At 42.7% G+C, this 72,089-nt stretch overlaps 1 protein-coding gene across 1 annotated transcript; it reads right to left on the bottom strand.

Moving 5' to 3' along the window:
* Positions 1–49,228: 49,228 nt before the first annotated feature.
* Positions 49,229–66,558, bottom strand: PTGS2 (prostaglandin-endoperoxide synthase 2). Its single transcript, XM_033961359.1, has 10 exons — positions 66,415–66,558; positions 63,523–63,639; positions 63,267–63,410; positions 62,219–62,362; positions 60,944–61,125; positions 56,904–56,987; positions 56,208–56,454; positions 54,559–54,845; positions 52,107–52,254; positions 49,229–51,198 (listed from the first exon to the last, which is right to left on the bottom strand). Exons 1-10 carry the CDS (start codon positions 66,470–66,472, stop codon positions 50,789–50,791), a joined length of 1,821 nt encoding a protein of 606 aa, XP_033817250.1. The 5' UTR covers positions 66,473–66,558; the 3' UTR covers positions 49,229–50,788.
* Between the last annotated feature and the right edge of the window lie 5,531 nt (positions 66,559–72,089).

Below are 72,089 nucleotides of genomic sequence, written 5' to 3'. Positions count from 1 at the left end.
ACATTCCATGCTACCGATCCAGGGCAAGCAGTGGCTTCCCCCATGTCTTTCTCAATAACAGACTATGGACTTTTCCTCCAGGAACTTGTCCAAAACTTTCTTAAAAACAGCTACACAAATACTTTTTTTTTAAAGTGACACTGGTACTATAAGGGGATGATGAAAGGTTTTCAGCCCAACCTACCAACTTCCTAAATTCTGAGCGTTATTTTGCCACTGTAGCTGAAAAGAGGGTTATCTTATTTCATTAAGTGCCAGTTTGCAGAAACAAAATTCTATGTTTTTTTTTTACATTCACTGAACCATATCCATCTCATTCTCTTCTTGGGTGGGCTGAGAGCTTTTCAGCAGCCCCTTGTACAGTCAGACTGCATTTGTAATATTGTGTCCAACACTGGTCTCCATACCTCAAGAGGGATATAACTCTGTTGGAGAAAGTGCAGAGGTGAGCCACGAAACTTGTCAAAGGAATGGAGCATTTGAGCTACAAAGAACGACTCAGGAAGCTGGGACTGTTTACCCTCGAGAAGAGAAGACTGAGAGGGGATTTGATAGAGACTTTTAAAATATTAAAAGGATTTGATAAAATAGACCAGGAAGCAGCATTGCTAACATATTCAGAGGTGACACGGACAAGAGGTCATAGCCTGAAACTGTGTGGCAGCAGGTTCAGGACAAATGTCAGGAAGTTCTGCTTCACACAGCGAGTGGTGGGCGCTTGGAACGCACTCCCGGAGGAGGTGGTGGCAGAGAATACTGTTCTGGGTTTCAAACGCAAGTTGGATGCACACCTTCTTGCAGATCACATCCGGGGATACGGGAAATCCGGGTCTCCAATAAGGAGCACCTAACTGGGCCTCCGCGTGTGCAGATCGCCGGACTAGATGATCAGACTAGGTCTGATCCGGCGAAGGCGTTTCTTATGTTCTTATGTACAGTATTACGGTAGGTTAAGGCATGCCGGTTTCATCTTTCTCACCACGCACCTCCGCTTTCACCATCACAAACATGTTTCCATTCATCTGAACACAACATCTTATGGAAATTAGGACAAACTCTCAACCCAGTCTGGGTGTTTTGAATTCGTTCTTCTTTTGCCACTTTACGCTGCGCACGTTATGGAACATTTCAGGATGAGAAGTTTTAGAATGATAAGGCATTGAAAAATAACCCCAAACCCAAACAAAAGTGACAATAGAGCAACTTTAGCTGGAAAGTATGGAGGTGAGGATGTTTTTACACATTCAGTTTTTCTGGGAGAGAGATTACAGTTAATGAATCACTTGTTTTAGTCAGCGTGTACACAGAGTTCCTCTTTGTACTGAAAACCTCCGCAGCTGCTCAAAGACAGAGCGAGATAACGGCCAATGCAGATAGCAAAACCCATTTGCTTTGTCCAGTATCTTTGCAGTTCTTTCTAACTAAAGATCCTTTGTGCTTGCTCCACTCTTTCCTGAATTGTGTTTCTGATGCAAATACTGTACCCTCTAAGCTGAGTGGAAGTCCTCCATCTACAGTCCTGCCAGTAGGGGGTGCTGTTTCACTATCGCATTTTCAATAGCAAGGGTCAGGCAAGCTCTGCGGGATTCCAGAGAACTTGCCTGTCCTTAAAGATTGAAAACATAACCCCCCCCCCCACCCCTCTTTGATGAAGCTGCGTTAGCGTTTTTTTATCGCCGGCCGCAGCGGTAAAAGTTCTGACACTCATAGAAATTCTAATCTAATCTAGTCTTCAATTTATATACTGAATCATTTCCCAAAGGAACTTGATTCAGATCGAATGGAAAGAGTTCTATTAGTTAAGATTGGATAGATATTTAAATAGTTGGAGGAACTGGTCTGAATGGTGTCAGGTCAAAAGCGCGCCGGGACAAAGGCGTGCCCAGACAATTGAGCGCAGCGCGCGCCGCCGCGCCGCTCTAAATTACTGTTTTTAGCACTCCGACGGGGGGGCGTGGGGGGAAACCCCCCACTTTACTTAATAGACATCGCGCCGCGTTGTGAGGGGTTGTAACCCCCCACATTTTACTGAAAACTTCACTTTTTCCCTGTTTTTAGGGAAAAAGTTCAGTTTACAGTAAAATGTGGAGGGTTACAACCCCCCAAACCCCCCATAACACCGGCGCGATGTCTATTAAGTAAACTGGGGGGATTCCCCAACAAAACCCCCCATCCGAGCCCCTAAAAACTGTAATTTAGAGTGGCGCGGCGGCGTGCGCTGCGCTCAATTGTCGGCGCGCGCTTTTGTCTTTCGCGCCATTGTCTATGAACCGGTCTGAATAACTTTTGCGTATACAACCAAGTTTTTAGATCTTTCCGAAATTGCTGTAACTGACCTAAGAATCTTAAAGAGTCTGGCAGTTTATTCCAAATTTCCACCAATTTAAATGACAACATTTTGTTAAGTTTCCCGGCACATTTAAATCCTCAAGAACAGGGTTAGGGAACTCCGGTCCTCGAGAGCCGTATTCCAGTCAGGTTTTCAGGATTTCCCCAATGAATATGCATTGAAAACAGTGCATGCAAATAGATCTCATGCATATTCATTGGGGAAATCCTGAAAACCCAACTGGAATACGGCTCTCGAGGACCGGAGTTCCCTACCCCTGCTCTAGAAGCTGGAAATGATAATTTGTAAATTGTTGTAATCCTTGAATGACAGGATCTGATAGCATTCCGGCATAGAGGGATTGAAGGATCAAATATTCCATAAAGGAATTTAAAAACGACACATATACACTTAAAACTGTAAACTATAACAAACTGGGAGCCAATGACGCTTTCTCAACAACGGGGACACATGATCGTACTTTTTCTTCCCAAAGATAGGTTTGGCCGCTGTATTCTGTATTAGCTGCAGTCGATCTAGGCTGCCCTGTTTAATACCCAAATATACAGAATTACAGTAATCTAGCTGAGCAAGCACAGTGGACTGTACCAATAATGTTTAGTGTTCCTGATAGAATAATGACGTAACTTTCCTCAACATACGTAAACTGAAAAAACATTCCTTTGCCAAGAAATTTATCTGATCGTTAAAAGTAAGGGAGGAGTCCAATATAATGCCCAAAACTCTTGAGGAGAAATCTAGTTGTAGTGAGATACCTGACTTCAGTAGAACCTAGGCCCAATCCAAAGTAATTTGGTTTTTGAAGCATTTAATTTCATTTGGATGGAATTAGCCCACCTCTGAAGCTTGGAGATGCAACTATCTATGCCTGTAGCCAGGTCACAAAGATTATGGTTAACTTCCAATAGGATGAAGATATCAACCGCATAAGTATATATAGTCTCTACAGATGAGAGACAAAAGATTTTTAAAGAGGTCATATAAACGTTAAACAAAATGGATGAAAGAGGGGAACCTTGTGGTACCCCCACATTTGGGTATCCAAGAAGATGAAACCTCACCCTTTAAACATATCTCATAAGAACGTTGCGAGAGAAATTTGTTAAACCAATCCAAAACCACATGATTCAGACTTATGTTGGCCAGCATACGAATCAAAATATCATGATAGACCACATCGAATGCTGCTGACAGGTCAAACTGTAACAGTACTGCATATTTATTCTGCAATTCTATCAGCGTTGGAGCTTTTAACACCAACGCCAGTGATAAAAACCTCTAATGTGGCTTCGTAAAAGGGGTGGTGGGGAGGGGAGATAATATTGAGGCACCTCCCCCTACTGGTAGAAATGCAGTTGGAGGACAATCGCATAGCTTAGAGCAGGGGTGTCCAATGTCGGTCCTCGAGGGCCGCAGTCCAGTCGGGTTTTCAGGATTTCCCCAATGAATATGCATTGAAAGCAGTGCATGCAAATAGATCTCATGCATATTCATTGAGGAAATCCTGAAAACCCGACTGGACTGCGGCCCTCGAGGACCGACATTGGACACCCCTGGCTTAGAGGGAACAATGGATGCAAAGATTAATTTTGTAACAGGTTAAAACAGATTTCCTAACTGTACTTGGAATGCATAGAAGTTATATCAATTCTAAAAGGAAAAGTATGTGCATACTTCCTCTATTATCTAAGGGAAGTACATGCACAGATGCATGCTCAAATTTCCAGTCTAATTTTATGGTTTTTGTATGGTATTTTATAACATACATACAAAAAGTGTAAATACCATCAAAAACTTGTCCCCAGCAATGTCTCTGGTCAGATCAAATAAACATATATGCATACAAGAGGTAGGACAATGCATGTAGGCACTTGTACCCCAACTATTTCTACAGAAGCAAGATCACTTCCTTTCTTCTACTTCACAGACCACATTTTACTTCCCTATCTATTATCACTGAGCAGCAATATTTGTTAGGCTGTTCTGCTTTCAACTCATCAGCTTCCACATACTTCTTCCCTTCACTTTTGAGTCTTACAAAACTACTTTTGCACTTCATATCTAGAAAACGTCTTGGCCCCCAATTTCTCCTCAATTTTTATCTTCACTTTCCTGGCTACTTTCCCAGCTTCTCTTTTCTTTTCCAGATATTGTTATCTATCTTCTTCTTTCTGCAATCTAGGTTATTATGATAACTAGTCTTTCCTCCTTTACCCTTTTGGCTTCTTCTTTTGACAAACAGGAACATAGTAACATAATAAATGACAACAGATAAAGGCCTGAATGATTCATCCGGTTTGCCCTATAATTATATGCATTACAATTTCATGATTAAATTACCATATATACTCGAATATAAGTCGAGACCCCCATTCCCCTCCCAAAAAAAAGGAGGAAAAATGGTTGACTCGAATATAAGTTGGGTGGCTTAATGTTCAAGTGCCCTGCCCTGTCAGGATCTGCACTCAGCCCCCTTCCCTCCATCCCCTGTCAGGCACTGCACCCAGCCCCCTTCCCTCCATTCCCTGTCAGGCATTGCACCCAGCCCCCTTTCCTCCCTCCTCTGTCAGGCTCTGCACCCAGGCCCCTCCTTGCCAGGCACTGCAACCATGCAACCCTGTTCCCCCTCCCTATCCTGTCCATCGTACCTCTGTCATTGAAATCTCTGGTGGTACAGAGGAGTAATGGACAGAAGCAAGCTATCCGCGCTTCTGCCCCGCTGCTAACCCAGTCGGTTGCTGCTGTGAGTTCCGGGCTGGCCTCAAAATTTCTACATCCCAGTGTTATATATGTACAAATTTGCTGTTTTCATATGTCGGAGCATATTATTGTTACCATTTAAACATCTAGATCAATGTTCTTCAATGAAAGGCCCAGAGACCAATGGTGGCCCCTGGAGACCTCTGAGATGCCCTCATTGTCTTTCTGGGGGGTTTTCTGCTACTCTGTCTCTCTACCTGGGTTCAGGTCAGAAAGGGGAGAATGGATGGGTGGAAGAACTACATGTTTGAAAGTCAATTCATTTCTCAGTAGACAAAAGAGAATTCATCTGGAAATGCGCACAACCTTGAGTATACAGTACCTCTTAATGAAGTTTGATGGAGGGACTGATGCCCCTGACGCACACTGGTCATGAGTATTATGGCTCCACACAGGAAGATATTTGGTGGCTCTCCTTCAGCTCATTAGACTCCAAAATGGCCTCATCTTAAAAAGCTTCAAAATAGGCACCTTCTTGGCCATCACCCATAAGTGGCCTGTTACAAAATTACTCTTTAGAGGGTTCAATTCTGTAACTGGATGCCTCCATATGGAGCCCCCAAGGCTGCACATCTGGATTCCATTCTACTGTATAATCAGTGAATACCTTCCAATACAGAATGCGATATTGATGCACCTGCATTTAGACTAGCCATATAGCTGGCATGTGAGTGCCTAAGTTTGGCAGGGATGCCCATGTCACATTCATTCATGCATTCAATTTTATATACCATTCTCCCAGGGGGAGCTCAAAATGGTTTACATTAATTTATTCAGGTGTCCCAGTGGGCTCACAATCTATCTAATCCATGCTAATCCAATGCTATCTAATCCATGTCATTTCACATAAAAGTAAGCACCGAGTTTATAAAATTGTCTTTAGGTGTGCCCGAGGGGGGGGGGGCAAGGGGGGGCATGGACAGCAAAATGATTTTCTTCTGTATCTCTTCTTTTATAGATGTGAATTGCATTTCGCTTTTCTCTAATTCTGTTTTCTAGATATATTTGTTACTTATTTAAAAATGCCTGGATGGCTTGTCTGTAGAGCGACATATCACATAAATAGGAACTTAAAACTGGAACTTTAACTTTCAATCTGTTTTGATTTCATCATACTTTATCATTATTAATATGCGTTTCCAGTTGTTTTACAGTGAGTGCAGTAGAAGTGCTACCGTGATAATACATTTTCATTAGTATTAACCATGGGGGCTGATATTCAGACTACGGGAGGCAGCCTGCTTAAGTCCCACGGTCTGCGCTGATACTGGATATCCATCGACCAATATTGAATATCCAGGGTTTTTTGGCTGGTGCTAACTTAACTGGCTAAGCCAATATGCTGCGTTGGCTGGTTAACTTAATAGCAGCCAAAGATAGACCGGTTATTTAAGCAGCCGGATTTGGCTAGTCAGCGTCATATATTATTTATTGGGATTCATTAACCACCTTTATGAAGAGATTCACCCAAGGCAGTGTACAGCACGTGCGAGGGGCCGCTGAAAAGTTCTCAGCCCAGTCAACAAAGTTGGGGCAGTTTCCATTGAGGGCTATACACTTAGTCCGGCGATTTTCCACTTTTTTCGTTCCATATTTTTCCGACACGGGTGGAAAAAAGTGGAAAATCGCCGGACTAAGTGTATAGCCTCAGTGGAGACTGCTCCAACGTCATTGCGCCAGAAGACGTATGAGGAGAGACTGGAAGCCCTGAATATGTATACCCTAGAGCACAGGTGTCGAAGTCGGTCCTCGAGGGCCGCAATCCAGTCGGGTTTTTAGAATTTCCCCAATGAATATGCATTGAAAGCAGTGCATGCACATAGATCTCATGCATATTCATTGGGGAAATCCTGAAAACCCGACTGGATTGCGGCCCTCGAGGAGGGACTTTGACACCCCTGCCCTAGAGGAAAGGAGAGACAGGGGAGATATGATTCAGACGTTCAAATACTTAAAGGGTATTAACGTAGAACAAAATCTTTTCCAGAGAAAGGAAAATGGTAAAACCAGAGGACATAATTTGAGGTTGAGGGGTGGTAGATTCAGGGGCAATGTTAGGAAATTCTACTTTACGGAGAGGGTGGTGGATGCCTGGAATGCGCTCCCGAGAGAGGTGGTGGAGAGTAAAACTGTGACTGAGTTCAAAGAAGCGTGGGATGAACACAGAAGATTTAGAATCAGAAAATAATATTAAAGATTGAACTAGGCCAGTTACTGGGCAGACTTGCACGGTCTGTGTCTGTATATGGCCGTTTGGTGGAGGATGGGCTAGGGAGGGCTTCAATGGCTGGGAGGGTGTAGATGGGCTGGAGTAAGTCTTAACAGAGATTTCGGCAGTTGGAACCCAAGCATAGTACCGGGTAAAGCTTTGGATTCTCACCCAGAAATAGCTAAGAAGAAAAAATAAAAAAAAATTTAAATTGAATCAGGTTGGGCAGACTGGATGGACCATTCGGGTCTTTATCTGCCGTCATCTACTATGTTACTATGTTACTATTGGTTGGGCTGAGAACTTTTCAGCGGCCCCTCATGAAAGCAAATTAATTTATGGGAAAATCTTGAATCCTGGAGATACCTACATTTGACCTCTTTTCAAATTAGTATTCCTTTTTGGAGTTTTTGGATGTTTGAGATTTCCCTAGATTTGCTAAGGAAAATTGGATGGATTTTTCCCAGTATACCAGAAGATATTTAGATATATAGATAGATATCTACTGTATACACAGATATAGCGATGGTGATGAGTCAAAACCGCGTGAGAAAATCACGCGCGGACAATGCCGGGCAGACAATCCACGCAGGACATCAGCGCACTGGATTAAAACAGAATTTTAAAGCGCTCCGAGAGGGTGTGTGGGTGGGGAACCCCCAACTTTATTTAGAACTGTTGGCGCTTCTGTTGGAGGTGGGGGGGGGGACCCCCCCAATAACAAAGGAAACTGTAATTTTTCCCTAAAAAATAGGAAAAAAACGCTGTATCCTCTATAACGGGGGGGTTCACCCCAACACCCCTCACATCTGGAGGGCTACAGTTCTAAGTAAAGTGCTTTAAGTTTCAAGTTTCAAGTTTAATTTTATTTGATGTATCGCTTATTACAAACTAAGCGATTAACAAAGTATAACAATCATCGTTGAATTATATATTAATGAACACTAAAGGGGTAAAATAACAGTATTATAATATTTCTTTAACTAAAAGGAATTTGACACACAAAACAATATTGACAAACTATGACACATATGGAATGAACATGAGGACTTAAAGTTACAAAAATATTTTCCCTAAAAAGGGAGAAAGAGAGGTCTGAAAGGGGAGGGAAAAAAACTGACGTCCTGCACGCGATTATCTGCCGGGCATTGTCCACGCACGATAGTCTCGCGCAGTTTAGTCTATGAAACTATAGAGATATATCTTACATTGATGGTTGGATGCTTTGTAAATTTCTTTGACAAGCTTCAAAGTGAAGTGATCCATCAATAAAATAAATACATAGCTACACAATCTCATTATTATGATTCACGACAGGCTTATCTTAATTAGCAGTTAGGTCCTATCTTCTTCAAGGTGACTATGTCATACCGAAATCCCAAGTTGTTCAATTTAAAAAAAATATCATGTTCAAGTTACGCAATCAACATACACCCACTAAGCATTTGCACAGTTTCTTTTTCTGTTTGCGGGGGTGACTTAGCACATTGTTTAAAATGGCAAGCACCTTCTCTGGGGACGTAACATTCTCAGGCTTGTATTTCTTCACCTTCAGCTTCATTGCTTCAGCAATGTTGCATAACAAGTTCATTAAGTCTTCTCTCTCCTACCTTTTCACGCACATCATGCATTCGGAAGCCAAGTGCATCTAAATATTTGCAACCAAAAGCAAAGATGGCCAGGGAGCTAACAGTGTACAGGAGTACCCTAATGGTTGCTCCTTATTTAAAACATAGAAACATAGAAGATGAGGGCAGAAAAGGGCTACAGCCCATCAAGTCTGCCCACTCTGTTTACCCACCCCCTGTCTATGCCCTAATGACCCAATTTCCTTATCTTCACCCTCGTAGGGATCCCACATGGGTATCCCATTTATTCTTAAAGTCTGGCACACTGTCTGCCTCGATCACTTGCACTGGAAGCTTGTTCCAATGATCAACCACTCTCTCTGTGAAGAAATACTTTCTGGTGTCGCCATGAAATTTTCCGCCCCTGAGTTTGAGCGGGTGCCCTCTTGTGGCCGAGGGTCCCTTGAGAAAGAAAATATCATCTTCCATTTCGACACGTCCCTTGAGGTACTTAAATGTTTCGATCATGTCTCCCCTCTCCCTACGTTCCTCGAGAGTGTAGAGCTGCAATTTGTTCAGTCTCTCTTCGTACGAGAGACCCTTGAGCCCCGAGATCATCCTGGTGGCCGTCCGCTGAACCGATTCAATTCTGCGCACATCTTTACTGTAATGTGGCCTCCAGAATTGCACACAGTACTCCAGATGAGGTCTCATCATGGCCCTGTACAACGGCATTATGACTTCAGACTTTCGGCTGATGAAATTTCTATTGATACATCCCAATATCTGCCTTGCCTTAGATGAAGCCTTCTCCACTTGATTGGCAGTTTTCATGTCTGCACTGATGATTACTCCTAAATCTCGTTCTGCTGAAGTCCTAGTTAAAGTTTCTCCGTTCAAGAAGTACGTCCTGCATGGATTTCCGCTTCCGAGGTGCATGACCTTACATTTCTTAGCATTGAAGCCTAGCTGCCAGGTTGAGGACCAACTTTCCAATGTAAGCAGGTCCTGTGCCATATAATTCTGTAAACTGCATTCACTTACTATATTACATAGTTTGGCGTCATCGGCGAATAGTGTTATTTTACCTTGAAGCCCTTGAGTCAGATCCCATATGAATATGTTGAAAAGGAGTGGACCCAGGACCGAGCCCTGCGGCACTCCACTGGTCACCTCCAATGTTTTAGAGAGGGTACCATTAACCACCACCCTCTCAAGTCTGCCACTCAGCCAATCATTGACCTATGCAGTTAGTGTCTCTCCTAACCCCATCGATTCCATCTTGCTTAGCAGCCTGCAGTGTGGGACACTGTCAAAAGCTTTACTGAAGTCCAGGTACACGACGTCCAAAGACTCTCCCAAGTCCAACTTTCTTGTTACCCAGTCAAAGAAGCTGATGAGATTGGATTGGCAGGACCTACCCTTGGTGAATCCATGCTGACTGGGATCCCGAAGATTCCCTTCATTCAAGATCATGTCCAATTTGCTTTTAATTAGTGTTTCCATGAGTTTGCACACTATTGATGTGAGACTCACCGGTCTATAATTTGCAGCCTCTGCCCTGCAACCCTTTTTATGCAGAGGAACGACATTAGCTAATTTCCAGTCCAGGGGAACTTTCCCCTTACTTAGGGAGAGATTGAATAGCTCAGCCAACGGTTTCGCCAGGACATCGCTCAATTCTCTGAGCACTCTTGGTGCAAATTGTCTGGTCCCATGGCTTTGTTCACCTTGAGTCTTGCCAGTTCACTGTAAACTTCACCTGGTGTGAACTCAAAATTCTGAAACGGGTCTTCTGTGCTTTGTGTTGCCTTCAACTGCGGACCGTGTCCCGGTGCCTCACAGGTGAAGACTGAGCTGAAGTATTCATTCAGTAGTTTGACTTTATCGGAATCTGCTTCCACGTAACTTCCGTCTGGTCTTCTAAGGCGTACTATCCCGCCTGTGTTCCTTTTTCTGTCACTAATATACCTGAAGAAGGATTTGTCCCCCTTTTTAATGTTTTTTGCCAGAATTTCTTCCACTCAAAGTTTTGCCTCCCTAACTGCCATTTTGACCGCTGTAGACCCGGTCCTATATTCTACCTTTGCCTCTCTTTTCTCCGTGCGCTTGTAGGAGAGAAATGCTTTTTTTCTTCTCCTTAATGAGGTGCGAGATCTCCGCGGTGAACCATTGGGGTTTATTGTTTCTTTGTCGTTTATTTACTGATTTTATGAAGCGGCTAGTTGCTTCATGCATGGTTGATTTCAGTGTTAACCACTTAGCTTCTACATCATCGGTCTCCGCTTGGTCCTGCAGCGTCCGATGGACGAAATCTCCCATGCGTGCAAAGTCTGTGCCCCGGAAATTGAGTACCTTTGTTTTCGTGTTTGATCTAGGGAAGCCTTTCCTAAGGTTGAACCATACTATGTTGTGGTCGCTGGAGGCTAGCGTATCTCCTATTGAGACCTCTGAGACGCTTTCCCCATTGGTGAGTACCAGGTCGAGGATCGCCTGGGCCCTAGTGGGTCCGTTACCATTTGTTTGAGACGTGCTCCCTTTATGGAGGTTAAGAGCCTCCTGCTACCACAGCGAGGGCTGTTTTGGGTCCAAAAGGGCTGAAAAGGAGCCAACAAATGTCTTCCAACTTGGGGCCCGTGATACCAATAATGCTTCACGACATTCTTTTCTACCAGAGCACCTGGCCTCAGTCACACATGTATAAACCACAGATAAACTCTATGCAAATACAGGACTACAAACTAAAAATCCTAATATATACAAATGAAACACTAAGATGCCAGACTCTGCATGCAGAGGGATATAAACAAATGCATTTCTTCCTGAACAGTGCGAAATATAGACAGCAGATGTAAATTCTCAAAACTGACCTATTTCAATCACTAATTTGAAAATAAAATTATTTTTCCTACCTTTGTTGTCTGGTGATTTTATTTTTCTATTCATCTTTTCCCAGTCTCTGGTTGCACTTCCTTCTGTCTGTGCTCTTGACTCTATTTTGACTCCTTCTCAAATCTATTTACTTTCCATGTCTTCCCTTCCCATCTATCCATGAGCACTATCTCCTCCCTCTCTCTGCCCTTCCCTTCCATCCATGTGTGCCATTTCCTCCCTCTTTCCATCTATTCATAAACAGAATTTCTTCCATCTCTCTTCCCTTCACCACCCCTCCCATCCCAGTACACCATCTCCTCACTCTCTTTCCCCTTCCCTTTCATACCTGTGTATCATCTCCTCCCCTCTTTTTCCCTCTCCCCTGGTCTGACATCTTTATTTTCCCTTTCCCCATTCTATAGTCTGGGATCTTTCTCCTCTCCTTCCTACAGTCTGCAACTCTCTCCCCTCCTTCCCTTCTCTCCTACCCCATTTGTGGTCTGGCACCTCACTGTATTTTCCTTCCCCATCCACTTACCGTAGTCTGGAATCTCTCCCTCCTTCTTCCCTTCCATTGTATGGCATCTCTCTCCTTCCCTCCCTTTGCCATCTGGTGGTCTGACATCTCTCTTCTTCCCTTCCCCCCTTTCTGTGGTCTGGTATATCTCTTCCCTCCTTCCCTTTCATCCCCTTGTCTGGCATCTTTCTCTCCTTCCTTCCCCCCCTCCCATGGTTTGGAATCTCGATTCCTCTCTTCCCTTCCCTTTCTCCCCCTGGAGGTCTGGAATCTTTATTTCTCTTTCCTACCCATCCCCACAGTTCAGCATCTATTACTCTCCCCATATTTTTCTCCCTTCCTTCCCTTGTATCCCCTTGTCTGGCACCTCTCTGTCCTTCTCTCCTCCCTTGACCTGGCATCTCTATCTTCACCTTCCTTTCTGTTTCTTGCCATGAAGAACTGGCATCTTTTCCTCCCCATCCCCACAGTCCATCATCTCTCTGTTACACTCACCATGCGATTTCCTTCCCCGCAAGATCTGGTGTTTGCTCACCATTCTCATTCCCAGCAGCACTGCTCTTACTCTTTGAGCCACCAGCAGTGTGATTAAATAAACACGCTGCCTTCGGTGGCCCAGAAAGCTTTTTCTCTGCTACTGTTTCCTGCCTAAGTGAGGACAGAAAGCAATAGCAGAAAGACAGCTGCCGGGCCGCAGAAGGCAGCGTGTTTGCTTCACTCAGGCTGCCAGTGGCCCGAAGAGTAAGAGCAGTGTTGCTGGGAATGAGAACCGGATTTCACAGGGGGGCACCGGATAGGTGCATGGGCAGCCCGGAAAGTCTCCATGAGCCACCATTGACTCATGGGCCTTGCATTGAAGACCACTGACCTAGACTTCTGAGACCTTAACCTGACCTGCTGTGTGTGATTCTCTAAGTAGTAATGAAACCAGTTTATAACAGAATTAGCAATTCACAGAGTTCAGTTACCTGAACAACACATGATTCACAGAATCAAAGGCAGATGTACTGTATCAAGAAAAATCATGACGTTCGCTATGACACGTTTTTCAAGTCTGAAATGTAGGTTGTTAACAACAATGAAAGCAACTCAACTCTCACTCACTGTCAGATACCTAGACCAATTGTATCATTCCTTCTGTCAGAAACTCCGCAACCCTGAGATGACCTGTCTGTCTGTCCAAATTAGATTGTAAGCTCTTCTGAGCAGGGTCCATCTATTGAATGTTAAATGTACAGCACTGTGTACGCCTTTCAGTGCTATAGAAATAATAAAAGGCAGTAGTAGTAGAAAGTAACACCTCATGATCTCTATGAAAACCATCAGCTAGACATTTTGTTGAGAAAGCTTCACTGGCTTCCAGTCCGCTTCAGGATTCAATTTAAATATGCATGCATGATCTTTAAGCTTCTCTATGGAATATTTGATCCTTTAGTTTCCTTATATTGGAACCCCTTCAGATCTTGCCATTTGAGGAACACACAGAGATATAAACTGTCTTTCCCTTCTTTTAAGGGTATTAAATCTATAGGAAAGCTTAGTCAATCTTTTTGCCTTCAAGCTGGTAGAGATGTGGAATGGACTTCCTGACTCCATTAGACTGATAGAAGAGCTACAACAATTTCGTAAAGCCCTGAAAATTCTGCTGTTTACACAAAACGTAAATGGCTTAACTATAGTATCAAAGAATTGACGATAATCCAGCTTTTTTTCTTTTATGCTCTCTTTCTTATGTACTCTAGTCTTAATTACATGTGAACCGAGTCGAGCTATGTTGGGAGATGAACCGGAATATAAATTGAAGACTAGACTAGATTAGGTATAAGACAATATGGTACTGTAATTAGGAAGTATCGCTCATTCCATCAGTGTGGCCAAGGGTCCGATAAAAAAGTTTGCCTGAATTCATCATCACTAAATCTGTGAAAAGCAGGATAATTTTGCGTAGCAACAGCACAATCACATTTGAAAGGTATGAGAGAATATAGGGTTACCAGAATTTCAGGAACAAAAATCCAGACCCATGGCCCCGCCCTAGACCCGCCCCGTTCAACCGGAGGCACGCCCCATTCTGACCAAACCATGCCCTGTTCTGCCCACAGCCCCGCCCCTCAACTTGGTCGCTTGTTGAGAGGGCATCTGCACAGGCGCTGGTGTGATGTGATGACATCACACGTACGCACATATACCGTCCTGACGTCGCTGCTAGCTGGACGCTTTTCAAAACCCAGTTGGGTCCTCTTCACTATTACAAGTTGTGGATGTCTTTTGTTTACTTGGATGCCAATAAAAGTCTACATCAGCAATATCGGTCTTCACAGCCTTTTAATTTGGATTCCTCGTTCTATCTGTGGATTCTACGGGTCAACATGCCAGGACTTGCACCTGCTGAAACCAAGTATAATTCCCAGCACCCAATTTGGATGGACATCCCCGGTATTCTGTAACACTGCATGCAGAATTTCAGGAATGCCCCTCACCCACCCATGCACCTCTCATGGCCATGCCCCTTTTTAGGTTGAGCACTATGGGGGTTTGGGCACCCAGTGTCATAGAATAGCACATAGCAAGATATCGAATGTGTGCCAATCAGTATCTAATTATTGGCAGTAATTGGCTTGTTAGCCAATTTAGTTGTACCCAATTTTGGCTATCATACATACGATCCAGGGGATAGCCTTAAGAAGGTTTAAAGATAGTTTTTTTTAAATCAATGGAACAACCTAGTGGCCAGCATAAGAGGTAGAGATATTAAAGAAGTAATCTGTGGCTTAGCAAGGGAGGTAAATACCCAGGGCCATGTGCTATCTCAACTCTTCCCTGCCGCTTAGATGCCCCCCCATTCTTTCCCGTCACTTGGGTGCCCCCCCCTATCCCTCGCAAGCAGCATCTTCCACCCGCTACTCCACCTGCTCACTTCTGATGTCACATCCTGGTCCCACAGCAAGGAAGTGACATCATAAGAGAGGCACAAGCAGCAAGTGGAAGATGCTTCTTGCACCAGTGAACATTTAAAGAGGTATGTGAGGGGGCAGAGAGGAGGAGAGGAGCTGGCACCCCCTGAGAAGATGGCGCCCGGAGTGGTCCGCTCCCTGCCCCTCCCCCCTTTTACTATGCCATAGAAGTAAATGACAGAAGACTCAGACGTATGGGAATTATGAATAATACCAACCAGAACTGGCATATGCTTCCTGAAAAACACTGGCATGGAAAACAAACTGCTAATTTCTTCATTGTCTACATTTATGTGAGAAAGTGTCTTCAAATTTTTTCCTCTCAGATTTAGATTTCTTATCTATTGTTCATTGCTTTGAAATCTAAATCATAGTAAACAAACTATTACTTGCCCAACATTTTACAAGAGTGATATCATCACTGTGAACTCTCTCTTCTCTCTGGACTATACTGCCACGTTGCTAAAAGCCCCTGAGAAGCTGCCACATGAAGCATTGCAAATCCTGGTCTCCTGAAAGTGGAACAGAATATGTGGTTCCTACAGATGACCATATTCAAGTGTCAGCCCTTTGATAACATATTGGCAGCACATCATTAGTAAAATTGAACTTCCTTTAACTGTTCTCTAAATTATTAAGTACAGAGAACGGAAACCACAATGCAATTTCAGGGGGCAGGATATGAAATTTCTCAAATAAAGTGACAATGTAGACTAACTAATAGTTTCACAAAGTTAAACTGCCAGACCATTTGGTAACTAGAGGCAACCATGATTGAGTTTTTTTTTTTTAACATTACTGTTACTTAGAGAAGTGACGCAACATGTCTTGAATCTGGAAACAACAGAAGGAGGAAGTCAAATTCTGGAAGAGAATTACCAGGCATAACTAGAGCTCTTGAATTCATCAATAGAATGACAAGGCTTCTTACAAGAGAGGCTTTTAAGAATTACAAGTTCTACAATGGTAAACAGTGTGGAGAGCATGTAATATATCTTAAGTAAAAGGAGAGACATTTTTGTCTCCTAATACATTTCCTGCAACTGGGGCTGCAGGAAGTAACTCACTTTGATACGTGAATAGGGATGGAGGAGTGGTAGACCCTGATCGATTTTCAGAGGGTTGTGTTCGTGAGGAGCTAGCTAAAATAAAGGTAGACAAAGCGATGGGGCTGGATGGTGTACATCCGAGGGTGCTGAAGGAACTTAGGGAAGTTCTGGTGACTCCGCTGACTGAACTTTTCAATGAGTCTCTAGAGTCAGGAGTGGTACCGGAGGACTGGAGAAGGGCCGATGTGGTCCCTCTTCACAAAAGTGGAAGTAAGGAAGAAGTAGGGAATTACAGGCTGCTAAGTCTAACTCTGTGGTAAGCAAATTAATGGAAACATTTTTAAAACAGAGAATGGTGAAGTTTCTGGAATCAACAGGACTGGAAGCAACATGGATTCGCTAGAGGTAGGTCTTGTCAGACAAATCTGATCAATTTCTTTGACTGGGTGACCAAAGAATTGGATAGAGGATATGCGCTAGATGTGGTGTATTTAGATTTTAGCAAAGCCTTTGACAGTGGTCCACAAAGACGTCTAATAAATAAACTGAGTGCCCTCGGGATGAGTCCCAAAATGACGGGCTGGGTCAATAATTGGTTGAGTGGAAGGCGATAGAGGGTAGTGATCAATGGAGATCGGAAAGGGATGTTACCAGTGCTGTGCCTCAAGGTTAGGTTCTTGGGCCTGTTCTTTTTAACATTTTTATAAGCGATATTGCTGAAGGGCTGATGGGTAAGATTTGCTTTTTTGCGGATGATACCAAAATTTGCAATAGAGTAGACATTCAGAATGGTGTGAATAACATGAAGAAAGACCTGGCAAAGCTTGAAGAATGGTTTGAAATTTGGCAGCTAAAATTTAATGCTAAGAAATGTAAGGTCATGCATTTGGGCTGCAAAAACCCGAGGGAACAGTACAGTTTAGGGTGTGAAGTACTTATGTGCATGACAGAAGAGCGAGACTTGGGTGTGATTGTCTGTGATGATCTTAAGATGGCCAAACATGTTGAAAATATGACGGCGAAAGCTTAGAGGATGCTAGGGTGCATAGGGAGAGATGTGGTCAATAGGAAAAAGGATGTATTGATGCCCTTGTATAAGACTTTGGTGAGACCTCATTTAGAATACTGTGTACAATTCTGGGTGCCACACCTTCAAAAAGATATATAAAAGATGAAGTCGGTCTAGAGGAATGCTAATAAAATGGTGCGTGATCTTTGTCATAAGGCACATGGGGATAGACCAGGGATGTCAAAGTCCCTCCTCGAGGGCCGCAATCCAGTTGAGTTTTCAGGATTTCCCCAATAAATATGCATGAGATCTATTTGCATGCACTGCTTTCATTGTATGCTAATAGAGCTCATGCATATTCATTGGGGAAATCCTGAAAACTCGACTGAATTGCGGCCCATGAGGAGGGACTTTGACACCCCTGGGATAGACTTAAAGATCTCAATCTGGAGGAAAGGCGGGAGAGGAGAGATATGATAGAGACGTTTAAATACCTACATAATGTAAATGCGCATGAGTCGAGTCTCTTTCATTTAAAAGGAAGCTCTGGAATGAGAGGGCATAGGATGAAATTAAGAGGTGATAGGCTCAGGAGTAATCTAAGGAAATACTTTTTTTTTACAGAAAAGGTGGGAGATGCGTGGAACAGTCTCCCAGAAGAGGTAGTAGAGACAGAGACTATCTGAATTTAAGAAAGCCTGGAATAGCTTGGGATCTCTTAGAGAGAGGAAGAGATAATGGTTACTGTGGATGGGCAGACTGGATGGGCCATTTGGCCTTTATTTGCCGTAACGGCAGAATAGAAATCACTAATGAAATGTAATGTAATCATGTTTCTATGTCTATGAACATTGAAGAGTATTTTACTGAAGATGTGTCTTTCAGTAATGTCCTTGATGTTTTGAGTTTTTTTTCTATTGAAAGGGTTTATTTTAAATTACTGTAATATTCTTTTATTTATTCTAGATAGAGTTAGTGCGGGGTGGGTGGGAGGATCATGGGTCTGCCATATGCATTCAAGCTGACCATGAGTTATTTTCTTAGGGGGGAGATGGGAAGGAGAGGGGTGGGTGGGGGTTTACATGGGTATGGGATGTGTGTGGACAGTATAATTTTGAATTTCGTTATAAGGAAATTGAAGGCTTATTTCTTACTATCTTTGAATAAATAATAATGGGTTCAAAGTTTTATTCATTAAACGTTAATTGTCTCAATCATCCCATAAAAAAGAAAAAGATTCTTAATTTTTTGAAAAATCAATATGCGGATATATATTTCATACAAGAGACTCACCTGTCCGTAATTGAATCCGCAATTGGCTTCATGTTGTGGGCGACGAGATGGCAGATGAAGTTTAATGTAGAGAATGCAAAGTCATACACGTAGGAAACAGAAACCCGAGGTATAGCTACACGATGGGACGGCTGTTATTGAGTGAGAGTTCCCAAGAAAGGGACTTGGGGGTAATAGTGGACATGACAATGAAGCCGTCGGCACAATGCGCAGCGGCTGCTAAGAAAGCAAATAGAATGCTAGGAATAATCAAGAAAGGTATTACAAGCAGAACGAAAGAAGTTATCCTGCTGTTGTATCGGGCGATGGTGCGCCCGCATCTGGAGTACTGTGTCCAATATTGGTCGCCGTACCTAAAGAAGGATATGGTGATACTCGAAGGGTTCAGAAGAGAGCGACACGTTTGATAAAAGGTATGGAAAACCTTTCATACGCTTAAAGATTGGAGAGACTGTGGCTTTTTTCGCTGGAGAAGCAGAGACTTAGAGGGGATATGATAGAAATTTACAAGATCATGAAGGGCATAGAGAAAGTGGAGAGGGACAGATTCTTCAAACTTTCAACAACTACAAGAATGAGAGGGCATTCGGAAAAATTGAAAGGGGACAGATTCAGAACCAATGCTAGGAAGTTTTTCTTCACCCAACGGGTGGTGGACACCTGGAATGCGCTTCCAGAGGATGTGATAGGACAGAGTATGGTATTGGGGTTCAAGAAGGGATTGGATCATTTCCTGAAGAAAAAGGGGATAGAACGGTATAGATAGAGGATTACTATACAGGTCCTGGACCTGATGGGCCGCCGTGTGAGCGGATTGCTGGGCATGATGGACCTCAGGTCTGACCCAGCAGAGGCACGGCTTATGTTCTTATGTTAATATGACTATGCAGATACGGCTCCCTACTGTCCAGACATGAGATCACCAGACTTTGACCTTTTTCCAAAGTTGAAACAATCTATGCATGGACATCGTTTCGCATCTCTGGAAGAGCTTTCTTCCGCTGGTACCCGAGCCATTCGGCAACTGAACTAAAACAGTGTCTTGGATGGAATAATGATGCTTCCTGGACATTGGGACTCGGTCATTGCAAAGCAGGGAGACTATATTGAAGGATTGTAAAGAAATACTTGAAAAAAAATAAAACATGTAATTAAAAAAAAAAACAGTGTGCATTATTTATGAAATGACCTTCGTATTTAGGACAGCTGTTTATACAGTTCTAGATGCCAAGTTTGATAGCCAGACACCACCTCTGAATATCAGCTTTTCCCATGGATCTGCCTCAATTCCATCCCTAGACTGCCCACAGTGGTCTCCCGGCATTTTCGGCTGCATTATCTAGTTATATGCCAGCCAGCCAGACTGATTTAGACAGAACTACAGGTGCAACATGTTGGATCTAGACTTAGGAGTTACCATTTAATTGCAGACGAAACTTTCAAATTTTTAGCCCAGTGTGCTAAGAAAACAAATAGAATGGTAAGGGTTATCCAAAAAGGGATGGAGAGCAAACCTGATCAAAATATGCCTGTGTATAGGTCCCTGGTGTGACCATAGGTAGACATTGAGGCCCAGTTCTATAAACAGCATCTAATCGATCTAGGAGCCTATCTTAATTATTTAAAAAAACTTGAATTGGTGCTAGTTGGCTAGTATGTCAATTAGTTAAGTTGTTTGTCCTTCTGTAATCCTAAAAATTTATTTAAATTGTATAACGCTTTGTACCATAGGATAAGCGTTTAATCAAATACTTGAATAAACTTGAAACTTGAATTGGATGGTAGGTGTCTATCACTTTCAGGTAGGCGCCTAGTCTAAGGCACCTACCAGAAAGTAGGCGTGGTTAAGGGGTGAATCATGGGTATGTTTGGCTTGGTTGGTACCTATTTTGCACTAGAAGGCGTCCTAACTTTAGGCACTTCCTATTTATGCCAGGGTTTTCTTGGCCTAAATACCAGCCCTTAAGTTAGACACCTGCCAGTGCCTAAGTCCAAAACAGACACCTACCATACCAAACACGCCCACGATCCACCCCTAACCAAGCCTAATTTCTGGTAGGCGCCTACCAACCAATTAATTTTAATTTAAGCCAATGATGAGGTGCTCATTGCTCATTATCGCACCAATTAAGTTTTTAAAATAATTAAGTTAGGCACCAAGATCAGCCAGGCTCTCCGATCTAGGCGCCTACCATTAGATATCTTTGGTAGAATCTGGGCCTGTGTGCAGTTCTCCTTTCCCCCCCCCCCCCCCCCCATCTCAAAAAGGATATAGCTGGACAAGAAAAGATTCCAAGTAGGGCAATAAAAACTATAAAGGGGATGAAATACCTCCCTTATGAAGGGAGGCTAAACAGGTTAGAGATGAAATGGATGAGACGGGATATGAGAGAAGTTTATAAAATCACGAGTAGGTAAGCCCTTTTTCTTCTCTTTCTGTCTGAGAGTTTCTCTGCCTCCTAAAATATTTCCTGCTTGTTTAATATCAATCGGTACCAGCCAAATGAATACACAGAAGAGAGAGGGCAGGTGGTAGGGTTTTCTGGCAGAACGCCGAGTATCCAGTGAGCATCTTATATAGTTGGCTCAGCCGAGGCACACGATGATATCATAAAAGAAATAAATCCAGCCATGGAAGGAGTCTGTGATCTGTTTTTACATTACAAAGAATCCCCTAACTAATCTTGCAAAGTTTAAGAATGATCGGAAGGACTGATGAGCTCTGAGAGACGGGAGGTGTAGAAATACTGTACTCACCTTTTCCAGTCCTGCCCTGTCTCAAACAGAAGTATTATTTGTAAAATAATAATTGATTCATAGGCTCACTTACTCTCATTCACTCGCTCCTATTCATATGAAAAATATCCATGTTCTAATGGAATATTATTACTATATTTTAAATCACTGTCCAGGAGCCCAGATGGATTGTCAAAACCCAGCAGTTTGTCCAGGTTTTGGAAGCCCTGAGCTTGGGGGCCTCCAAGAATGTGTGGATGTGGCACCATATCACACTCATGTGCGCATGCGTGTGACATCATCACGTCACCTTCACACAGGCTCGGAGGTCCTCCAGGCATGGTCCGGACTTGGGGAAGAAGAGATGAGGTTTGTTTGGGGGTGGGGCTGGGGGGCAGAATGGGGTGAGGATGGGAGAGGAATGGGAAGGGGCTGGGGATGGAACAAATCTGGTGAGAGTTGGGGAGGAGCCAGAGATTATGCAGGCGCCAGCAATATTCAGTTCTGGTGCCTGCATAGCTAAGAAGGGATACAGGACCACTCAAAAACCAGTGGATATTGGCCAACACCTGCCTAACTTCTGGGCGGCAGCCTGAGGATTTCTGATCCACTCTACTCTCTCTCCTACCTCCGGAATATGAGCATGCTCCTCTTCCAATCTCCCTTCCTCCCGTCCCCCAAGAACATAAACAGCTCCCCTACCAATCTCCCTCCTTCCCACAGAGCATGAACAGGCCCTCACTTCTGATCATCTTCCCTTCCTCTCACCCCCCCTGGAGCATGAACAAACCCCAGTGGTTAAAGCTACAGCCTCAGCACCCCGAGGTTATGGGTTCAAACCTACACTGCTCCTTGTGACCCTGGGCAAGTCACTTAATCCCCCCATTGTCCCAGATACATTAGATAGATTGTGAGCCTACTGGGACAGACAGGGATAATGGTATAGAGAATTGAATAAATAAAATCCTTAGGATCCCCTTCCCTCCACCCCCCTGGGATAAGAATAAATCCCTCTCCCCCTGAATTCCTTCTCTCTCCCACTCCCCAGAATATCAGCAGCAGACTACCCCCAGGCCTACCTGCCTAATCACTAGTGTTCTTGCAGAGAATGGGAGAAGCAATGCCCATTTGCTCCTGCCTGTCATGGCTGCTCCTTCATAATGACTGCAGAGACTAGCATCAGCCTTGTGCTAATATTGCCTGAATGACTACTTGAAAATGCTGTGCCTCCAGGAAAGGTCTAATAGGACAAATCGTCTTTAAATTAGAAAACCTTTTCTTTACGGATCCATTCACACACTACGCCATGGCAAATTTTGAAACTTACAAACATTTCTAAAACTTTTATCTCTGTTTGAAGGGATCTCCATAGGGTGTATTTGGAGGGATCTCCATAGCTCGACCCCCCCCCACAAATCAGCAGGTTTTAGTTTCAACCCATTTCATGTATCCTATCGGACACAATATCCATAATATTATAAGTTTCTAAAAGGGAGTTACACACAGAAAAGAGCAACAAACTTATCATTTGCGTCAGAAAAGCATAAAATATCAAACTACTTTATCTCAAAATCTGGCCCAAACCGTGGTTAAAATCTCCGAACCCCATTACTGACTATACAGTAGGAAAGTTAGACTGTTAGAATGGGAAAGTGGGTCCGATTTCGAAATGAAGACGCGGGGGTAACAGAGCTCTCACAGAACGTCTCAACGGAGCAGAGTAGCGGTAATAAAAACCGCCGGGGCCTCAATAATATATAAATACATGCGAAGACCAGGTATTCTATCTATAGTTGAGATACATGTAAATGTCAGTATTTACACCTGCAAATTGCTACTAAAAAAAACTACCCAATTGTAGATTTACAATACTTAGGGCTCCTTTCACGAAGGTGCCCTAAGCGAAAATCCACCGCCTGCTCAAAAGGAGGTGGTAGCGGCTAACGTGTGTGGCCATTTAGCGCACGCTATTCCGTGAGTTAAGGCCCTAGCGCGGATCCCTTAGTGCAAGATTTTTGGCTGACCGCGACGGGGAGTTTACTGGCTATCAATCCAAGGGCCTTTGGAATTTTTCTTCTAGTGTTTTTAGTGATCACAGCAGAGATTACCCAGAATTTATATCTACAATAAATTTGTTTCTGTGATCACGACTCCAGGGAATGCTTGAGGGATCTCACTGCATTTTTTAGACAAATATCTTTATATCCCCACCAGCTAAATTTTTACCATTCTTTCTGTGCATTCCAGCAAGGGCTCCACAAATCATAATTAATTGCTTGCAATGTCCTCCCCCCCCTCCTTATCCACTTCCAATGTCCTCCCCCCCTTTTATCCAAAATTTGACCATTACAGTGGCAGTCCCAAACTAAAAAAAACCCACAAACCACAGCTACCTCTGAAACACAACTCTAATAGGCTTTATGGCCAGTGTTGCTATAAAAATGTGGTCGCCAACAATCCTGAATTCCCAAGCCCATCCAACCCAGGGAACAGTATCTGAATCCAGGAATAAAATCTGTGCCCCCCTATAACACAGTTGGACGATCAGGCTGGCTGCATAACTACCACAGTTTGAGCCACTCCAACTCTTACAGTGAGCTCAGCTAGGCATAACAGAGGATGTTGACTGCAGTAGCATTTGCAAAGGGGTTCTCAGATCATTAGGTGACGGGAACCCTGGATGATTCTCTGGTAATGTGATACAGTGGCACAGCAAGGGAGAGAGGCATTCCAGGACAGTGGTGCCCCTCCCCTGCTCTCTTCTCCACCCCGTCCTCCATACGCTCCTTCCCCGCCCCCTTCTGCTGTGCGTGCGCCGTTTCCCTGTACCTCTGTATTTTTTTATTTATTTAGCCCATCCTCCCAAAGGAGCCTTGAATGGATTACAAGAGTACATTCACAATATAAGTAAGACAAACTTGGTGTACATAGAGGTATAAATTTAAGCTTTTGGAAATATAGACTTAGTAGACATAGGGTGTTTTAAAACTGCAGCATTTTCCGAAGAGACATAGCCTAACATAAGATAGCTTTGTACGTTTGTGGGTCATTGAAGTCTGGTGGGTTTTGGATAGGCAGCCAGTGCATGGATCTTAGTGCAAGGGTGAAGTGGTCGTGGAAGCCCAGGTTTTTCAGGAGTCGGATTGCAGCGTTTTGGAGACGGGAGACCTTTTTTGCGGGTAAGCCTACTAGTAGCATGTTGCAATAGTCTAAGTGGGATAGCACAAACGCTTATAGTAGCTTGGCAAAATTGTTCTCTGAAAAGTAAGTACGGATGCACTTTAGCTGGCGTACGTAATAGAAACATGAAGACACTAATTTTGATACATGATCTGAGAGCGACAGGTTTGAGTTGAGAATCACTCCCGGGCTGCGGACGTTGTCATTGGCTGTAAGGGTTCGTTGAGCTGTAGTTTGTTTGCAGTCATCCAGTTCTTTATTTCAGTTAGGCAGCAATGACATTTCTTTTATTTGTGCATCTCGATGTTGACCTAGGGGGATCTTGATTTGATATTTTTCTATGATGTCGAGTACTGGTTTGACGTACAGATTGAAGAGGAGTAGGGATAGCAATGCACCCTGGGGTATTCCATAGCAGAGAGGTTTTGGCTCTGATAAGGAGGGTCCTAGTAGTACTTTCTGAAATCTTTCTTTTAAGAAGGAGGAGAACCATGCCAGTGCGACATCACAGATTCCGATGGCGTGTAGTCTGGATAGGAGAAGTGAGTGATCAATAGTATCAAAGGCAGCACTCGGGTCTAATAGTACCAGCAATGCGTCTTTATCCTCATCGAGAATTTTCCAGCTGTCATCTACAATGTCTAGAAGTACTGTTTCTGTGCTGTGGTACTTCCTGAATCCTAATTGGAGAGGGTGGTGTTTGCTTCCACGAAGCGAGCAGAAACCCCCAACCTGCTGTCGTGTCAGCGTCGGCTTTTCCTCCGACGTCATTTACTAGGTGTGGGTTCAGGAAGTGCCACCAGAGGAAGAGCAGACACTGTTTGAGGGAAGCAAAAGCTGTGTCTGATATTGTGGTGTTGCCTTATAAAACAAAGTACCAGAACAATTAAGAATTTCTGCTTCTGATTTAACTAAAAGTAATAGAAAATAATTCCATGCTCAGGGTGAGAGGGCTAATTATACCTTGATAATTGCGCCAGAGTCAAGCTGTGTGAAATTGCTAGATTTTTCTTGAACTTTAGTAGTGAATAAAGCATGGTGGGCTAACAGGCGGTTTAGCCACCAATGAGAGGTTTTTTTGTTTGTATGTTTTGGAATTGCACTACAATATAAAAACCAGAAAATAAAATCATCTTAAAATTCACACTAAACACCGGTACTGGACCAATTTTATTTTGATGCAGACACCCTTCTACTCTCCATGCCTCATTCAACCGCTTGGCTGAGGCTTGGATGACTAAGGTCAGGGCTCGGGCTACTCCAGTCCAGTCCAGTCCAGGAGCAGGAGTGTCAGCTCCTTCCCTTTCCTTAACCCTTACTGTATCAGATTGCCTGACCAGAGGTTTAGCTACAGAATTAACAGAGGGTTTATAAAAGGGATTATATTGACTTGGAACAGGTATTCTGTTCTTCTCTGCCATCCCTTCTCTGCTCTGCCCTGCCTGTCTGACCCTAGCACTGGGTACAGAGTTAATGGGCAAGTGCCTTGGTTTAGGAATAGGCACATTTGTTTTAGTGGCAGAGTTTAAAGCAGGTTTTAAACCAGTGACCGGGGCTTCCCTGTCACAATATATATAATTAAGTCAACCTTTACAATAGGGATGAATGCTTGAGAACAGAACCTCAGTATGATGCATGAATAGGGTACATTCAGTAGCAAAATTAGAAAATATATATTTTTTTCTTTGCAGAAATAATAACAGATAATACAAAACAGCCTTCTAGTCAAGATGCTGAAAACCAAAATGGTAACAAAATTTAAGAACACCCGAACCATAGACCAAGGATCCATAATTGTGAAAAGTGAAGGAAATGAGAGATATCTACCAGTGTCTACAGCACTAGACCAGGAATGAAATTGGGTAGGTTATTTATCTGTCATCATATTCTACGTTTTCTATGTCTTATTATTTTCAGAGCTTCTGATTTGAGGAAAGAAAGTCTCAGTCAAAAAATTTGGCTCTTACAGTGCCCCTTGGTAAAGGAGGAGATAGCAGATGTTGTGGATGGACAGACCGGACGGGCCATTCAGCCTTTATCTGCCATCAACTTTCTATGTTTCTATAAAGGGTCATTGATTTGATATACCACCTTTCTGTGATACAGCCAAAGTGGTTTACATTTATTCTATGCAGGTTCATTCTCTCTCCCTACTGGACTCATAATCTAGGTTAGTGGTCTACTCTCCCAGTCTTCGAGGACCACCAATGGGTCAGGTTTTCAAGATACAGTATCTCTTATTAATATGCACGAAAGAGATTGGCTCTCATATAAATCTATCTCAACATAATCATTAATATTTTGAAAACCAAACCCATTGGCGCTGGAGGACTGGGAGTCCTCAACATAGTTTAATCAAGATATATTTATTGCACTGGGTAAATAGCAAGAAACAAACGTGGTACGCAGTTGAATTGTCTTTTGACATTCCTGGTTCTAAGTTTGAAATATACTTCCCTTGAACGTCAAACATATTTGAGTGTATCTCTATGAAAGTCAAGAGGAATGTAGTTACTAAGCTCATTGTGGGAGGGCTAGACTGTGGAATACATGTAATTGTTGGTAACAACTTCCATTATAAGCCAAGAATTTATGCAGTTTGAAGCCAAGTTTTACAGAGATTTCTTGATTAAGATTTTATTTGACAGTTATAAAATCCTTCATCCATGTTTTATTACCAAAAAGAACACAGTTAAAATGAATATCATAACATTCTGCCTACAGAGCCATAGTATTTCTCGAGCAATATATTTCATAATATAAACTGAATAGTAATATACATAATAATAATAGTCACACGGTAGGCATGGAACCCAATGTTGAATTGGTCATCTAGGTAGAAAAAGGGACTTCCAAGTCTGGGTTTTCACAATACGTGAGGCCTTTTGTAAAATTACTAGGAGGCAGGAAATGTATGTGTATTTGGTGGCATATACAACAGAAATACCTATTTTTATATGTAAAAAAAAAAATCAAACCAAGGGACAGGGATTTGTATACTGCCTTTTTATAGTTATACAACTGCACTCAAAGTGGTTTACATACAGGTACTTCAAACATTTCCCCTCTCTGTCTCGGTGGGCTCGTAATCTATCTAATGTACCTGGGGCAGAGGAGGATTAAGTGACTTGCCTAGGGTCACAGGGAGCAGCACAGGGTTTGAACCCATACAACTTATATCATTGCTCTTAACACACACAATTTTCACACATACACTTGCTTCTCTTCACTCTCCAGACCGCAGATCTGCTCCTTCTGCACACACATCTTCCATCCATCCATCCATCCTATTGTTTATCCTTCCTTCATTATCTCAACTTTCTTCTTTCTCTTATCGCCATCGTCTATCCTCCTTCCTTCAATTCTGTGTTCATTATTTCTGTCTTAAACTGCTTCACCATCTCCCTGCTCCATCTCTTCTTTCTTTTCTTCCTTCCCCATTCCTTTGTCCACCACATCTTCTTCCTTTATCTCTCTTTCTTTTTGCATCCTTCTCAACCTTTCTTAGCGTATCCCTTCTTCTGTAGCCCTGCTAAAGCTCCCTTAAATAACAGTAGCAGCCTAGTTTGTAGAAGTCTCTGAATAGGTACAGCAATGTCTGTCTCTGTAGCTCCTAGAATGCCTGGTCTTCTTGTTTGAAGAAAGCAAGCTACAGAGACAGACAGTGCTGTATCTGGTCAGAGATCCCAAGTCATGAACTGCTTTATGAATGCTCTATGCTAGTGGTTCCCAAGCTTTTTTGGTTCAAGGCAGTAATTTTTTTTTCATGGCATCCCTAAGTCAAAAGAAATACCTGACAGTTTCCTTCCTCTCACTTCATGATCTGGCATCTCTCTCCCCCTTCCCCCCTCCAACAATCTAGTATCTCTCACCTTCTCTTCTTTTCCCTCTCCTGTCCTCCCCCCCCTCCATTGCCTGTCATCTCTTTCCTCTTCTTTGCTTCCCTTCTGATATCTCTCTCCTCTCCTTCCTTCCCCTCTATCCCCATGGTCTGATATCTCTCTCTTCTCCTTCCCTTCTTCCCCTCTACCCCCATGGTCTGGCATCTCTCTCCTCTTCTCTGCTTCCCTTCCTTCTCTCCCTCCCTCCAACCCCAATCTGGTATCTCTCTCCTCTTCTTCCCTCCACTCCCCTGTGGTCTGCCATCTCTCTCTCCTTTCCATCTTTCCTTACCCCTGCCTCCCTTCCTCCCAATCTCACTTCACTCCCCCTCCACCCTTGGGATCCGATACCTCTCTCTCCCTTCCCCATGCTGCAACCTGTGATCTTATGGCTTCTGGCAGCTTAAAAACACTGCCTTTGGTGGCCCCCCTGCTCAGAAATGCAAGGTCAAGCATTTGGGCTGCAGAAACCTGAGGGAACAGTACAGATTAGGGGGTATAGGACCTCTGTGTATAAAAGAGGAACGGGATAGTATTTGATCATCTTAAGGAGGCCAAACAGGTTGAAAAAGTGTCAGCAAAAGCTAGGAGGATGCTAGGGTACATAGGGAGAAGAATGGCCAGTAGGAAAAAGGAGATATTGTGCCCCTGTATAAGACTCTGGTGAGATCTCATTTAGAATATTGTATATATTTCTACAGACGGGACCTTCAAAAAGAAAGCTACTAAAATGGTTGGTGGTCTACGTCATAAAGCGTACAAGGACAGACTTAAAGATCTCAATATGTATACTTTGGAGGAAAGGTGGGATAGGGGAGATATTATAGAGACGTTTCAATACCTACGTGGCATAAATATGCATGAGGCAATTCTCCTTTCGATTGAAAGGAAATTCCAGAGAGAGAGGGCACGAGATGAAGTTAAGAGGTGATAGACTCAGGAGTAACCTAAGAAAATACTTTTTTTAAAAAAAATTACAGAAATGGTGATAGATGCATGGAATAGTCTCCCAGCAGAGGTGATGGCGACAAAGACTGTGTCTGAATTCAAGAAAGCATGGGATAGGCATGAGGGATCTCTTAGCGCAAAGAGGATATAGTGGATGCTGCAGATGGGCCATTTGTCCTTTATGTGTCATGAAATTTCTATGGTTCTATGCTTCAACTTCCTGTTCCCCGCAGAGGCAGAATGCTGCAAGCAGAGGGGAAGCTTCCGGGTTGTTGAAGGCAGAATGTTTAAGCTGCCAGCGATCCAAAGATCATAAGCTGCATCATGAGAAAGGTAGAGAGGTTTCCCACTGGAGTAAAACAGGTGGGGGTGTCAGACTTGTCAGCTGGTTTGCATCTTCCTCCATGGCACCCTTGTGAGTTGGCCGTAGTGCTGTGGCCCACAGTTTGGGCTCTATGCAGTTTCTAAGAGTGCCTGCCCTTGCGAGCGGAAATTGGCTTTATCATCCTGGACTCTGCAGCATCGCAGTAATCCTGTCCCCATGACATCCCTATCTCAGCACTACACTGGGCCACAGTTTAGGTTGGGAGCCACAGGAAGCAGAAAGGAGAAAAGCTGATGCTTAGTACCAGTATGCACTCCCTGCAAGGAAGCTCTGATAGCATCAAATACGAGTTTCTATATTTTGGGTATCAAAGCAAAGTGGAGGGTGTGGAGGAAGACATACCACATTGGCCTTTTGATCCTGTCTGTTCTTATGAGATCCTGAAAGGAAGGGCGGAGATACCAAAATCAACGCTTACCCAGGGGACTTGTATGGTCAAATGACTGCCCTGGCAGAACAAATTAATTAGCACAGTCTAAAACAATTCCACCTAGATTTTTATGTGCATCTTCTCCACCTATATTTTTCTAACACAAATTGGTTTCCTCTGGCAACAAAGCAATTTAAAAGTGGATATGGAGCAAGTGTAGGCAGGTCTTACTATTTCTGAAAACTTTGGAGAGTTTTACAGTCTTTCTTTCTGAGTCTAAAAGTAATTTGACCTAGAGAAATCGACCTCCCGTTTTACTCGGCTGAATATCTAGACTTGTGTCCTTCTTTTTCTTAGGAACATCACAATTAAGGGGCACCAAAGTTAATTAACAAACGGCAAAAAATGGCACCATTGAAGCACCTACCAGTGTCGAAATAATACATGTCAGAATCATGCCTACATAGACGTTTTATTTGTTTATTTAGCCCGTCCTCCCACAGGAGCCCAGAACGGGTTACAAGAGTACATTCATGGTATGGGTAGGACGTACTTTAGTGAGAAATACAGACTTTACAGCATTTACAGTGTGGACATAACATACGGATTTTGGGCTCCTTTTACAAAGATGAGCTAGCGATTCAACGCACACTAAACCGCCAGACGCGCTAGCTGCTACCGCCTCCTCTTGAGCAGGCGGCAGTTTTTGGCCAGTGCAGGGGTTAGCGCGTGATGAAAACCCCGCTAGCGCGGCTTTAACCCTGCTGGTGCGGCTTTGTAAAAGGAGCTCTTAAAATATAGACTGAGTGGACATGGAGGTAGAGGAGCTTTTCTTAGCCGGTGGGTGCGTCTTTGATTGTTTGAGAATGTGGTACTAATTAGGGTTATATTTAAGCGAGTTGCAGTGAGATTCCGTTTGGTGTGTTTGGTGGTGTCTTTGCGGTCCAACCGTCAGGGATGTGGACGCGGGTCGTTAAGAAGCTGGGTTTGTTAAGAGGAAGGTTTTCACGGCTTTCCTGAAGTTCCAAAGACTGTCTAGAGATCTAATGGCTGGGGGGATGGTGTGCCATAATTTAGTGAAGTAATGAGAATAAGAGCGTCTTCTGGCTGCCGAATGCCACTATGGGCGTGGCTAATGCTGGAAGTGGCTTTAGGAGGCCCTAAAGCACCTATGTAGGTGCGATTCATGCCCATGGCACTAGAAATGTAGGTCCGTTAAACCCTGGCCTACATTTCTGGTGCCTATCTTTCACGGAGGCCGCCAATATCAGCACCCTATAGAGAATCTGGGCCTAAATGCCTCGTAAGACAGGGCTGCACGTTACTGTTCTGAAAACTGAATGAATCAGAAAGCTTGTCATTTCTCTCTGGTCAAAGTTGACTGCGACGTACAGCTGTTAAGTTATAGTCAACCTTCTGAAACTTTTTGTGAAGCACAAAGTTTGACATCATTTGAGTGGTTTTCTTTAATATTAATGAGCTACTTTGAATGGATTTAAATGCATGCAATTCCTTCATATTTTCCCACTGTTTGTCAGAATTGTTCAGCATTATCAATAATGTTTGCTAGGGCTGTACATCGCTTAAAATTTTTAATCACAAAATTTTTACTCATGTGATTAATAATCGCATAAAGCATCCCCTTAGATTTCCTCCTATATAGTGCAATATATACATAGCAGATATAAATTCTCAGAACTGACGCATTTCAATTTAAAGGTGGTATATCAAAGGTGGTAGAAGGGAGTTTTGGCCACTTTAGAGGAGGTCCTCAGCTAACGTTGCTTGGAGATCCCTACCAGCTACAGCTATAGCAAGTGTCAGCAAGGACTTCAGCACTGGAGAAATAAAAATAGAAATGCATTTCCTTTTCTGTTGAATAGAATACAAAGACATCTACTACATACATTTCCCAAAGCTAATGCATTTTTAAGTCAATAAATTCCTTTTTCTACCTTTGTCTGGAGATTTATTTTTTTCAAGTCGGTTCGAGATTCTCTTTTTTCTGCTTTCCTGTCTTCTGCATTTCTTCCTCTCTCTCCTCCATCTCCATGTGCAACATGTCTGTCTCTGTGTCTGTCTTTTTCTCTTTCTGCAAAGGGAGTAGGAAAGGAGAGAGAGAAAGGGATTCAGGATGCATGTCTCCCACCCCCCCTCTACTGCCAAATCCAACATTTCTCCCTCTCTCATTCCCTGGCTTTTAATCTACAGCATTTTTTGCCCCTCCCCACTAGTCCCTTAGCCAATATATCTCCTATCAAACCTCTCCAACACTAAGCTGCATCTCTTCCTCCCTTCCCTCCAACACCATGTTCAAAATTCATTCCTCTTGCATCCCTTTCCATCTGTCACACCCTTCCCTCTCCACCACAACATCCAATATTTCTCCCTCCCCCCTCTCCACCACTATCATGTCTGACAATTCTCCATCTTTCTTCCTTTCCCCATGTATACCATCTCTCTTTCCCTCCTACTCCATACACTCCTATGTCCAACCACTCTCCATTTCTCTTCTCTCCTCCACCGGCAGCACCTCTCTTTCCTTCCCTTCCCACCACCCCACTCATGCATCTCTTTCCTTCTCTTCCTAACCCCCAGACTGTGCAGCATATGTCCTTCCCAACCCCCTCTCAGCCCATACAACATTTGTCCTTCCATGCCTTCCCACCCCTAGCCCGTGCAGCATCTGTCCTTTCTTGTCTTCCCCACCCCCAGCAATGCAGCTTATGCTCTTACACACCCTCCAGCAGGATCCTGTGGCTCAACCTCTCTTTCCAGCTCCCGACTCCTCCACCTACCTCTTCCATGGCTTCTGAAATCTTCAAGTAGCCAGCAGCGGCAACGAGGTGATCCTGAAGCTATCAGCCTGCCCCAGAAGTCTTCATTCTGTAGCAACTTTCTGTTCCCATGAAGGTGGGATGCTGCAGAATGAAGGGTTCTGTGGCAGGCCGACAGCCAGCAGCCTGAAGATTTAAAATTACGGCTGCCAGGGAGGAGGTAGGTGACTCTTCTGACCTCAGACTTCCAAATTTGGGGAGACCATGGCCCCTGTGTCCCCCTCCCCATTTCAATGCCCATGGATTGTACAATTGTCAATAGTGGAGTCATGAATATGTTGCATATTAGTGGGGCAAATAGAGATCCTTGTGGGACTCTGGATGGGGACATGAAGGGTTCTGACATAAGTGAGTTAAATTGTATCGAGAATGATCTGTTTTTCAGGTAGGAAGAGAACCATGTAAGATAAGTGCCAAAAATGCCAATATCCTGAAGTTGGTTGAGAAGGAGTGAATGATCAACAGTGTCAAAGGCTGCACTGAGATCTAGTGAGATGAGATCTGCTGTTTGATGATGGTCTATATGATATAGAATTTTGGTTGTAAGACCGATAAGTGACATCTCTGTAGAATGATGGTTGTGAAAGCCAGTTTGATTGGGATGGAGAGAGTTGGTTGTGTCTAGAAAATCTGAAAGAGCATTGAATACAATTTTTTTCTGCTATTTTTGCTAGGAATGGTAGATTAGAAATTGGATGATGGAGCAGTAGCTTGATGGAATTTTGAATCTTTAAGTTTTAATCTTTCGATCTCGAGTTTCCCAAACAGATCTTGGTCATACCCAATAAAAAATCTGTCGTGCAGAAAAAACATTATCACTTCTATGAATTTCTAGGAAACACTACTGACTAAAAAAAAAATTACTCGTATTCTATTTCCTAAGGCATCCTGCTTGTCATCTGGGTAACTGTGTTATATAACACAGCTTCATTTTATTAATTTAATGCACTTTACTTGGCATCATTCCCATAATTTCCCCATTGCATGTCTCTACTTTAGACATTATATTTCTAATTATATGAAAAAGTAGGAACATAGCTCTTGAAATTTAAATAGGTCTGCAAACTGCTGAAAACCTAAAGGCGATACACACTGTATGTGGCCAGTAGCTGAAGCCTGAGCTTCTGAAATAGGTTTGGTTTATATTTTTAAAAGATTATTGCCTCTTTGCGGATGATACCAAAATCTGCAATAGAGTAGACATGCTGGATGGTGTGAATAACATGAAGAAAGACCTGGCGAAGCTTGAAGAATGGTCTGAAATTTGGCAGCTAACATTTAATGCTAAGAAAAGCAAGGTCATGCATTAGGGCTGCAAAAACCAGAGGCAGGGGGTGAAGTTTAGGGGGTGAAGAACTTATGTTCATAACAGAAGAGGAGGACTTGGGTGTGATTGTATGTGATAATGTTAAGGTGGCCAAACAGGTTGCAAAGGTGACGGCGAAAGCTAGCAGGATGCTAGGTTGCATAGGGAGAGGTATGGCCAGTAGGAAAAAGGAGGTATTGATGCCTCTGTATAAGACTCTGGTGAGAACTCATTTAGAATATTGTGTACAATTCTGGAGGCCGCACCTTCAAAAATATATAAAAAGGATGGAGTCGGTCCAGAGGAAGGCTACTAAAATGGTGTGTGGTCTCCATAATAAGGCGTATGGGGACAGACTTAAAGATCTCAAACTGTATACTTTGGAGTAAAGGCGGGAGAGGGGAGATATGATAGTCATTTAAATACCTACATAATATAAATGTGCATGAGTCGAGTCTCTTTTATTTGAAAGGAAACTCTGCAATGAGAAGGCATAAGATGAAGTTAAGAGATGACAGGCTCTGGAGTAATCTGAGGAAATACCTTTTTACAGAAAGGGTGGTAGATGCGTAGAACAGTCTCCCAGAAGAGGTGGTGGAAACAGAGACTGTGTCTGAATTCAAGAGGGCCTGGGATAGGCACGTGGGATCTCTCAGAGAGAGAAAGAGATAATGGTTATTGTGGATGTGCAGACTAGATGGGCTTATACCTCTTTTAACTTCCCCGGTGTGAGCAGTGTCGCCAACTTTCTGCCTGTATCGTCGGCTCTCCCTCTGATGTCGCATCTTAGGTGAAGGACCCAGAAGTGACATCAGAGGGAGAGCCAACACTGGTGCAAGCAACAGGCTGGAGTTGCTGATCATGCCGGCGAAAAGAAAGAGGTACGGTGGGGGGGGGGGGGGGGGGCGGAATGAAGGCGCCTGAATGGTGGAGAGGAGGAGGGGGTTCCGGCACTCCCCCTGCTCCCCTTAATATACCACTGTGTGCAGTATTGTGAAATAGCACACACTCTTTCGCAATAGTGTGCATTGTTTGTCAAGAGTGCACATGCTTTTGATAATACAAAGATGTGTGAATATCCAGGCATGCACACAATGTCGAGATAGAATGCACACTCTTCCGAAAGAATATGCATTCTTCTGGAAGAGTGTTCACTATTTTCCAATGGTGCACAGTCTTTGTGAATAGCCTTAATCTATCTAACCTCCAATTTCTGGGTCGGTCTATGTCTATCTAGGTTCAAGGCGACTTACAAATCAAGAAGTTTACATTACATTTAGGAGTTACAACAATGACATATACAGTAAGGAGTATACTATGAGGTAATTACCAGAGATAGGAGATGTAGAAATCATTCAATACATTTACACACGTGGAGGAGTATTTTCAATAGGACATATAAGGCTGAGTTGGATGTTTTGGGGAAGACATCCAGAAATCCAGTAGAGAAAATGTCCATTTTCAAAAAAGCAAGACGTCTTTTTTTTTTTTTTTTTGAATGACCAAAGTAGACGTGTTGGTCCTTAGTACATCTATCTATTTTGGCCATTCTCAAATATAAAGACGTCCACAAGAAAAACGCACAAAAACAAGTTCTAACAGCTAGAATTCTTTGAAAACTGTTCACAGACAGCTGAGCCTTCCTCAGCACCAGCATGAGGATTACTGCAGAGAATGTCATATTAAAAGTATCAAGTACAGATGCCACTTTAACTTGCTTCTGTTGTATGATGAACCCTCCAAAACCCACCCCAAACTTACTGTATCCACCTGTACACCACAAGAATAGCCCTTATGAGCTGTTATTAGAATTACAGTTTAGCAGTTTGAAGAGCAATACGGTTGAGTTAGATACAAGAAGATTGGTTCAGTTATGTTATGAAGAGTCTGGGGAAGGATCTCTTGTGGTTTCTGGAGGGGTGAAATGCTGTGTAGGTTGCTGCGGGAGAGCATACTTGTTAAGTATCGATGAAGTAGATGTTCTCAAAAAGGAAAGTCTTCAGTTTCTTTCGAAATCTGGAGTAGTTAGGTTCTGTCTTGATAAGTTTTGGAAGATTGTCCCAGGTCTTGGTGCCAAAGTGTCTTTTTCTTAGATAATAATCTTAAATAAGAACATAAAAATATATCTATAATACATACATTAAAAATGAAAAGAAAAGGACTGGTAAAACATTAAAACGTTATACAATGGATCTGTTTCAATGACACACAAACCTAGTGATGCCATCTTTCACTTTTTGTTAATTGGTGTGTGTGTATATTGTGCCCAAGGGGAACGCAGTCGAGAAGAATGTGCCCCACCTCAAAATAGATTTATTCACACACAGTCATTTCAGTTTTGAAGGAAGGGGAAGAGGTGTGAGTGGAATTCCACAGAGGAAAAGGCCAATTTACCAGCCAGACGCTCGTGATTCATTGATAAAGCAGACACTGTCATTGACCAGTAGACAGAAGTTTGCTTTAATATAGAGATAATAATGTCCATATCACAGACCAAGGCAAGCACACATACTTCCCTAATGACACTTAACTAATAATTAATTGAAATAACCCAGCCCTCAGCTTAACCTTATGACTTATCTATTTATGTTATAAACTAAATGATTTTAAATCTGAGAGAGGAACCTACATGCCTTAAAAGGTAATATTCAAAAATACTAATGTACATATACTAATGCAAAGAAATGCAGAGTAATGCATTGGGGATTAATAATAGGAAGGAACCGTATATGCTGGGAGGAGAGAAGCTGATATGCACGGACGGGGAGAGGGACCTTGGGGTGATAGTGTCCGAAGATCTAAAGGCGAAAAAACAGTGTGACAAGGCAGTGGCTGCTGCCAGAAGGATTCTGGGCTGTATAAAGAGAGGCGTAGTCAGTAGAAGGAAGAAGGTATTGATGCCCCTGTACAGGTCATTGGTGAGGCCCCACTTGGAGTATTGTGTTCAGTTTTGGAGACCGTATCTGGCGAAAGACGTAAGAAGACTTGAGGCGGTCCAGAGGAGAGCGACGAAAATGATAGGAGGCTTGCGCCAGAAGACGTATGAGGAGAGACTGGAAGCCCTGAATATGTATACCCTAGAGGAAAGGAGAGACAGGGGAGATATGATTCAGACGTTCAAATACTTAAAGGGTATTAACGTAGAACAAAATCTTTTCCAGAGAAAGGAAAATGGTAAAACCAGAGGACATAATTTGAGGTTGAGGGGTGGTAGATTCAGGGGCAATGTTAGGAAATTCTACTTTACGGAGAGGGTGGTGGATGCCTGGAATGCGCTCCCGAGAGAGGTGGTGGAGAGTAAAACTGTGACTGAGTTCAAAGAAGCGTGGGATGAACACAGAAGATTTAGAATCAGAAAATAATATTAAAGATTGAACTAGGCCAGTTACTGGGCAGACTTGTACGGTCTGCGTCTATGTATGGCCGTTTGGAGGAGGATGGGCAGGGGAGGGCTTCAATGGCTGGGAGGGTGTAGATGGGCTGGAGTAAGTCTTAACAGAGATTTCGGCAGTTGGAACCCAAGCACAGTACCGGGTAAAACTTTGGATTCTCGCCCAGAAATAGCTAAGAAGAAAAAAAAAAATAAAATAAATTGAATCAGGTTGGGCAGACTGGATGGACCATTCGGGTCGTTATCTGCCGTCATCTACTATGTTACTATGTTACATTAATACAGTTTCTTTTATTTTTTGAATGTTACATCATTTTCTAAGGTACAGTCTTGTTACAGAAAAATAGGAGAAAAAGGAGAAATACTAAAACGGTAACCTAAATTTAGGGACTCTTTTACAAAACTGCAGTAGCGTGTCCCGGCATGGCAAATGCGACACAGCCCGTTCGATTCCTATACGACGCTGGGACTCGCTAGAACGGCTTTGAAAACGGGGCGGCTTTGGCATACACTCCCTAATTATCTTAGAGAGGAATCTATTTTAGTCAGATTTAAGACGTCTCTTAAAACCTCCTTATTTAAGGACGCATTTGAAACCTAAATCTACTTTCCTTTATTATCTGAAATCTGTACATTAACCCCTTCTTTTACTAAGGTGCGCTATGCTTTTTAACACGTGGTAAATATTAGCACACGCTAAACGCTATCCTATGGATGTGCATGTTATCCTATGGATGTGTTAGCAGTTGGCGCACATGTTGATTTAATGCATGCTAAAACGCTTAGCGCATCTTTGTAAAAGAGGGCCTAAGATGCTCCATTGTATTTTACTCTCATTCAGGCTTATCCCCCTCCTCTCGTTTTCCCCTTTTGTGTGAACTTTTTCTTTATAATATTGTAGTTTTGCCCCTCTGTTCCATTTGTAACCTGAATGGTCCATCCAGTCTGCCCAGCCTGATTCAATTTAAATTTTTTCCCCTCTTCTTAGCAATTTCTGGGCAAGAAATCAAAGCTCTGCCCGGTACTGTGCTTAGGTTTCAACTTCTGAAGTCTCCGTCAAAGCTTACTCCAGTCAGTCTACACCCTCCTAGCCATTGAAGCCCTCCCCAGCCCATCTTCCACCAAACTGTGTTCATTCCATGCTTTTTTGAACTCCGTCACCGTTTTCCTCTCCACCACCTCTCTCGGGAGCGCATTCCAGGCATCCACCACCCTCTCTGTAAAGAAGAATTTCCTAACAGTGCTCTTGAGTCTTCCACCCCTCAACCTCAAATTATGTCCTCTGGTTTTACCATTTTCCTTTCTCTGGAAAAGAGTTTGTTCTACGTTAATACCTTTCAATTATTTGAACGTCTGAATCATATCTCCCCTGTCCCTCCTTTCCTCTAAGGTATACATATTCAGGGCTTCCAGTCTCTCCTCATACATCTTTTGGCACAAACCTCCTATCATTTTCGTTGCGCTCCTCTGGACCGCTTCAAGCCTTTTTGTGTCCTTCACCAGATACGGTCTCCAAAACTGAACACAATACTCCAAATGGGGTCTCACCAACGACCTGTACAGGGGCATCAACACCATCGTTCTTCTACTGGTTACACCATCCTTGTTGCATCCTTCTGGCAGCAGCGTCTATTGAATGTTACGTAAGCTTTTGCATTTAAGGAAAATCTTATTTGTATTAATGTACATTTATGTAAACTTTTTGTACCCTTATTTTAAATTGTACAGCACTTAGAAGACTTTCTTAAGCGTTTCTATAAAATTTTAAATAAACTGTAAAAAAACAAAACAAAACAACAAAACTCTTTTTCTATATCCAGTCTAGAAAAATAGAAATGGGGGAAAGACAAACTTTAGGATAAAGTAATAGCAATCGTCCAATGAAAATCAAGGAACAAGGCTGCTGACATTGGTAAACCTTCAATGAAGCCAAAGTACTTGCTATTATTACCACCCCCTGTTTTTCTAAGGTACACTAAGCATTTTAGCCCATGTTTAGTGTACGCTAAATGCTGGCATGTCCATAGACTAACATGTACACGTTAGCGTTTAGCCGCATTGGGCCGCCGCGTGAGCAGACTGCTGGGCACGATGGACCTCGGGTCTGATCCATCGGAGGCATTGCTTGTGTTCTTATGAGCCCCATTTCTAATGGAATATTAGCTCCAATGAACTGCATATCTGTGTGACTGTGAAATCAATCTAAACCATAATATTTTTCTTCTGTGCAATGTGGATTTTTTTTTTTTTTTTTTAATTGTAATTAACTTTAATGTTTTCTTGGGAATGGTGGTATATTGTTTAATAACAACAGCAAAATAAAGAAGAGGAATCTATACAGAATATGCCAGAGAAACCAAACAGCATAGCGGCCAAAAAACAGGAGCAAAACTGCAGATTAAATCCTTGATTAAAGAGACCCAACATGGCCACGTTCAGCACACGCCTGCTTTAGGGGTCCTATTACACCAAATACAGTATAAGAATAATATAGAAAAACACAAATTACGAACACATAAATAATATACATATGTCAGCAGAATGATAAAATAAATATATCTATCGAACGACTAGAGAACAATTATGTCAATCACAGTTACTGTAAGCGTAGATATAATGAAACTTGATGAAGGTGAAGCAACAGTTAAGGCTCCTTTTACTAAACAGTGCTGGAGGTTTTGGGCACAGATTGATGAGGTAAATACTCCAATGCTCATAGAATTCCTAAGAGTGTTAGAACAGCTACCTTGCCGACCTGTACTGAAAGCCTCTTGCACTGTTTAGTAAAATCCAGCGTTAGGGAAGTGCCATTGGGGCTTATACCTTGGCTGATGAATAAGAGGATGCAGCTAATACAAACAAGGTCAGGGGAACGCTCTTCCGGAGATTGTTATAGGGGAAAACACCCTCCTGGGACTCAAGACAAAGTAGATAAAGACAGACTGTTCACCCTCTCCAAGGTAGGGAGAACGAGAGGGCACTCTCTAAAGTTCAAAGGGGATAGATTCCTTACAAACGTAAGGAAGTTCTTCTTCACCCAGAGAGTGGTAGAAAACTGGAACGCTCTTCCGGAGGTTGTTATAGAGGAAAACACCCTCCAGGGATTCAAGACAAGGTTGGACAAGTTCCTGCTGAACCGGAACATACGCAGGTAGGGTTGATCTCAGTTAGGGCAATAGTCTTTGACCTGGGGGCCGCCGCAGGAGCGGACTTCTGGGCACGATAGACCACTGGTCTGACCCAGTAGTGGCAATTTTTATGATCTCATGACTTCAGCAGAAACAAAATTTACAGAAATTATGGAATTGATATTCAGTGCTAATTTTGGCCTATTAAGACATGGTTGGTGGTGTGGATGACATGTGGAAGGTCCAAGTGAAGCTTGAAGAATTGTCTGAAATTTGGCAGCTAAGATTTAATGCTAAGAAATGCAGGGTCATGCATTTGGGCTGCAAAAACCTGAGGGAACGGTACAGTTTAGGGGGTGAAGAACTTTTGTGCACGATGGAAGAGGGGGACTTGGGTGTGATTGTATGCGATGATTTGAAGGTGGCCAAACAGGTTGAAAAGTTAGAAGGAGGCTTGGGTACAGAATGGGTGATCGATGCTTGGAATAGTCTCGCAGTAGATGGTGGTAGACACAAAGGCTGTGTCTGACTTCCAGAAAACATGGGATAGGGTTGTGGGATCTCTTGGGGAGACTGTATGGGCCATAGAAGTGGAAAAGCACCTGGCCATTTGCCATGATTCCAGCTCCCATGGCTTTTTTAAGATGGTACTTTCCTCTTTGCAAAGAGGAAACACTCATTTGAAAGAGCACACGCCTTTCCCTGAGGAAAAAAAAAGACTAACCTAAATAAAATAAAACTAGAACAGACCAAAATGACCTGGGAAACTAAACAAAATAAAGTTTATGGGGCTACCCATCTCTAATGATGTTATCCCAACTCATGACAAGAAAGCTTCCTTCCCCAACCTCAGGCACTTTTAGGGCTAAATTCACTAAGGGCATGGATCAGTTCCGATCCGTGTCTGGGGGGCTGATTCACGAATCGCCCTCATGCAAATGAGGGCGATCGGAATCACCCCCCCTCCCCCAACCGCCTGCCCAGTAAGGCTAGTCTTATGTTCTTATGTTCTGTATTATGCTTTATTATAACACATTCAAAATTTTAAATAAAAAAAATCAACAGAAAGAGACCTGCTACCTTATGTGCTTTTCCTTAAACATTTCCACTATCAGAGCTTTATAATCAGCTTTGAGATGGGTAACCATTTCCTGCTCTTTCATACAGAATCCACATATCTTGTATCAGTGTTTCCAATCCATGCCGTGAACCATCTCATCTGCAACCCAATGTTCAGACTGCGATTTTATCAGCCTCTCATCTTTAGGTTTTGCATGTGATGTAGCAGAAGTGCCTCCACTCTGTAAGTGGCTGCTTTCTGCTGGGACCTGCAGAGGATGGAAAGAGATGTCTTCATATATGAATTAAGCAAGCCATAGCTAGGGAGAAAATGCATATTAGGTGGGGTTAATGATAAATTAGGACATATAATTGTTGATATTTAATGTTCCAGTTTTGTGGGAACAGTTTTGTAATTGCTACTTATTGGGTGTATATGTGTCCAACGGTGGTTTTGTTAAACCATTATCATTTTAAATTGTTTAAAAGATGAGTAAGCTGTCTGGGTGTCTAGCAGTGTTGAACTCTAATGACATGTGCGGTGGAAAAGGCTGATGACAGTGGTAAGGTGTGGACGAAGAATACTTGGTCTTAGGCCCTCTTTTACAAAGGCGCGCTACTACACCGCGCTAGCCGCGCTGCTCCCGCCGCTCATTGCGTTCCTAGGAGCGTCGGGAGCAGTGTGGGCCATTCGGCGCAGCTCTCCGCGCTAAAACGAACGCGGTTTAGTAGAAGAGGGGGGGTAAGTGTTTTAGCGTGGGTTTAGCCCGCGCTAAATCAATGTGTGCGCTAACCGCTAACACGCCCGTAGGATAACGTGCATGCGTTAGCATTTAGTGCATGTTTTAGCGTGCGCTAAAAAGCTTAGAAACATAGAAACATAGAAATAGACGACAGATAAGGGCCCACGGCCCATCTAGTCTGCCCACCCTAATGTCCCTCCCCTACCTTTGCCCTGTGAATAGATCCCATGTGCCGATCCCATTTGGCCTTAAAATCAGGCACGCTGCTGGCCTCAATCACCTGTAGTGGAAGACTATTCCAGCGATCAACCACTCTTTCAGTGAAAAAGAATTTCCTGGTGTCACCTCGTAGTTTCCCGCCCCTGATTTTCAACGGATGCCCTCTTGTTGTCGTGGGACCCTTGAAAAAGAAGATATCTTCCTCCGCCTCGATGCGGCCCGTAAGATACTTGAACATCTCGATCATGTCCCCCCTCTCTCTGCGCTCCTCGAGCGAGTATAGCTGTAATTTGTCAAGCCGTTTTTCGTATGGTAGATCCTTGAGTCCCGAGACCATCTGGGTGGCCATTCTTTGCACCGACTCCAGTCTCAGCACATCCTTGCGATAATGCAGCCTCCAGAATTGCACACAGTATTCCAGGTGGGGCCTCACCATGGATCTATACAATGGCATAATGACTTCCGCCTTACGACTGACGAAACCCCTTCGTATGCAGCCCATGATTTGTCTTGCCTTGGACGAAGCCTGCTCCACTTGATTGGCAGACTTCATGTCCTCACTGACGATTACCCCCAAGTCTCGTTTTGCTACCGTTTTTGCTAGGATCTCGCCATTAAGGGTATAAGACTTGCATGGATTCTGGCTGCCCAGGTGCATAACTTTGCATTTTTTGGCATTGAAGTTGAGTTGCCATGTCCTAGACCATCGCTCCAGTAGCGCAACTTTGTCAAAGAGGGGGTTAGTCTGACTCTTCTCCTTCTATTTATTATGACACATGCCTATAAATGGAGATTCAGATTAAAATATGTAGAGATATTGACGTGCAAAGGTGACGTTATTCTTTGTAGGAAACATACCTAGAAGTCCCTAGCCATCCCTAAACACAGCAAATGCTTTCATATGCCTCTTAACATAAGAACATATGAGATGCCATACAGGGACAAGACCGAAGGTCCATCACCTTATTATCCAGCAACGAATTCTAGAGGTTAATTACACGTTGAGTGAAGAACTATTTCTTTCCGGTTTGGAAGGAATCACAGGAAGACTTTGTGTGGATGACCATTCAAAACAGTGGCAGACTTGCATGCAAGACATTGTGAACCAGAGTTGAATGCCCTGATGCAGACAAGAAGTGCCTTATAAGGAGTAATAATTAGAAATGGGAACTTACTTGCTCATGCATACTTTCACTCTTTCTCAAACTTGAGCTACCCCTGCTCTAAGGGAAGGAGGAACCCCTGCACAAGCTAATACTTTAGTCATCTGAAATAGATTGGTACATTGCTAACATACCTTGATTTCTGTCAGAACATGTATGAAATTATGAATAATCACTGAACACCACTAGGAACAGAAAGATAAAGAGATAGATAGCATTGCTACACACACAAATGCAGGTAACTTGAAATGTAGAGACTTTCTTATATAATATAATGTAGGTTAAGTCATCGTCTTGTCCAGGCCCAAATGTGCATTTCTCATCAATATACAATGTGTGGACTCACCCAGTGTATGGAATACTATTCAGTACTAAATCAGCCAAAATCATATGTCAGAGTGAGAAATTGCCTTCTAAAAAAATGTTCCTCTCCAACAGCTGCCAAGTGTAGAAATATGGCAGATGAAGGCCAAATGGCCCATCTAGTCTGTCCATCCACAGTAACCATTATTTCTTTCTCTCTCCGAGAGATCCCACGTGCCTATCCCAGGCCCTTTTGAATTCAGTCTCTGTCTCCACCACCTCTTAGGGAGACTGTTCCATGCATTTACCACCCTTTCTGTAAAAAAGTATTTCCTCAGATTTCCAGATTTCCAGAGCCTATCACCTATTAACTTCATCCTATGCCCTCTCATTGCAGAATTTCCTTTGAAATTAAAGAGACTCGACTCATGCACATTTACATTACGTAGGTATTTAAACGTCTCTATCATATTTCCCCTCTCCCGCCTTTCCTGCAAAATATACAGATAGAGATCTTTAAGTATGTCCCCATACGCCTTATGATGAAGACCACATACCATTTTAGTAGCCTTCCTCTGGACCGACTCCATCCTTTTCATATCTTTTTGAAGGTACGGCCTCCAAAATTGTACACAATATTCTAAATGAGGTCTCACCAAAGTCTTATACAGGGGTATCAATACCTCCTTTTTCCTATTGGCCATACTTCTCCCTATTCAACCTAGTATCCTTATAGCTTTCGCCATCATCTTTTCAACCTGTTTGGCCACCTTAAGATCATCACAGACAATCACACCCAAGTCCTGCTCTTCTATCATGCACATAAGCTCTTCACTCCCTAATCTGTACCGTTCCCTCGGATTTTTGCACCCCAAATGAATGACCTTGTATTCCTTAGCATTAAATTTTAGCTGCCAAAATTTCAAGCTTTGCCAGGTCTTTCTTGATGTTATTCACACCATCAGGCGTGTCTACTCTATTGTAGATTTTCGTATAATCCGCAAAGAGGCAATTCTTACCCAACAACCCTTCAGCAATATCGTTTATAAAAATGTTAACAAGAACAGGCCCAAAAACAGAACCTTGAGGCACACCTCTGGTAACCTCCCTTTCCTCAGCACATTTATAAAGAGTTGGGCAAAAAGTTTAAGTCCTGAAAAATGATGATTATACCTGCAAACTTATATCAAAATGTAGCGTAGAACAATTCTTTGCATAAGAGTAGGGGGGAAAATGATGTTTGCTTGCAGACTTACAGTGTATTTGAGTCACTAGGATAAGGATAAATTGTGTGAGAACTATAAAAAGTAGACAGATTTTTAAACATGTATGCTAATGGATATTTCTTAAAATCTGTATATTGCATGCATGGTCATGGGTCATTTAAGAACATAAGATTTGCCACTGCTGGGTCAGACTAGTGGTCCATCGTGCCCAGCAGTCCGCTCCCGCGGCGGCCCTAGGGTCAAAGACCATTGCGCTAACCGAGTCTAGCCTTACCTGAGTATGTTCTGGTTCAGCAGGAACTTATCTAACTTTGACTTGAATCCCTGGAGGATGTTTTCCCCTATAACAGCCTCCGGAAGAGCGTTCCAGATTTCTACCACTCTCTGGGTGAAGAAGAACTTCCTTACTACGTTTGTACAGAATCTATCCCCTTTTAACTTTAGAGAGTGCCCTCTCGTTCTCTCTACCTTGGAGAGGGTGAACAACCTGCCTTTATCTACTAAGTCTATTCCCTTCATTATCTTGAATGTTTTGATCATGTCCCCTCTCAGTCTCCTGTTTTCAAGGAAGAAGAGGCCCAGTTTCTCTAATCTCTCATTGTACGGCAACTCCTCCATCCCCTTAACCATTTTAATCGCTCTTCTCTGGACCCTTTCAAGTAGTACTATATCCTTCTTCATGTACGGCGACCAGTGCTGGATGCAGTATTCCAGGTGGGGGCAGCCCATTTCTCGAGAGTGTTTATGTCACATTGCAGTTCTTCGCAATCCTTCTGCGTCTTCACTATGAATAATTTTGTATCGTCTGCAAATTTAATCACCTCTCATATAAGGAAAGACTAAAACGGTTAAGGCTCTTCAGCTTGGAAAAGAGATGGCTGAGGGAGATATGACTGAAGTTTACAAAATACTGAGTGGAGTAGAATGGGTACAAGTGGATCCATTTTTCACTCCGCCAAAAATTACAAAGACACTCAACGAAGTTACAGGGAAATACTTTTAAAACCAATAGGAGGAAATCTTTTTTCACTCAGAGAATAGTAAAGCTCTGGAACACGTTGCTAGAGGATATGGTAAGAATGGATAGCGTAGCTGGTTTTAAGAAAGGTTTGGACAAGTTCCTGGAGGAAGAGTCCATAGTCTGTTATTGAGAAAGACAAGGGGGAAGCCACTGCTTGCCCTGGTTGGTAGCATGGAATATTGCTATTCCTTGGGTTTTGACCAGATATTAGTGACCTGGATTGTTCATCATGAGAACAGGCTACTGGGTTTGATGGCCCATTGGTCTGACCCAGTAAGGTTAGTCTTATGTTCTTATGACTGCCCACACTGTGACAGAATGAACTAGTCAAAAGTAGAGGTACTGATATATTGACTTAGAGGGGCATTTTAGATAGGACGTCCAAGTCTAATTTGGATGTTTTGGAAAAAAAACGTTCAGAAATCCAGTAGAGAAAATGTCCATTCTCAAAACAGCCAGACGTCTATCTTTTATTTTTGAGAATGATCTATGTAGATGTTTTGTTCCTTTAGTATGTCTATCTTTTTTTGGCCATTCTCAGATATAAAAACGCTGAAAAGCAAGTTTTTCAGATGTACACAACTACCTTGTCTGAAAGGCCATTAGCTGATTGCAACGGGAATCTCCATCAGTTGAGCTGATTTCAGTGTAATCCTGCCAGCTCAACTGATTGTGGATTCCCTTGCCAGGATCAGCTAAATCAGCAGGGAGAAAAAAATGTGTCTCTCTCTCCCTCACACCCACCGATCCCCTACACCTATTCTTTGACTTTTCAATTTTATGAGGTGTCTCTCATGAGGAATTTTGTCAAATGCCTTCTGAAAATTTGGAACACTATGAAAGTCATTTTACAATGTTTGCCTACTATTTACAGGTTCAAATAGCATATATACATGTCATACACATAAAAATAAAATGTTACAATGCCTCTATTTACCGTATATACTCGAATATAAGTTGATCCCGAGTATAAGACGAGGTACCCTTCCTCCCCCAAATAGGAGGAAAAAAGGTGACTTGAATATAAGATGGAGGGTATGTGTGTATGTTAATATTCATGTGTCCTGTCAGGATTAGTGCCCTGCCCCCCTCAATCCCTGCCAAGCTCTGCACCCAGCCCACCTCCGTCCCTGCCAGGCTCTCCACCCTGTCTGTCCCCCCCTCCCTCCCTGACAGACTCACTTTTAGCTAGGCGCTTTGGACTAGGCACATACCAAGTTGTGCTTCCAATTGTCAATTAGGAGTTAATTGCCAATTATCAGTGCCAATTAAACAAGTTAGGGGCCTCCATCAGTCAAGTGCACTGAAGTAGTTGACTAACTTTAGGCAGACTTCATAGATTTGGGGGGGAGATAGTTTGTGGAATCTGGCATGGACATATAAATACCAACCCTTATGCATATATATTGGTCCATCAGCAATTATATGTGTAATCTCAACACCAGTGTTGACATATATACGCTCGTAAAGGCTTAAGTGATGATGCTCTTTATTTAATGCTCTTGTTGTTAAGTGCCGGCAAACACACAGGTATTTATTGGCGTCTTTATATGTATTTGATAAAAATCTCCATGTTCAGCAGAGCCTTTTGTAAGGTACGAGTTGGGAATCCGTAAACATCCCTTGCAAAGTTATCAGTTCACCCTTATCCACATATTTATTAACACTTTCAATAAAGCCTAATAAAATGGCAAGGCAAGACAACCGTTTGGTAAATCTATGTAGACTCTGCCCCATTAAGCCTTGCCAAGAGAGCCAGAAATTTTGGTCACGGCAGAATCGCTTCTATCATTTTCCCCAGCATTAGATCCAAACAGACAGGAGACTTCAGTCAAAATACGCTGGTGTGAGCACTTATTAGGAAAACTTCCTTTTACTAAGGTGCGCTAACAGATTTAGCATGTTTAGAAAACTAGTAAAAAACAAACTTGTTCAACCGATTTGTAACCTAACTGTTCCTATTGCCCTATCACTTTACTCCAATCGATTTTCCAACCGATTTTTACCACGATCTCTCAATCCCGCTCTGTTCTTTGCCTACATGTATTGACGACTGTACAGTGCGCCTATTCTCGCTGATTGTTCGCTGACTGTTCCAGCCCTTCCTGTCCCTGTATCCGCTTACATGTACTCTATAACTTTACTTTGTACCTATCTTTGCTGATTGTCCAGCTCCTCTTATTGTAAACCGCCTCGAACTACTACGGCTTTGGCGGTATATAAGAATAAAATTATTATTATTAAGTGCCATGCAGCTCATGGCTTCTAGCGTGATCTAATCATTAGTACACACTAACCCTCCAAGTTCTGTATATGGCGCGTAAGGTTGTGTGCACTTAATTAACCTAATTGGTGCCAATAATTGGCTATTAACACCTTCTAATTAATGCTAATTGGTATTAAAAAGTTACGTGCCCAACTCGGAAAGCGCAATTCTGTACAAAGTACATGCAAGCTGCAGTGAGTAAATTTTGAAAAGGGGGCAAGGTCAGGAGATGGATTGTGGGTATTCCTAAAAGTTATGGAATAATGCGGGCCCAACTTAGGGAGAGGCATTTAGGCCTGGTTTTAGCGGGCTTAAATGCCTGCGCCCTAACTTATGCGACGCACAGAGGTGCTATAAAAAGCACGATGCTATAAAAAGCACAATTGCAGGAAACACCATTCCAGTCAGAGCTAGTGTTGGCACCAGAGTTTTTTGATGCCCAGTCCTAAATTGTGAAATAAATCAGTGCACACAATATTTATCAAAATAGTTTATTGCCAATCAGTGGTTGAATTACCATTTAAATAAAAGAATAAATATATATATATATATATTTTTTTTTATAAAAATTACAAAAATCAAGTATAAAGACACAAATTCTTCTAAATTTTGTAGCACAGCATAAGGAGAATCTGGCAAAAATATTGCATTTGTAGAATATGATCAACTGCAAATGATGAGATAGAGACTCTTGCATTCTTGATTGATGAATCTGTCCACTAGTGCTTTCGTTGTCTAAAATTATTACCAGGTTACAGTGAAATCTTGTAGTTCAATAGTGCATTATCACAAGTACCATACATATAAAAAATTTTAAAAATACATATATATTAAAAAATTAAATTAAATTATATTACATATATATTGCAAACCCAAGAGTGCTTTCAAAGCACCTCTGTTTCCCAGTACCTAACCTCAACAGGATGTACAAATAAGATAAAATACAATTAAATAACACATTTTCCTCTTTTTTACAAGATTCTATTCGCACTTACTGTGCCTACATTAAACACATTTTCCAGTAAATTAACAATGCATGAAAATCTCCATTTTCTCCTACAAGAGATATCCTGATTTCGGTTCTTGGAGAAAGAGCGGACCAGTTATTTTTAGTATCCAAGACTTTACAGCGCATTTTTAAGGGTCTGCATTAAGAAAAGTGCATCTTGTCCTGAGTACTAGTTTGATCCATTTATTTATTTTTAAAAAAATGCAGTCATGAAATATCAGTGCAGTGCATCTCACTGGCATAGCCAGATCCAGTATTTTGGATGATCGCATAGCTAACTTGGATGTGCCCTTCCACATCCCATCCCCCACCTCACGGACATATAAAAAAAAAAATTTACAGGCTTTTGTGCCCATCCAACATCTCTCCCTCTCTCCTCGGTGGCGTCCCAGCTACTCCTTTCCTCCCAACCCCGTCCCTCCCAAGTATATCTTGCACTTGTCCCGGCATCTGTAGATTCATTTCTGCAGCCAGCGCCATCCCAAAGGCTTCACTCTGCAGCGTCCCACCTTCCTGTCTGGTGCCGGGACGTGAGCAACTATACCAAGGAGCGATGGGGCTGAGAGATAGGAGAGGGCAGGACGATACCTACCCAGACCACTCATAGCTACACCACTGGTGCATCTCAGTATTAACATGGGCAAAGGAATTTGGTCCCTGGAATTCAAAAGGGCCTGGGATAGGCACGTGGGATCTCTGAGAGAGAAAGAGATAATGGTTACTGCGGGTGGGCAGACTAGATGGGCCATTTGGCCTTTATCTGCATTTTAACCTGCAGGAAGCATATAAACGTAAGGTTTAGTTTAGTTTAGTTTAGTAAAAAAACAAATAAAAGCAAAAAAGATTTACTATGCTTTTAAAAAAACAACAACAACAACAACAAAACTTTGGACTTTTATCTCTGTATAAGAGATAGTAGCTTCTGTTGCAGAAGATCTTAAATGCATATAACAGTTTTGTCTATGCATTTAATTAAATTAAACAATAAATAAATAGAATTTAGCACAAATAAATTAAATATATCTGACGAGATTCTAAAGTTCAGCTGAGTGTTCTTTTAGTAGTAAGGTAGGATTCACGTCATCCAGTGCGGAATTTGAGGTACTGGCATTGATCGTTGCTGTTTCGGTGGCCTTTGGCTTCAGAATTTGGAATGAAGTGACGGGACAGTCCTTCACGTTATTGCAGACGAGTTTTTGTAACGAGGCGGTATTTACGATTTGAAAACCCACGTCGCCGCCAAAGGAGCTGGGCTTCCAGTATTCGGGAGAGCAGATGGCATTTCCCATGAGGCCTTTCAAGGAGAAAGGGGCACCCATTTCCACCATGGTCTCGCCAAAGATCGCCCCAGGACGTGGTCTCTCCACCAGGAGGCCGGCATAAAGTTCCATTGCATCAATATCGCCATACAATTTCTCAAGTTCAGTAGCCATTTCTTCCTCCCCTGAAATAGTCAAATACATAAACATCTCTATTAAATTCAACCGATTTTTTTTCTCAACAGATTTTTTTGAAAAGCAGTGAATTCTTTGTCATTTATTCCTGCACTGTGCTTTTTATTACTTTTAGTGATTATCTTTGTCCAGGCACGCAACCTTGATTTTTAGTAACACATTGTCCATATCCATCTTATTTTGAATGGCCAAAGGTTTTAGATACATAATGCATTACGGTCCAGGGAATAACTATTACAACTGGCCTCAATATAGCCAAACTACGAGGAGCTGCTGAAAAGGTCTCGGCAAAACCAACAAAGCTGGAGCAGTCTCCCTCGAAGGCTATACAGTTGGTCCAGTGATTTTCCACTTTTTTCATTCCGTCAGAAAAATACAGAACACACACAAAAAAAGTGGATAATTGCTGGATTCAGTGTAGAGCCCTCAACGGAGACTGCCCCGGCTTTGTTGGTTGGGCTGAGAACTATTCCGCAGCCTCTCGTTACATGGGTAAGGTAGAAGGCAACATGGACACTTAACAAGAGAAGCAACAATGCCTAATACGACAATAAATGTGGAACCTGCCTAATTATAAATTGCCTTTTCTATACTGAGTAAGAGAAAGACCAGAAATGATTATTCATGAGCTGCAGAAAAACCCTTAGGTGCAAATTTAGATTGTGAGCCTTCCAAGAACAGAAAAAGCCTACACTACCCGACTGCACACCGCCTTAGCAGCTTTCAGTTTGTAGTTGGTATATTAGAAATTAGGGGGCCCTTTTCCAACGCAATAGTAACGAGTCTTGCGCAGCCAAGGCGACGAAGCCCACTCAGTTCCTATGGGCTTCGTCGCATTTGTCGCACCGAAATTTGCTACTGCGGCTTTTGTGAAAACAAGCCAAAGAAAATGCCTTACCTGTCAGTTCCTGAAATGAGCTGAAGGGCTTTAACTGGAAGCGTTTTCTGTATTCATTCATGGATTGGTATCTCATCTGCCTACTTTGTTCAATAGAGGCTATGGCTACTTTCTGAACTGCAGGTGGAACATTCCGACCCCCGGCAACCTATTGAGAGAAAAAAGCAATAAGAGAATAAGGACTCTTGCCAACAAGACATGCTTCAGGCTAGTAATTCTAGCGAGGCATTTCAGTAATGCTGTATAAACAAACATTTAGCATTGCATACCTGGCTATCCATTCACCTATGGATCTGATAACTCTTTGCAAACACACATATGCCAAAATACTATAACAGCACTGGTTAATTGTTAGTCAGCCACAAGTTCACATTACTAGAAGTCAGTGCTTCGAAATGAGGATGTGGACTTGGTTTGTTTAAATTGCTTTAAGCTGCCAAGAACATATTACTAGGAGGAGCTGAGTAAACAGCCTTTCCTCATATGAAGCAAAAACATCTAACCTACACATAGGCCAACTTGAATCAATTCAGAGCTCTTCTATAAAGCACTTGTAGGCCCCGTCAGATTACATTTCGCCTGCTTACATTTTCAGACAGATATGTATTTCCATCTGTTTGGGTTTCTCCTGCCAGAAGAGTAATGGGAGTTAATGCTCTATTGTAAAAGGGCAAGTGAGAGACTTTGAGAGCTGCATAAATGTTAGTGCTGGGTGCACTCGGGTAGGCGGTTTGTTTATTTCCACCTTGTTTTAAGTTTATGCTCCTACTGGCATTGGTTGATTGTACTTTAATCATTTCAGAGCAGAGCACAATCAGCTTTGTTGGGGAGTTTCCTGTATTCCGCCTTTTTTATTTCTCCTCTTATAGTGATTGTCAACTGCTTTGGTACAAACTGAGGAGCTACAGCACTGCTCACTGATGCAAGAAGAAGAGCTGAGAGAAAAATGTCATGATCTAAACTGTACTGTCAAGCTATGTTTTATGTATGTAAACTTGTAACTTGTTCTGAGCTCTCCTGGGAGAATGGGATACAAATCCAAATAAATCAATAGTTACTAAGATGCTGTGGCTAAATAAGACAAGAAGACTGTTTGGCAGCTCCAAGGTGTTTAGCTATATTTTACCTACCTCTATAAATAATTTTGCTTCTCTTAGCAGTATTATGGTGCAGTTCACAACTGTAGACTCCACATAACACATGACTAGACCCTGTTTAGCTTTTCCTGTTACATATTATATTGCAGGACCACCTTAATTTATAATATGGTCAAATATCTTGAACTGCAATGCCCATATTATATGGAGTCTACTAAAAATGGGCCAGGTAGCAACATTTTTAAAAGGGGGGGCGTTTGAAACAGACAATACCCCTTTAACTATCACACTTATTTTTATCATTGTAACATAAAATATCAATAAACGCTCCATGTGTTCATAATTTCCTAAAGCGATGTTTCTCATGCTGGTCATGGAGCACCATCTAAAGCCAGCGTGGTTAAAAGATGCTCCAGGACTGCGTCCAATATTGGTCGCCGTACCTAAAGAAGGATATGGCGCTACTCGAGAGGGTTCAGAAGAGAGCGACGCGTTTGATAAAAGGTATGGAAAACCTTTCATACGCTGAAAGATTGGAGAAACTGGGGCTCTTTTCCCTGGAGAAGCGAAGACTTAGAGGGGACATGATAGAGACTTACAAGATCATGAAGGGCATAGAGAGAGTGGGGAGGGACAGATTCTTCAAACTCTTGAAAAATAAAAGAACGAGGGGGCATTCGGAAAAGTTGAAAGGGGACAGATCCAGAACCAATGCTAGGAAGTTCTTCTTCACCCAAAGGGTGGTGGACACCTGAAATGCGCTTCCGGAGGGTGTGATAGGGCAAGGTACGGTATTGGAGTTCAAGAAGGATTTGGACAATTTTCTGAAGGATAAAGAGGTATAGATAGAGGGTTACTATACAGGTCCTGGACCTGGTGGGTCTCCGCGTGAGCGGACTGCTGGGCATGATGGACCTCTGGTCTGACCCAGCAGAGGCACTTCTTATGTTCTAAACAGCTTCTATCAGTGACGTAACAAGGAGGGGAGGCACCCAGGGCAGGGGTGCTTAGCATCATCGCGCCATGCGCGCCCAATTTTTCCCCACCGCTCAAGTGCGCTCTCCCCACTGCACACCAGGAAGTGACATCAGAAGGGAGCCTAAGCCAGTGTGACTAGGCTGCTCATACTGGCAAACATTTCAAGAGGCACACATGGAGTGGGGGCAGAGAGGAGGAGAGACGGTTTCCCCACCATCATAGCGCCCGGAGTGGTCGGCCCCTTCTCCCCCCTTGCTATGCCACTGGCTTCTATCATTCGACATGTATAGGAAAACTTATTCTGAAAACAGATCTTCAGCTGTCTGAAGTATTGCTCTAAACATTAAGACCAGATGGGTCAGAGGAGAGACACTCACTCTTCCAGCGATTTGCCTGGAGAAAGACTCAACCATCTGAGACACGCCATGTTCCAGCATGACCGAGTTGTTGAACATGAACTGCTGGTAGCTGTACTCTTTGTCTTGAATTTGGAAAGTATCGGGAAGCAGAGGATGCCAGTGGTAGAGAGTGTTGAACTCTGCAGCAATTCGGTTCTGGTACTGGAAGCGCTGGTTGAACAGCAGTTCTGGGTCAAATTTCAGCTTAAAATGGTAGCCACTCAGGTGTTGCACATAGTCTTCAATGACAATCTTGATGGTCTCACCTGTCGGGCAGAGGAGGGCAAGCCAATAAGCATGTGCTACAATGACAAAGCAGGAATTTCATTGCATATAGATTTTTCTTCTAGATCCTTGGGTATCATCCTGGACTCAACACTTACATTTCATGAACAGATAGATTCTTTGACAAAAAAGTGAGTTTTTTTAGTCTGCGCATGTTGAGGAAAGTTAGGTCATTATTCCATCAAGAACATTTTTCAGTGTTGGTACAATCCACTGTGCTTGCCCAGCTAGACTACTGTAATTCAGTTTACTTGTGTATTAAGAAGGGCAGACTAAAAAGACTTTAGTTAATACAGAATACTGCAGCTAAGCTCATTTTTGGGAAACGAAAGTATGATCTATTGAGAAAACTTCACTGGCTCCCAGTTTGCTTTAGGATCCAGTTTAAATGCGCATGCGTAATCTTCAAACTTCTCTATGGAATATTTGACCCTTTAGCCCCCTTATGTTGTAATACCTTTAGATCTTGCCATTTGAGAAATACACAAAAATATAAACTCTTTCCCTTCCTTTAAGGGAATTAAATCTGCTGGGAAGCTTAGTCAATCTTTTGTTTTCAAGCTAGTAGAGATCTGGAATGGACTCCCTGACTATTAGATTGATAGACCAGTTGCAATTATTTCGCAAAACTCTGAAGACTTTGCTGTTCTTGCAATATTTAAACGGTTTAACTACAGGATCAATGAAATATTATAGCCCTTACTTCTCTCATGCTCCTCTTTCTATGTATGCTAGTCTTAATTATATGTGAAACAAGTCGAGCTCCATTGGGAAATAACTCGCTATATAAATTGAAGATTAGGTTAGATATACACATGTCCCCAATACTCAATATTTTCAAAATTCTTATCGTCTCAAAATATTAAAGTCATTTTCTTTTTATACTAGCAGAATTAAGAATATAAAAGGAGTCTAGAAAGGAACTAACTTGATGGATTAAATACAAGGTCCCCATTGCATCAATTTTTGAATGGCTGTGAATCTTCCAATATGGTCTCAATATTGTCAAAAGTGTGTTGGCTAAGAGTAATTGAAACCTTGTTGTCTAAAGACCTAATCAATGATGCATTATGACAGTACTAGGAAGAGAATTATGAAATGGGGTTTCCTCTTACAAGGTTTACTGTCCTATGCAGTTCCTGAACAAATCATAGTGCAGATTGCTAAAGTCCCCATTTGTGGTTCCTTTTTGAGCAACTCCATTAAAGCAACGGTGTTTCCTGCGGCTGCCTACATAATACAACAAGGCATTGCAACATTTGTGGATGCAAGGTAGACCTTGCATCTACTGGTTGTGTTACGGAAAAAAAAAAAACGGTTTTAATCTCTTTCTCGTTACTCACCTATTAAAATAAGCCTAGTGGTTTGGAATATGCGCTCATCATCCCATTCCGGGTGCTCCTTTTTAAGGATATCACAGACCCGGTTGTGCTCCCTAAGCCATATTGTGGCGTACATCATTAATCCTGGAACCAAGCCAAACACCTCCTGCCCCACGGCAAGTTTTAAATGGTCAGGGATATGGGGAGGATAAATCATTTCCACTTGTGTATCTTGAACTGTTGGAGGGTACATCTCTCCGTCAACCATCTGCAATTTAAAAACATAAAATAAATGCATTAAGAATACATTATTATTTTTTTTGTACCTTTCCTTTTATTTGACTTCCTTACACATCCAGGGTGGGTGGCAGGGGGGGGGGGAGAAATGTATTATTTTTGCTATACTAATTATCTATATTATTGAAATTAAATATGTACTTCTATTAATTATGGGAAGGAGGGGGGGAGAAAATGATTGTTTTTTGAATTATTTGTGTATTTAAAGTGCGTTCTGTGTAATGTTTATTTTTAAATTCATTGTATGGGCACTGTTAACATTTGAAAACTAATAAAGATTTATATATAAAAAAAAGAATACATTGACTCAGTGTGAGCTTCCACATTCATCTATTCCATCCAGAAGCCTGTTCCATGGGTTAAGTAAGAAAGACTTGAGTGCGAGTTCACTTTGCAGTAGCCGTGAAGGAAGTTGTTTACCTGGTATTTCAGCTTTCCATCTTTAAAAAGGCGTAGTTTGTGCTGCCTGTCCAAAGTCTCCCCATAAACATGATTCAAGTCAACCTGATAAATAATTAGAGAAAAAACTTGGGATTTAACTATGTTTTTAGCAATATATTTATTTATTTAAAATACTTGTAATTTTCTCTATCCAAGTGTTCTAGGCGGTTTCCAACTGAAAAAAATCATTTTTAAATTTCAACATTTCAATTTATATTTGAAAGTATGTTAGCTACACTTAAAGACATTTCAGTATTCTGAATGTTATTTCACTGGGTCAGAATAAAGGCCTAGATTTATGGGGAAAAAAAAAATATGCACATTAATGACATTAGTATACACCAGGAGTAGGTCCTCGAGAGCCGGAGCCAGGTAAGGTTTTCAGGATCTCCACCATGAATATGTATGAGATGGATTTGCATGCACCGCCTCCTTGAGATGCAAATCTATCTCGTGCATATTTATTGTGGAGATCCTGAAAACCTGACCTGGCTCCCGCTTTCGAGGACCGGAATTGCCTACCCCTGGTATACACCAATGCAGTATTGCACTTTAGTAAATCTAGCCCATGTGTTATTGGGACAGGTAACTGGTGGAGTAGTGAATGTCTAGGAATGTGAAATCCTAGAAGGGTGCCATTATATTAAATTTAAAATGTAGTTAGTTTGATGAAAGGTATCACTGGAGTCCTTTTACTAAGGTGCAGTAAGAACTAGCATTCATTTACCACCGTGTAAAAGGGCCTACTGTGGGATATCCTGCGGTAAATCTGAGATTAACACGTGTTATCAATAAACCATTATCAACATATTTTCAAAAAATTTAATGTTCAAAAATTGACTTTACACATGTCAGTTCTTGTATTAAATTGATTCTGTGTGCACTAAGAGGGGCTGCTGGAAAGTTCTCAGCCCAGCCAAGAAGAGAATGATGTAGAGCCATGAAACTTACAAATTATGCCACACTTTTCTTGGCACTTTATGTTTCAATGATATGAAATGAAAGAAAACGTGTCAAGAAAAATGTGGAATAACCTGTAAGTTTCATGGCTCCACGTCATTCTCTTCTTGGCTGGGCTGGAAACTTTCCGGCAGCCCCTCATAGATTTCATAAGGCATGCAAATGAATCCAATACGTTAACACTTCCCTTATGTAGCGTGTTTTGCCTGTAACGTTCGTGTAGTCTGTTTTTTCCCATCTTTATCATTTTAAAATATATATTTTTTTACAAAATTTCTGTATACTTGCAAACCGCTTTGCATTTAAAAGCGGGATCTCAAGACCAAATAAATTTGAAACATCCTTAATTCTGCAATTTGTAGAAGGAGAAGTCATTTTTCATGTTTTTGTTTCATGGGATTTTTGTCTATTTTAAAACAAATCTTATATTTAAAAATATGCCGGATTACTTGCTTTGCCTACTTACAATGAAACAATGGAAAGAGTTACCTTTTATGGCTCTTATTTCAAACCTTTGCTAAAAGTTTCTAGTTAGCCAGAGGGTTTGTCTGTTGAACACATGAGTAAACAACAGGCCCTGGCCATAAAAATTTCAATGCCTTGATTGACTGACTTAATAGCAACAGTTAAGCATAGAAAAGCCATTTTCTAAATGACCTAGAATCATTAGCTTTTAAAAGCACTGAACTATTAGCACCGAAGTACTTTGGGGTGGATGGTATTAGTTTTTTCTAGGGCTACTGAACTGTCAAAGGAATAATTTATGGATCAGATAAGGAAGTCAAGTATTGTATGCGTCAATAAAGGCACTGACTTGATCTCAATCTGTATACTCTGGAGGAAAGGCGGGAGAGGAGATATGATAGACGTTTAAATCCAACAATTTCAAAAAATGTCACTCCACAACGGTGGGTAACCACAATAAGATCTAACATTAAGATATAAAGAGACTTGGGAGAGAGATTTGGGAGTTATGATCGACAAGTCGATGAAGCTGTCCACGCAATGTGCGGCGGCGGCAAAAATGGCGAACAGAATGCTAGGAATGATAAAGAAGGGGATCACAAACAGATCGGAGAAGGTTATTATGCCGCTGTACCGGGCCATGGTGCGCCCTCACCTGGAGTACTGCATCTAGCATTGGTCACCTTACATGAAGAAGGACATGTTGCTACTTGAAAGGGTCCAGAGAAGGGCGACTAAGATGGTTAAGGGGCTGGAGGAGTTGCCGTAGAGTGAAAGATTAGAGAAACTGGGCCTTCTCTCCCTCAAACAGAGGAGATTGAGAGAGGACATGATCGAAACATTCAAGGTACTGAAGGGAATAGACTTAGTAGATAAGGACAGGTTGTTCACCCTCTCCAAGGTAGGGAGAACGAGAGGTCACTCTCTAAAGTTGAAAGGGGATAGATTGCGTACAAATGTAAGGAAGTTCTTCTTCACCCAGAGAGTGGTAGAAATCTGGAACGCTCTTCTGGAGGCTGTTATAGGGGAAAACACTTTTCAGGGATTCAAGACAAAGTTAGACAAGTTCCAGCTGAACCAGAACATAGGGATAGTATCACGCAGCAATCTTTGATGATTTTCAGTTGGCGTTGTTATTGTCATCGGCAAAAAACACACCATGAAACAATGTTTAAAGATCTACAGGGGAAATCACCCCCTACTGTGCACAGTAATCAAAGAAGTTTTTCAAGACGTGATCATACTTTTTACTATCGTTTTAAACGTTTTTAGCATTTTTACACATAGTTTTACAAATGTTTTCAAGCGACACGCTACAAAGCTTTAAAATGTAACATGCTGAAAAAAGCAGAAGCAAAATGAAAAGCTACTTAGCTCTGGCGTCAGAGAACTCAGTCAGGACCGGGTTTCAGCAGTAATCCCCAGCCTCATACAGGGCTTCTAGAATTTTCTGTATGAGGCTGGGGATTACTGCTGAAACCCGGCAGCTGCCTCCTGACTGAGTTCTCTGGCGCCAGAGCTAAGTAGCTTTTCATTTTGCTTCTGCTTTTTTCAGCATGTTACATGCTTTGTAGCGTGTCGCTTGAAAACATTTGTAAAACTATGTATAAAAATGATAAAAACGTTTAAAACATGTTTTGAAAAACTTCTTTGATTACTGTGCACAGTAGGGGGTTATTTCCCCTGTAGATCTTTAAAAATTGTTTCATGGTGTGTTTTTTGCCGATGACAATAACAACGCCAGCTGAAAATCATCAAAGATTGCTGCGCGATACATGGTTTTGAGGCTTTTTCTCCACCTGTTTTATATCTTAATGTTAGATCTTATTGTGGGAACCCACTGCTGGTGAGTGACATTTTTTTGAAACGTTTGGATTTTTTGTCACTACAATAGTGTCCTTGAGAGATGTTTAAATACCTACCTAATATAAATGTGCATGAGTCGAGTCTCTTTCATTTGAAAGGAAACTCTGCAATGAGAGGGCATAGGATGAAGTTAAGAGGTGATAGTCTCCGGAGTAATATGAGGAAATACTTTTTCCACCAGAAAGGGTGGTAGATGCGTGGAACGGTCTCCCGGAAGAGGTGGCGGAAACAGAGACTGTGTCTGAATTCAAGAGGGCCTGGGATAGGCACGTGGGATCTCTCAGAGAGAGAAAGCGATAATGCTTACTGTGGATGGGCAGACTAGATGGGCCATTTGGCCTTTATCTGGCATCATGTTTCTATCCATCAGTTTGTGCCCTTGGTAAAAGGACTTATATGTTTCTATAATCAGCTGGGTTCATGCATATTTAGGATTACCATATGGTTCCAGAAAAAGGACGACAGTTTCAGACATCCAGGTTTTACTTCCATTAAAAGCAACGGAAGCAAGTAGGACAGATTGAGATCTGGGTTTTACTTCCTTTTTCTGGAGCCATATGGTAACCCTTTGAATATTTATATCAAAGAGCTTTTTGTAGGGTATGCTATCCATTATGCTGTCTTTTACAGTGAAATTGAAATGTAGAAAAGCCTTCATTTCCCGTCTTCTGTGATTTGTCTTCACATTTGCAGTAAATTGTTGGCTTAATTTTGCCCTCCAATCTTACCCCATGGCCTAATGCTTTTGTGAAGGCAGCTCCTCTCTTGGCGTCTGTCTTAAAGAACTGGTGAGTGAAATGCTGAGCGAAGAAGGCAAACATAATATTTGTGCCCTGGGGATCAGGAATGAATTTTCGTCTGAGCAGAAATTTTTCCACGACGACTTTAGCATCGGGCAGCTCCTTCTTTCCTGTAAATGAAAAGAGCAGAGTGTAAGCTGACTCTTCCTTACGGTATAATGCCAATCCACCAGTTTCCAAAGAACACAAGACATATTTAGCTATAACTTAGAAGGAAATTAATGATCCACCGCGCTTAGAAAGGACTAGAGTTCAAATACTGCTTACAGTAGCTTGGATTTATATGGAAAGAGCCGAATTTCAAGTAGCCATATTGGTCTAGGGCAGTGGTTCTTAACCTTGTTGGAGGTCCTGAACCCCACCAGTTTCATATGCGTGTTCACCGAACCCTTCTTTATTCCCTTCGTTTTGCCGGAGCTAGACTAGAATGACTCAACTTGGCATTGCGAATCATGCAATTAGGACGCCGACTCCCATCACGTTCCATCATACATGTGAATCCATATTGTACATATTCGTCCGACCGCTTTCGTATTTTGCTCGACATCGTTAGTAAGGGATTCAAATCTTAAGATAGGGATCGCACGACGTACCATCACAACAGTTACAATTCGACTACTGTGCGCATCCAATCCCCTGCAGCACAGATAGGCCAAGCGATGTTGCGTGATCACCTGCAGCCAATTATGAACAAGCGGGGCGTATCATCACGAATCATAAGCGCTTCGGTCACGTTCAATCATCTATCAGTTAAATCACAAATTTTGATCAGGAATTGATTGATGTATATAAGGCGTTAGTTGCAGATTGATAGATCAAGAAACCGAGTACACGATCAATCTTGATCAAAATCACTGAATAACTGATAGATGATTGAACGTGACCGAAGTGCTATATGAGTCGGAGGTGTGTTTTGACCTCCGCCGAACCCGCGAGACTGACTCACCGAACCCCTGGGGTTCGGTCGAACCCAGGTTAAGAACCACTGGTCTAGGGAGAATATAGTTAGGCCTATGAGTGTCAGAGCTAATACCAATAAAAAAAAGCCTAACACAGTTTTGTAAAGGGGGGTGGGGGAGGCATAATTCCTAACAGTGCAGATTTTCAAAGTCATTATACTGATAGTACCAGAAAAAAAATCCCTCTAACCACTCATCCAACAAAGTGGGTTCAGATCCTAGGGTTCAACAAAAGATGGATTACCTTTCACTCCCATGGCGGTTGGGCAGTCAAGTCCTACTGGCGGAAGATTTCTGGTGTAGTAGGAGAGATTGGAATAGGCTTCCCAACTCTTGTAACCATAGTCACTGTTATATGTGGGTGGACTGTCAATCAAATGTGACCTGGCTGGATCGCAGAAAGAACAAGAAACTGTTAATGTTTGTCTGGGGAGTTCCTCATGTCAGGCTCATATTCAGACTGGGAGGGATCGTTGGCAATCTCCCATGGTCCACAGCAATACCGGAAATTCGATACCAGAGCCGTATCCAGCCACCAGCATTGAATTTCTGGTCCATTTTGGGCTGGCCAAGATATAGGGGGCTATGCCAATATTAAGTGGCTAGCCATCTAAGTCTCAACGGCCAAAGATATGAGGGGCCGCTGAAAGGTTCTGAGCCCAACCAAGTCAAGAACGATGTGGAGCCATGAAATTTACATGTTATTTCACACTTTTGTTGACACTTTTCGTTTCAATGATACAAAAAGAAATGAGAAGTGTGGAATAACGTGTAAATTTCATGGCTCCACATCGTTCTTGTCTTGGTTGGGCACAGAACTTTTCAGCGGCCCCTCATATCACCCTTTTAGATTTAACTGGTGAGCTGCTGAATATTGGTGGAGACCAGCTATGTTACATGACGTAGCTGGTTACTGGCCAATCTGCCAAGTCAGATATTCAGGGTGAGATATCGGAATATTGGTGCTGGCTAGGTGCTATTTAGACAACCGGGAGCCATTCTCGGCAGACTAAATAGCGCTGAATAGCTAGATCAGGGGTGTCCAGCCTTTTGGCTTCCCTGGGCCGCATTGGCCAAAACGAAATTCTGGGGGTCGCACAAATCGTGCAGCAAGACAGAGGAGGGAGCTGGCAAGACAGTAAACACCCGGGGGCAGCAGAGGAAAACACTGCATTGCCTTCGACCGGGGTCGCACAAAATACTTCACAGGGGCCGCAGGTTGGACACCCCTGATCTAGATGGCTGTCATAATGTCCTCACAGTGCACGAAAGATCATGAAAGAACTACTTACATGTCAGTACATATCGCATGATGGTGTCCCGGAGGAAGGGAATATTGTTGATTATATTCCAAACTCCTTTGAAGTGGGTAAGGATGTAGTGAACCGTATTTGGGCGGGGCTTCAGCGTTACTTTCAACCAGGTCCAAAATTCCGCTGAGAGAGAGGAGAAAAGGGTACAGCGAGTTATACGGGAGCCCTCGATTGAAAGAATTCAGATTTGGGCATGTTTGGCTTCGGGTGTTGCTACGGTACTCTTTGTACTCACGGGTAGCGCAGGTCTCGCCGGAGTAGCCTGTCCTGGTGCAATCACATTCGTATTTGTCAAAGCCCACTGTCATACACACCCCTTGGTTCTGACAAGGGTTGGAGCAGCAAGGATTAGCTGAAATACAGGGAGAGCGCAGAGTTCACTCTTACAAATCATTTAAAGAAGATTTCAGGAAGACTTTGACAGCTTATACGCTACAATTTAGATGACTCGGAGATGATTTTAAGCCTTCCCAAACAATCGTTTATTGTGCTGAAGTAACCTAGAGCTAGCGTTTGAACCCCTTCAGAGTCATAGCCAGTCACCTTTTTTGTCAAGCCTGTTGTTTGCATCTTTGATGGCCAATGGTTTCTCTCATTTGCTTACAGTTGATCGCTCAAATATATTTTCTATATGCTTTCAACAACAACCCCCCCCCCAAAAAAAAAACCCCAACAACCCCAATGGCTGCACATAAACCAAACTAAAATATAAGGATGGTTTGAAAAGTCTGGTAAAAAAAGCAAAATTAAACAACATAGTCTCCATCAAGGGCTACACAGCTAGTCCAGTGAGTTTCCCGTTTTTTCGTATCGTAGGAAAAATAGCTTACGAAAAAACGGGAAACTCGATGGAGAGTACTCCCGCTCTTTTACAAAAGGTGCGCTAAGCTTTTCAGCTAAAACACGCGCTAAACGCTAACGTGCGCGGGTTATCCTATGGACGCATTAGCGGTTAGCGCATGTTAGCACGCCTTTGTAAAAGAGGGCCTATGTTGTCTAACTTACTTTTCAGACCACCCTTGTAAGAGCGAGACTATAATAACAACAGACATGGATAAGAAATACATTGCCAAAATAAAAACGTGGCTTTTTAAAAAATGATATATTTATTAAATAATGTTGGCCCCCCCTTTTATCAAGCTGCGTTAACAGTGTTTGGCCAAAATAAAAGCTCTGACATTCATAGAATTCCTATGAGCATTGGAGCTTTAACCACAGCGACTCGCAATAAAAACCCTAACGCAGATTGATGTGTAAGCCCGAGAGCTCGTCTCGACGGGCGAAATTTAATACTGGGCTGCAGGGCCCGTTAATCACCCGTCGGGACTAGGTAGGCAGCATAGGGAGGAAAGATTTAGGGGAAGGGGGCATGTTCCTGCCTTGACCGGTCAGAACTTTTGATTGGCCAAGGCATGGAAGGTTCGAGCGGGGGGTGGGGTGGGCGTATATAAGCCGGGACCTTCTGGGGGTCAGGGTTCCTGACTCCTGGAGGGTGGTTTTCCCTCCCTCCCTTCTGTGGGTGGTTCGGTTGGCACTGGGGTTTAAGGATGTCGCAGCGTTTTTTGGGGGTGGGCTCATCCGGTGACGAGCCGTAAGAGGACGTGAGCTCGGGGGGAGCAAGTGTCAGGGAATGGAATATTAAGAGGCATGGAGGTCATGCCACCCCCAAGCCCTAGCTGAGGACAGCGGGGAATTGGGGAATTTAACATATAAAGACCGTTTGTATGGTAGCTCGGATGTTATAATGTTTTGTTGAATTGTTATTGTTGTTTATTCCAATAGACAGGGCTGAGGCCTATATTTTTCCAGTAAGTTTAGTGTCCAGTATTTTGTGAAGGTGGGAGGGGACGGGTGATGGGGGCTCTTCCAGCTCCAGATGTTAAAAAGGGGGCCTTTATTTGTTACTTTGGTCCCTCCCTCTCTCTAATTAAAGAAGAGCGACCAAGATGGTAAAGGGGATGGAACGCCTCGCGTATGAGGAAAGACTAAAACGCTTATGGCCCTTCAGCTTGGAAAAGAGACGGCTGAGGGGAGATAGGATTGAAGTCTACAAAATCCGGAGTGGAGTACAATGGGCACAAGGGGATCGATTTTTCGCTCTGTCAAAAATTACAAAGGGGACACTCGATGAAGTTACACGGAAATACTTTTAAAACCAATAGGAGGAAAAAAATTTTCACTCAGAATAGTTAAGCTCTGGAACGTGTTGCCAGAGGATGTGATTAGAGCGGATAGCATAGCTAGTTTTAAGAAAAGTTTGGACAAGTTCCTGGAGGAAAAGTCCATAGTCTGTTATTGAGAAAGATACAGGGGAAGCCACTTTTTGCCCTGTATCGGTAGCATGGAATATTGCTACACCTTGGGTTTTGGCCAGGTACTAGTGACCTGGATTGGCCACCGTGAGTACGAGCTACTGGGCTTGATGGACCATTGGTCTGACTCAGTAAGGCTAGTCTTATGGTATCACAGCCACAATGTTATGTTATTTCAAATGATCCACTTTAGCTACAAGTTCTTGAGCTTCCCTAGCAAATAATTTTTCAGTGTCAAATAAATGCATAGCACGAGGATCTTTGAAAAGTAAATGTGCCGGTGATCTTTAAATTCCGACAAATAAAACGACCCCTTTTACAAAAGCGCGGAAGGGGTTTTTAGCGCCAACTGGCACGCTGAATGCTCCGTACCGCTCCATTGGTCACAGCATTCGGATGAGCATCAGAGCATTCAGCGGTGGCTAAAAACCTCTTCTGCGCTTTTGTAAAAAAATAAAAATTAAAAATTTAAGGGGGGAGGGTAAGTTTTAACAGTTTAAACAGTTAAAAGTGTTAACAGTTAAAAGTTTTAACAGTTTAAAAGTGTAAGCTAATACACTAGAGAAGCACAATAAAACACACTAAAAAAAAACACTAAAAATAAAATCCTCACCTAACCAAAGCTCTTCAAACTCCCCAATTTTTAAATGCAGAGTGAGGAAGTGAGAACCAGTGGTTTTGTTTTTTTTTTTTTTAAAACCACACACTTTTTTAGCAACTTGCGATTAAAACCAGAATTAGTCAAAAGCTGCCACTTCCCAACGCTCCCAAAACCTAAGAAAAGGGCTAGACAAGGAGATCTGCCCAACGCTCACCTGCTTGGCTGGCCCCGATCGCGAAGACGCAGAAACAGCAAACGATTAGGCGATTCATTCCAGTGCTTCGAGCGTTCTGCGCGCACTTAGTCCCCAACGCGTCTTGTTCTAGCGCGCTCTCTTGCTTGCTCTCGCTCTGCTGCCGCGCTCCGCTTCTAACCCGTCCGCTTCTCCTCTCCCCCTTTATAGCCGAGGCGCCGGTTGCACAACCTGCCCTGTTTAGGAACGACTGGCGTTTTTCCGGAGGAGGGAGAAAGGGGGGGGGGGGGAACTGCTGTCGTTTGCTGGGAAGGGGTAAAACGCGGACCTCACGGACCTGCCGTACCTCACGGATCTAAAACCACACATCCTTAAAAATCTGAGGTCCTTGTCACTTGCAGTTAGTTTCTGGCTCTGACAGACCTGGATGGCAGTTTAGCTCTGACGGATCCGTCTCAGCATAGGGAGGGAAAAGTATCAGTATCCATCAGCGCTAAAATGGGGAAGGGGTAAAACGCGGACCTCGCGGATCTAAAACCGCACGTCCTTAAAAATCTGAGGTCCTCGATGACAATTTAGCTCTGACGGATCCGTCTCAGCATAGGGAGGGAAAAGTATCAAGATCCGTCAGCGCAAAAATGGAGGAGGGGTAAAACGCGGACCTCGCGGATCTAAAACCGCACGTCCTTAAAAATCTGAGGTCCGTGCCACCCTGAGGTCCTTGTCACTTGTAGTTAGTTTCTGGCTCTGACAGACCTCAATGACATTTTAGCGCTGATGGATCCTAATACTTTTCTCTCCCTAAGCTGAGACGGATCCGTCAGCGCTAAATTGTCATAGAGGTCTGTCACAGCCAGAGACTAAAAGTGGCACGGACCTCATATTTTTAAGGACGTGAGGTTTTAGATCCGCGAGGTCCGTCAGGTCCGCGTTTTACCCCTTCCCTTGTTTGCTTTCTCTCCATTGCCGACCCCTCTATGCCCGCTCACTTTCGTCATTTCTCAGCGGGATCTTGAAGGAAAACAGCCGATTCTGTATTCCCGTGTAACCTCCCCTCTTCCAGTCCACAGAGCATCCCCGTTGTGGCTAGGGAGATACTGATGAGACTTGACTGGTCTTTAGGCAAAATTCGATTGTAAGCTCTTCTGAGCAGGCACCGTCTAGTTTAAGTAAAAATGTCCCTGCGTACGCCTTTCGGCACTTTAGAAATCATAAATAATGGTGGTAGGTGTGGAGAGACGAAGGTTCAACTGCTTCCACGCGAACAGAGCGCAGCTTTTTGGCTCCTAAATGGGTCTGGAGAAATTTGGTTCTTCGCCTTTCTCATTCCCAGGGGTCCCGTTCAGGCACAGTAGCTATTTCTCATTCCTCAGAGAGTTTGGGATCTAATTTTGCACCTGAGGCAATGAGGAGTTCAATGGGATTTACAGTTAACGCACACCTTTGCACTGGTCTCCATACCTTAAGAAGGATATAACTCTGCTGGAGAGGGTGCAGAGGCGAGCCACGAAACTAGTCAAAAGTATGGAGAAATTGAGCTACAGAGAACGCCTCGAGAAACTGGGACTGTTCACCCTCGAGAAGAGAAGACTGCGAGGGGATATGATAGAGACTTTTAAAATATTAAAAGGATTTGACAAAATAGATCAGGAACCCTCATTACTAACATTGACACGGACAAGAGGTCATAGCCTGAAACTGAGCGGCAGCAGGTTCAGGACTAACGTCGGAAAGTTCTGTTTCGTACAACGGGTGGTGGGCGCTTGGAATGCTCTCCCGGAGGAGGTTGTGATGGAGACTACTGTTCGGGGTTTCAAACGCAAGTTGGATGTATACCTTCTTGCTAATCATATTGAGGGTTACGGGAAAACCGGGTCTCCATAAAGGAGTACCTAAATGGGCCTCCGCGTGTGCGGATCGCCGGACTAGATGGACCTAGGTCTGATCCGGAGAGGGCTTTTCTTATGTTCTTATGTTCTTACTAGTAATGTCAGGAAAATGACATTCAAGTACAGGATCCTAACGCAGACCCCATCCCTCTTAGAATCAAGCGGTATTATTGATTCAAGGTCAGAAGGGCATTTTCCTGTCCTTGGATGCCTTAACATCTTTAAAATTAAGAGGTGTATTATTTCTATATAGGCTGTAGAAAACAGTTCTCTGAATTAATCCTTTCAAGAATTAAACGCTTTTGGACAGCCATTTGCAATGGTGGTGGTGCATGTGGATCAGTTATTAATAATAATAATAATAATAATAATAAGTTTATATACTGCAGGACCGTGAAGTTCTATGCGGCTTGCAATGATTAAAAATAGTACAAATTGAGAGGAACTGACAAGTTAATACTAGTGAATCGTGGTTCTAGGGAGCGGTTAAGTGGGAAAGATTGTACAAATTAGATGCCGAAGTAGTTCAGGAACACGTAGGTGTTTCCCAGGGCTCCCTTAACGAAGCCGCGTTAGCGGTTTAACGCGCGTAATAAGGTGCGCTAATTTGCCGGCCGCGCTAGCCTCCTCTTGAGCAGGAGGTGCGTGCGCTAAAGCCGCTAACGCGACTTCGTAAAATGAGCTCCTAAATTCCCCGTAAGTATTAGCTAGCATAAGTAATTGTTCCAGGTCTTTACCCCATAATACTGCTTAAAATATACAGGAGATCAGCTAAAACTGATTTAATATGTATTAACTTACAAATGACTTAGTAGATAAGGACAGGTTGTTCACCCTCTCCAAGGTAGAGAGAACAAGAGGGCACTCTCTAAAGTTAAAGGGAGATAGATTCCGTACAAATGTAAGGAAGTTCTTCTTCACCCAGAGAGTGGTGGAAAACTGGAACGCTCTTCTGGAGGCTGTTATAAGGAAAAACACCCTTCAGGGATTCAAGACAAAGTAGATAAAGACAGACTGTTCACACTCTCCAAGGTAGAGAGAACGAGAGGGCACTCTCTAAAGTTGAAAGGGGGTAGATTCCGTACAAACGTAAGGAAGTTCTTCTTCACCCAGAGAGTGGTGGAAAACTGGAACGCTCTTCCGGAGGCTGTTATAGGGGAAATCACCCTCCAGGGATTCAAGACAAAGTAGATAAAGACAGACTGTTCACACTCTCCAAGGTAGAGAGAACGAGAGGGCACTCTCTAAAGTTGAAAGGGGGTAGATTCCGTACAAATGTAAGGAAGTTCTTCTTCACCCAGAGAGTGGTGGAAAACTGGAACACTCTTCCGCAGGCTGTTATAGGGGAAATCACCCTCCAGGGATTCAAGACCAAGTAGATAAAGACAGACTGTTCACACTCTCCAAGGTAGAGAGAACGAGAGGGCACTCTCTAAAGTTGAAAGGGGGTAGATTCCGTACAAACGTAAGGAAGTTCTTCTTCACCCAGAGAGTGGTGGAAAACTGGAACACTCTTCCGCAGGCTGTTATAGGGGAAATCACCCTCCAGGGATTCAAGACAAAGTAGATAAAGACAGACTGTTCACACTCTCCAAGGTAGAGAGAACGAGAGGGCACTCTCTAAAGTTGAAAGGGGGTAGATTCCGTACAAACGTAAGGAAGTTCTTCTTCACCCAGAGAGTGGTGGAAAACTGGAACGCTCTTCCGCAGGCTGTTATAGGGGAAAACACCCTCCAGGGATTCAAGATTAAGTTAGACAAGTTCCTGCTGAACCAGAACGAACACAGGTAAGGCTAGACTCAGTTAGGGCGCTGGTATTTGACCTAAGGGCCGCCACGTGAGCGGACTGCTGGGCACGACGGACCACTGGTCCGCCCCAGCAGCGGCAATTCTTATGTTCTTATGAATGGCTATAGCATTGATCTGTGTCCATTAAAGCCTTCTCCTCACATAGACTCGATCCCCCCTCAGGATCAAACCAACTGAATGCTAACTTTGGTCCTCAGATGCAACACTCCACGTTCCGAAATAATTTCATCACGCTAAGCTACCCGGATCCATTTCAATTTTAAATCCTTAATTTAACGGTATAAATATTATTTCTTGCTTAATAAATTAGTTCGTAAGCACTTAGCTTTATTTTCGTGGTCACTGTTAGGGACGGCTTTTGCCAACATGTTTCGCGACAAACGCTTTTTCAAGGCTGGGTAGTGAAACGCCATCAGTCTTGACCACAACTTTATATATAATTTGCCGGCCGCACTAGCCGCTATCGCCTCCTCTTGAGCAGGTAGTTTTTTGGCTAGCACAGGGGTTAGCGCACGCTAAAAAGGTGCGAGTGATAAAGCCACCAACGCGGCTTCGTAAAAGGAGCCCTATGTGAGCTTTCTATTGAATGAATGCTTATGGAAAAATATAATTCGAGTTGACCCTTTCAAATTCTACTTTGAGCTGTTAAATGCGGCTTTCTTCCATGTATGCGTACCTGGAACCCATGTTCACTTTATGTTATGTATATTAACGTGTAACCTGATGGGAAGAACAAGATTAAAAGCAAATTAAAATACATAAATAAGCCAGACTACGAAGACACCTGAAAATTATATCAGTTGTACCAAGGAATTAGAAATGCCCTGGAATTCTTCACTAGCTGGCATTGGTGGGGAAGTCCAGTATCTAATGGTTAAGTGAAAGGCAGATCAGGTTTTTAATTGCAAAATTTTGGGATATACAATGTATTTAGAGACAGCCGAAAAGCTAAGTGCTTTGTAAGCATTATTCTTCTGTTAAATGATATATTTATTTATGGAATAATGATGGAGTTTATGGTAACATTGTGGGGCTATGATGGTCCCCTACTGTGGAGCACTGAACACACAAAAATATTAATATTACAGTATTTGCATAATTATATAGTATAACATAACATTATACTTATAGACCGCATTACCAAAAGGTTCTACGCGGTTTACAAAAGATTATAAACCTTAAACATAAATCGTATATTTGAAGGAGTCAGCTAGTCAGGCATTTGGGGAAAAGATAGGTTTTTAGCTGTTTTCTAAAATGTCTGTACGAAACAGCTGTGAGCAACAACGATCGAAATTCTTTTTCACGAGAAGCTGCCTGAGATGCTACAGAGTGATTTAGGAATTTCTTGCTTTTACAGAAGGGAAATTGAACGGAGCATGAGTTTTTCTACTGCATTTGTGCGTAGCGATGGAAAAACTATTAGCCAGATAAGTAGGGGCTGCACCATAACCTTGTAACAAAAACAACCCAACTTGAATGCAATTGGCTTAATTTGGGTTCTAGGGTAAATTATCCCCCAGTGAATGGTAGTTTCATTACTTGTAGAGAGAGGGGCAAAGCATTCAGGGGGGGGGGGTTCTTTCCTATTTCAGTTCTAGAATACTAGGGAGAGAGAGTTATTTCAAATAAATGTTGTTCACCATTAAGCACTCCGGGCCACGGTAGAAACTTCGGATCTTTTCCAGATAAGCCCCGCCAAAAAGTTAACCCCCGCCACCCAAAAAAAAATTATAAAAAAGAGGCGCAATCTGTAGAAAGTAAAGTGTGTGGGGGGGGGGGGTTTCCCCCCACACACCCCTCGTCGGAGCCCTTAAAGAAATGGTCGACAGTTTATCCTATTTTTTTTATAATGTTAAGTTTCATATCCTCTTTCTTATAATCTTTTTTGGGTAAGTATGGAATACGTAAATTATATCTTTCTATTTTATTACTGATTTGTACTTTTGGGATGTTTGCCGCTGCTGCTGCCCTTGGGGGGGGGGGGGGGGAGTTTGG

Source organism: Geotrypetes seraphini, chromosome 10, assembly GCF_902459505.1.
Source record: "Geotrypetes seraphini chromosome 10, aGeoSer1.1, whole genome shotgun sequence".
NCBI lineage: Eukaryota > Metazoa > Chordata > Amphibia > Gymnophiona > Dermophiidae > Geotrypetes > Geotrypetes seraphini.
Note: the sequence above shows the minus strand (reverse complement) of the source record. Positions and strands in the feature narration are given on the sequence as shown.

Coding starts and splice junctions, on each gene's coding strand:
- PTGS2 (XM_033961359.1), bottom strand. CDS start 66,472: ATGAATCGCCTAATCGTTTGCTGTTTCTGCGTCTTCGCGATCGGGGCC. Junction 56,988..60,943: donor CAAAAGCATTAGGCCATGGG/GTAAGATTGGAG, acceptor ATTATTTATCAG/GTTGACTTGAATCATGTTTA. Junction 51,199..52,106: donor CTCATTTCAGGAACTGACAG/GTAAGGCATTTT, acceptor TGACTATTTCAG/GGGAGGAAGAAATGGCTACT.